Source organism: Pinus tabuliformis, chromosome Q, assembly GCF_031772625.1.
Source record: "Pinus tabuliformis cultivar Carrire ecotype Pingquan chromosome Q, CPIR1, whole genome shotgun sequence".
Classification (NCBI taxonomy): Eukaryota; Viridiplantae; Streptophyta; class Pinopsida; order Pinales; family Pinaceae; genus Pinus; species Pinus tabuliformis.
Genome location: NC_142296.1, coordinates 367,982,055 through 368,054,143, shown reverse-complemented (window position 1 = coordinate 368,054,143; position 72,089 = coordinate 367,982,055). Strand labels below are relative to the sequence as shown.

At 38.7% G+C, this 72,089-nt stretch overlaps 1 protein-coding gene across 1 annotated transcript; it reads left to right on the top strand.

Moving 5' to 3' along the window:
* The first annotated feature begins 70,670 nt into the window (after positions 1 to 70,670).
* Positions 70,671 to 71,681, top strand: LOC149219700 (receptor-like protein kinase HSL1). Its single transcript, XM_089382653.1, has 2 exons — positions 70,671 to 71,086; positions 71,161 to 71,681. Exons 1-2 carry the CDS (start codon positions 70,774 to 70,776, stop codon positions 71,592 to 71,594), a joined length of 747 nt encoding a protein of 248 aa, XP_089238779.1. The 5' UTR covers positions 70,671 to 70,773; the 3' UTR covers positions 71,595 to 71,681.
* Positions 71,682 to 72,089: the final 408 nt, after the last annotated feature.

The window sequence follows — 72,089 nt, the reverse complement described above, 5'->3', positions numbered from 1 at the left end:
AAGGTTTAGCCTCCTTAGTCAGAGAGGGCTCTCTCACAGATTTTTGATATGCATTAAGGACAAGAAAAGATGGCTAACTCTTTAAATAGTAGATGAATTTTAAGCTGGTTGGAACAACAAAATTAGACTTCTTCCATTGGGCTCATGGAGTCATACACTTCTGCAGTAAACTATTAGCTACTCAATCATGGAAGCCAAGGCATATAATGTCTAAACACTCAGAACATTTCTCAAGAAGAACCTCAACTCAAAAAACATACACAGGAAGTCTGAGCACTAGGTGAATTCAGAGTGATTGCATATTTAGTGAGCTGTAAATCAAGAAGAATAAAAACCAAACCACATATACTCTGAGCATTTGAAACACAAGATGAATCTTAGGAAGAAAAAGTACTCTTTCTATTACTGTCAAAGTCTTTTACATAAGCCAATATGAAAACTCTGTTTTTATAAAAATCTCCAACCTTTTTTACATCAGAGTTTTTCCTATATATAGGAAAACAAAACTACAACTACTTGAGACTCCTCCTCCAGCATGAGGGGAGCTCGAAATCCTATCATTAATTGCCTTATCTATATCTAAACAAACTTATTAAATACAAAGGTATTGCGCTGTGAATACATAGAGTCCCATTCCTATTGAAACTCTAATTCTATCTCCTCGTGTGCATTGATGCTTTCTTGAACTTTGACACCTGTACCATTTCTGTAGTGGCCAAGACATGCTGGAGAAACATTCACTGAACGAGCAGCTTCGGATACTTGCTGTGTGGATGAACTCATTAGTTGATGAGGATATGTGCCCTGTTTTCACGGTCCCTGCCTTCCATTAGTCTTCATGTACTAAAAGACTATGCTCCAAGCCATTTAATACCTTTAATAACCACGCATAATCCAATATGCCTCATGATCTGGATGCTTTGTGAACTGAACAGGTGTACCACCCAAAATTTCGGTAACCCTACCAGAACCCTAACATTTCGGTTATAAAGTAACTTTAGGAAGACTCTTAGCAAAAAACAAAAAGTTTCACCTTTTTCTTCAACACTCACACCTGTCACCCTTTGAATATCTGGATAGCTTTGTATAGTCTCCTTACTGGCCTCGAGTCATCCTTTTCAAGATTTGCTGACCTCAGCATCAATTTCATTTTTTCTCATAAAACAGTCATTTACAGCAGTTTCGCAGTTTCGTAGCGCAAGTTTAAACATAAATTCCTCCCACCTCAGAACGAATTTGAAGAAACTGAAAGAGGTTTTTGTATTTTGGTATGTTAGGAATAAAAGCCTCTTTCAGTTTTCAAAATTAAATTTTCAGCTGCTCAAAATCCCTTCTGGAAATTTGCTAGTAAACGCAGAAAACAGAGTTTTTTCTGCTGAAACAGGCTGCTACAGGGGTTTCGCAGCGCGCTGCGAAACTGCTGTGTAATTTCAAAAATCACAGCTTATTGCCAAAATCCGACTGTCTTGAGTTTCTTTACCTTGGAATGTGTTAAGGGAGTAACTTCATTTGGTTTTGAATTGCCACTTTCATCAGCTAAGGGATCCTTGACATTAGGATCATTTGACTCTGGCAAGGATGAAAAGAGATCAAACTCCCGTCTAGCATTTATGTTCTTAGTTTCCTGAATATCTCTGACCTTGTGTAATGATTCAACATTTTTAGATGCCTCCAAAGATGAAATTGAAGTCAGACTTTTCTGATAAACCAGAGATCTGAACTTTAAGAAGAAATGAGATACCTTTGATGGACAGTCCCTTTCAACCCCATAAAACGGATCCAATGCAAGGGATAGAAAATCATTCATAAGTAGACAAAGAAGAGATTCATAATTTTCAGAATGCACTTCTCTACATAGGAACTCATTACCTTCAGATTAATCAGACAACATGGGGGCACATCCTTTATTGCACATAATTGTAACCAATTTTAGCATCCTCTGATAATATTGACTGAACTTGTACCAAACACTCAACACCATTAGCAAGGCCAACAAACAGATTTAAATGCTCTATGTCAACAGTAAGAACAAGCTCCTTAGGATATCTTTCTATTCTTCAAGACATTTTTTCAAATTATAAACAAGAAACGGTGGCCAGAGCCCGTTCTTCCCGCTTTTGGTGTATTTCCCCAATTTCGTAGCGCAGTCAGTGCAAAATATGAACTATGCGCTACGAAACCTCCTAAACATGCTGCGCTGCGAAACTGCCAAAAGGATCTATGTGCTTTTGTCCTCAAGCTAGTCTGAGAAATTTTGGCATTAGAATTTTCAGTGATAACAGTGTTATTTATCTAGTCTTGAATGTGGATGATATGTTGCTGGTTGGAAATGACAAAGAAATTATCCAGGATTTGAAGACCCAATTGTCCTCCAAATTCGACATGAAAGATCTTGGTGCTGCAAACTATATTTTGGGCATGGAAATTAAAAGAGATCAGGCAAAGAGGAAGCTCTGGTTAAACCAGAGGAAGTATGCCGAGACAATATTGCAGAGGTTTAATATGCAGGATAGTAAACCAGTGAAGGTTCCTATTCCTATAGGTGTAAAGTTATCTGCTAAACAGTGTCCCAAGACACAAGAAGAGGAAGAGGATATGTCTCGTGTTCCATATGCGAGTGCAATCGGTAGCCTGATGTATGCAATGGTCTGTACTAGACCAAACATTGCACATGCAGTGGGAGTATTGAGCAGGTTTTATGTCAAAACCAGGGAAGGAGCATTGGACAACAGTGAAGCGGGTTTTCAGGTATTTGTGTGGCACTAGTGATTATGGTTTGTGCTACCAAGGAAGACCAGGATTGGACAGAGTTTTGGATATCGATGGCTTTGTTGATGCAGACTAGGTTGGAGATTTGGATCACAGAAGATCTACAAGTGGGTATGTTTTTAACCTGTTTGGAGGAGCAGTCAGCTAGATGAGTAAGAAACAATCTGTAGTGGCACTATCAACTACAGAGGCAGAATACATGGCAACCACTCATGCAAGCAAGGAAGCAGTTTGGTTGTAGAGATTATGTTCAAGTATTGGGTTAGTACAGGGAGCTATAAGGATAGACTGTAATAGCCAAAGTGCAATTTTCTTGGCAAAGAACCCTGCTTATCATTCAAGGACAAAGCACATTGATGTTCAGTATCACTTTGTGAGGGATATGATAGAAGACAAAAAGATGTTGCTAGTAAAGGTGGACACTTTGAAGAATACTTCAGATGCATTGACAAAATCTGTGAGCTCTGAGAAGTTCTCCTGGTGTAGAGAAGCAATGGGCATTTTAGGGCTGGAAAAATGACTAAGCTCTCCTGTGGCCCCTTGTGGAAAGAAAACAACAAGTGGGAGAATGTTGGGTTGTGTTATATTCTTTCCATCACTAACCTACGTAGTGAACCGGGGGGTTAGAGGGGGGGTAGAGCCCCCTCTTTGTTGCACAGCGGGGGGCTCACAGGGGGGTTTGAGGGGGGTGGGTAGAGAAATATTTTTTTGGACCCTATATTAGGTTGGGCGGACCTACCTATGGTTTTCGGTACATGGTTTTGGATGCGATGGTTTTTGGTCCATGGTATTGGATGCTTCGGCATGTATAGATATGTATTGTAACATTGAGAGGAATATAATGAAAAATCAAGCTGGTAGTCCCGGTTTTGGGATCCAGGGGAAAATCTCTGTGTATATGTGTTTTATGTGTTATGATTTTTCATTATTTATTTTCTGTGTTTTAGTATTCGTATGCAGGTAATTTCTGTACAGGATTAAAACCTACAGTCTTTCCCACCATTCAGCTTTGAATAAGTGTTCCATCAACCGTGGTCCTATATATTTTTACATGGTGTTTTAACCAGGGTTGTTACACCACCTATATTAGTGTTTTCACATTTTATTTTTGATATAACTTTCCAATATGCCTTACTAGCCATGCATACTATGATTTCAAATTTAAGATGGTATTCTTTAATTAATTACTATTTGATTAAAGAAAAAAAATAATATAACAAATTTAATTTAATGTATTGAATAACTTAATTTATTTTAATGTATCAAAATTACATGAGTTTTAAAAGGTTAAGAAGTTTGGTAGTGATAAATATTTTTAAAATTAGATAGAAAGAGAGTATAATATGGACAATCTAAGAGAGTGTTTTTCATCTTCAACCCTCTCAATATCACATAGGTGACAGACTCTTTCATCCTGAGGCTTTTTGGGAATTAACCAATGTCTAGTTTCACTATGAAGCTCATGAGAATTAGTTTTTTTATCTTAGCAATGTTCATTTTCTTCTTAACTCCAGTCAAGGCAAAACAAATATTGTTGGTTTTATAGCCTTATAATATCCCAGTTTCCTTTTTCCCTCTCTATAGCCCCACAATTTCTCCTTAAATTTGGAAGTAATAATATTTTTAATGTTATCGTTTTACAAGTTGACCTCCTCCTTTATCCCCCAATGGTCTAGCAAAAAAATGGACATCCCTATGTCGTCCTTGCTTGCTTCAAAGGTGTGGGTTTTCGCTAGAGTTAGAAGTAATTTTAGGAAACCTCTTGACTTCCATGTTGTATAACTTCTTATGGATAAGATACCTAGTCATAGTCATGCTTTTAATGGGGAAAATACATACTTCAATTCAAAGGATAGGGTAGGGAATATTACCTTTAATCTTGAGGTTGTAGGTTATAAACTACTTTTCAACTTGTTCAATCTTTCTCCATAATACTTTGGATATATTGCAAACCCAAGTGTCACATCCATATAAATAAGAGAAGTGACTAGAGTCTCAAAGAGGAGCTTTAGTTAATTCCATTTTTATCCCATATACAAATATTTGTAGTCTTACAATTATTTTCAAGTCCATCGTAAGCTTTCCACTCTCCATTTATCCTTTCCTCAATGTTGTAATTTCAATTGAACTTATGATGGATGTCTATTCCTAGATATTTGTATGAAGGAATTTGCTCCCAATAATTTTTATCATAAATGAAAATATCATTATTAATCTTTTTCGATTTAATTATTGATCTTTTTAGATTTAATTATTATGACCTTAGTTTTGTTAATAATTCTCAAATATAAATATACAATTTAATTAATGTATGAAAGTGTCACTTTTGTTGTTTTCACTCCTGCGTATGTCACACCATTGTGTATCACCAAAGTTAGTTCTGGCTCACACTTTTACATCAAATGGTATTACATATCATTGAAATATGTGTTAGACACATTCCTGCAGCTTAGCGCACCTTTTGGCCACAGTCGTCACTTCTATCATAACTTGTGTTCTAAGTGTTGTAATGTGTTGGTTAAACTATCACACTTAGAAATAGGTGTCTCTTTGTTGTTTTTTTAATGTGTGACTATTTTTCATGAGCGTTGTGCATCCCATTGGCTTGTATTGATTGCATTTATGCGTGTGACCTATGTTTGAGTCGTGTTAGTATGCATTTCTTTCTCCTACTCGATTGGTCCCACACTTAGCCATTGTGATAGCTCTTTTTGGTCCTTCAGCCTAGTGCAAGTTCTAAAGGCATTAACCCTCTTACTAGGCGACAACCACAACTTATTCATGAGCCTCATTTACGTACATTTCCTCCCATACTTTTGCAATCAATATTTTCTAAGATGTCCTCCCTCTCACAATGCATCAATACTTCCTATGGATAAGTCACCTAGCCTTGTGTTGCTCCCCTCAATGAAAATCACATTCTAGATGAACAACTAGCCATTGTTGGAGAGAATTGTGCCCTCAAAAGCCTGAGTGCACTTCGAAACATAGAAGCGCATGTCGAAATAATGAAGTGCACTTCAAAAAAATGAAGCGCACTTCAAAATAAGGAAGCACACTTCAAATGCTCAGTGAAAAAGAAAACTTCAGAAGAATAAGGACTTTCTCTCCCCTAAAAAGCACACTCTAGAAAAATAAAGACCTCTTTGCCTTCAAAGCGCACTCTGAGATCCTGAGCACACTCCTTTGACTCGAAGAACTGCACCCTCCTTTAGCACATGGCACAAATCATGAAGCTTCATTCTTCTCTTAGAGCACATGATGCACTAACAAAGCATGAAGCCTTAGAGTGCATGGCATAGTCATGAAGCTTGAAGCTTGAGCGCACTCCTCTGACATGAAGAAATACACCCTCTTTAAGTGCATGAGTGCATCTTGAAGGTCTGAAGCCATGAAACCTCATCCTTTGTCTCTTTAGAATGCGCCCTTGCGACTTCTTAGTCTCTTTGAACGCATGAGCGCACCTTGAAGGCCTAAAGGCATGAAGCCTCACTCCTTTGTCTCTTTGAAGTGAGCCCCTGCACCGTTGAGCTCTCTCTCTCTTGCTTGAGCACACAAGCACACCTTGAAGGCCTCTCGTGAGCCTTGATGAGTTTAATTGTGCCCTCCTAATCAAGCCTTCTTCTTCTAACACTTTCACAGGTCTATTATGAGAAGATCATTCCATGAGCTAGGTAGTGATAGAATAGATGTTTTAAGACTGGTTTAACCTTGCCATGAATGATCTTCATTTGTAGGAGTACTATGTCATCATGATAAGGAGATTCTCAAGCGGATAGAAAGGAGATGGCATAAAGAAACACTTTCAAAGAAGAAGAAGAAAAAAAAGAACAATCATGAAGACATGGACAAAGATAGAAAGAAGACATTGCATGATGACTAAGGGTATTTTGATAGTGATCAAAGATCCTTTGGAGGGTGAAGATAATAAAAAAAGTAGATCTTCCATGAAGATGAAGCATAGATCAGATTTATCATCAACAATGCAAGATGAAGCAACAAGGAAGACAACTTGGAATTTCCATCTCATCATGAATTCCATGTCATCATGGTCAAGTTGTAACTTGTACAAATATCATCATAATGGTCAATATGTGTCCATGTGTCTTTCCATATCATGTGGAAGGTAATGATGTATTCTAAGGAAAGGAAAAAATGTAATGTGTGGAAGTCCAAGAGTCATATGTGGAACATGAAGAGTCTGTTGAATTTCCACGATCTTTGGTCTAGGAAAGGAATCTTATAATCTTTGATGCCACCGAACCAAGAATCTCAATAGAACTACTTTGAACAGTGGAACAGTATAAAGTAGTAAATCAGATATGCACAATTATAGACATCTTTTTACAAAATATTGTACAAATATGTAAAACCCAATCTTCGTTATATTAAACTAATTTGAATAATACAATAGTTTATGGAATACAAGATACAATGATAATCTCGCTACAGCCTCTATGTCGTATCTTGTCCTGTCGGTCCTTTGCTTCTGTTATGCTCTCTAACTACCCCTTATTCTATTAAATGACAACACATTGTTAACGGGAAAAGTGTCTATTCAGAACGACCCTATCCCACTAAGGTGTGACAGTGACCTTAGAAACAAACAGAGAAAACTACTTTTGTATTCTTCTTTATGAACTATAAACAAAGAGAAATAGGATGAACCAACTTGTGTCTTGCGCTAGTCCTTTGATCCAATCTCTCTCCTCTTTGACAGCTTCCAGCTACCTGCTCCCTTACTTGCCCAGCTTCACCAAGTACCTGCAAGATCATAGAAGAAGGAAACTATACAAAGACATGGGTTTATATTCATAAAAAGCTTAGGATCAGATTTAAGCTAAACATACAAATGTAACAAACATCAATGATACACAAGCATGTAGGATAAACTCAAATAGTTTTATTGATATAACAAGAAGATCCAGGAGGAGTTACAACCGATGATTCCTGATCCAGCATCAACCTCCCAGCAAAGAAGCCCCTCTTCACCTCCAACAAAGCATAAATCACCCAATACTCTGATATCTATCTCAAAACCAACAGCAATTCTCTGCAATGTACAAAATTCCAGCCTCTGGATCTCTGGTATGAGGGATCCATATATAGATGTATGCAAGGAGTATGAGTTAGCTTATGATTTGACTAGTGTCCTCTCTCTGTCAGTTCTTGCTTCCACTTGGAGACTGAGAGCCTCTTACTCATCCTTGGTCGAATTCAGTGAGGCAAGTGTCATTGGAGAAGATTCTGGAAGCTTCCATTGTCTCTCCACCTCGTGGAATGACTCTGCCATTTGTCATTTCCCGCTCAACGCACCCTGGTAGTGCATTTAGGTGCGTTGCAACGCACCTAGCCAGTGGACCTGGGTGCTATGCAACGCACTTGGCTAGTGGAGCAGCTGAAATGATCCTGATTTGACTGATTCTGAGCAGTTTCTGGTGGAGAACTTCTGGGAGAAGCTGTAATTTGTTGACCTTGTTCCTTTAGGAGTTAGAACAACACTTTTAGGGACTTAGGAGCCCTTGGTTTATGGACATTTCATGCTTAGAGCTGTAAGGCACAAAAATGTCTATAACACACATAGAGTCTCCAGGAGGGCTTCCACCTACCATTACTGCAAGTTGCTTCTACTACAATGAACACGAGCTGATCCAATCTGCTTTCTAGGTTGGCCAATACCCGAGCTCCAATATCCCTTCTAGTAGCCTCTTTCATCCATCAAAGATCTACACGTAGACTTAACAACTTCACCCTAACTTCAGTGGTCAAACTCTCTTTATGAATGCTCGTCACAGGCTACTTTAGGTAGCCAACACGCTTCCCTCAACCAGTCTAACGGCATCCAATCCAATCACTGCAAGATCTTATCCTAGTTGAGATCTCCAAATCCCCAAGTCAACCTCAACACATGGAGCTAATAGGATGCAACTCAAAGTGATCCAAAATTAATCCTTCGTTGTAGAATTTGCCTAATGGTTAGGGAATCTAACTGTCAAGTCTGCCCCTCCTCTTTGGTTTCCATAGGTTACCCAAACTATCCACACTTGGACAATCTATCCTCCTAGAAACAACTTCAACATAAACACAACATACATACCTCCTTTGACTGGTGTAATATTGTTGTAAATTAGGCACCTAGTTAGGGCATGATAACATACCTTATCATCCCACCCAAAACACTTCCAAACAACTTTAATTTACTGCAACCTCCCTTCAACTTCTGCTCCGAGGTGACTGCTCTCTAAAACAGGGTCTTGGCCCCTCTTTAGTGCTGCCCAAATAGACCCGTGGTCACCTGTAGGCTACAACCATCCTTACGAAACCTTAAATGGGAGAAGAAACAACCTTAAGTACACTCCAAATCAGCCCATATTTCATCTAGGAGTTGAGGCTTCCCTTTTTCTCTACTCGGACCAGCATAGGAGACAAATTCCAACCCAAAATAGCCTAATTCACCTCCACGTCTTGTCCTTCAAACACTGTGGCTTCTTCAGAAGTTATGTTACTATGAAATATTGCACATTAGATGAGCTAAAATGATGTTTAATCACCTCATATTTATATCCAATATTTATATGTATCATACTAAGTTGGATTGGTATATGCAAATGGATAGGGTTATGACATTCAGATATGAGTTAATATGTCATGACATTATGTCATACTAATCTAGACTGACTATGCAAATGTGATTATTATGTATGAATGATAATTTTTTATAAGTTTACGAAGTGAACATGTTAGCTAGTGACAATTATGGATATCATGACCTTATTTATGTTTGAGTTGATATGTCGTGAAGTTATATCACACTAATCTAGATTGATTGTGTAGACAAGATAGCCTCCCCTGAGATACATTAAGGTATGAATTCTCTTATGTCGTCTCCTTTTTGCTAGAATGTTTGATTATGTCGTCTATTTTGTGTTTGAGTGTTTGGTGTCTATTATGTCATCTAGTTGATTTATTTAACACGGTATATTTGCAGGTTGGTTGAATGTTTGATGAATTGCATAATATGAGTATGTGTTCAAATGATCTTGTTTCAAGATGGTTTTACTCACACATATGTGTTGAGATAACTAACATGTACTTGAGTGTAATAGGTGACAATTGTAGCATTATGTCTAATGACTATGAGCTGACTATGAATTAAGACATTGTTAGTCTTGGTAAAGGTTGATTTCAAATTGATAGATATGATTGTCATGATCTTTGGAATGTGAGACTGACACGTCTGAGAAGTTGTAGGGAAACGTGTTTGGTATTAGCTTGACAAGGTAATAGTTGATGTGTTTATATAACTAATCGTTGGGTGATTTAACAATGCATAGTAAGACTCAATTGCAGCAAGGAAAAGGTAAAAGAAAGGAATTGGGTGAAAATTCCTTTGGTTATGTTTGGAAACCACAATTCCAAACAAATGAGTACTTTGCATACATGAAGTCTTCTTAACCTTGAATTTGTCTGACATTCTGAGGATATGTGTTATATTCATAAATATGTACTTGACAAGTACAATAGATGGTTCTAGTTATGGCTAGATTCGTCAAAGGATAGGAGTCCCTTGAGAGATGGCGGGGATGTTTTCAATTGTAAGCAATGTGCTTGGCACAACAAGGTAAGGTAACTGGTGTATTGTTATGTTTATTTATGCATGACATTTATGTTTTTATGGAAATATGATGTAGGGGATTGCATGGCAAAGAGACTGCCATGAATTTCTGAAGAAGGCTTAGGTTGAGCTTTCCTTTGGAAGCACTGGGAACCATCGAGATTGAGTCATGGTGTATGTTGAGGATCTTTTGATTTTGATTCTTTGTGCTTTGTTTGCACTTGAATTTCAACTTTGTTTATGTCTAGTGTATGGGCATACCATTTTGTTCGTGGTGTCGTATTGTTATTGGTTTTCATGGTTTTTTTCTTGTTTGCATTTTTTCTTACCTTTTTGTGTTTTGAGAGTCTTTGGAATTGGTTGGGGAAGGAGAAAGATAATGGATATCAATGAGAGTTGAATGAAACCTAGAAGGTAATGTAAGACCCGAATGAATCTCAGTGCATGAGTAAGGGAAGTTGAAGGTAAGAATATGACAATCGGTTGGATTGTTTCAGTCCATTGGTGTAAATAGATAGTGGTAGTATAGTCATGAGAAAGGTAACAGAAAGGGTAAAGTAAATGGATTGGAGGTTTCAGATGCCTTGGCTATGTTGGGAATTGTTGTTCTCAATGTTGTGAATGATGTGAACAGATAAAGGGCATTCTCTTAACCCTAACCTTATGCTATCTGGTAATTATGTTGTGATTACGATTATGTTAATGTTTATATGTATACATGTATGTATGTATGTCGTTTCTGACAAGATTTTCATGGATCATGATAGTTTAATGCTAATATTTATATGTATATTTTTTTTCCCTAAAGGAAAAATCGTAATTTCCATTAAAATTTGAAAATTACATGTTGTAGATTCTTAAAGAAGCATATGCAGTAGGTTGGGGTGACTCGCCCTTCAAATATACAAGTACAAAAAACCCCAATATTTATATGTATATATATATATATATATATATATATATATATATATATATATATATATATATATATATATATATATATATATGTATGTCATTTTCTGACGGGATCATGATTGTTTTGTGCTAATGTTTATATATATGTATGTATCTATGGCATTGTTTGACAGGGTTGTCAAGGATCATTCTTGTGGAGGAATGATTTATTATGAAGGTGAATAGCATGAAGAGGTTCCTGGCTATGAGGAATCAAGTAGGAAAAGTAGTCAAGACAAATATATGAGGTCAGTATCATGTGGTTATGAGTTGATATTATGTGATTATATTATGTCTATGTTATGGATATGCTATACCGAGGGATACATCAACAAAATGAAAGCAGTGTGGTCTACGGGATGTTGGGATAAACATGGAGGGTAGAGAGACACTAAAATCAAGGTTTTTTGGTAGAGACTGTGTGGTTTTGGATGTGTCGTACTATTGTTGTGCATATGTTGCATCTGTGATGTTGTGTGCATGCAATGTGTTGTATATGTTGTGTGTGTACATGTTGTTTATGCAATGATATCTATAGGGTGGTACAGATACTGTTGTGTGAATATTACATATGAAATGTTGATCCAGGTGGATATTGGTGGCCACCCGCCAATTCCACTTGGACCCCCACCATTGTTTCTTTCAGTTTTTCAGTTTCCTTATTTGTAGCACAATTTACTATTTTTGGCAGTTTTTCGGGTCCTGAACTTCTGTAGCCATTTTGAGGCCCTAAATGACGTTTTTTTTGGAAAAACGGGGAGCAACATGGGACTATTGACCAATTTTTCTCATCCGAAAGTGGTAGTCCTCAGATAGATCTTTCTAACGAGGTATTGTGCGCATCAAACAGAGATCGTATGCCAAAGTTAGAACCCCGGGAAGTTGATGTACTAATTTACCCAAAACGGGGTCCATAGTTTGACGCTTCATCTCCTAGGGTTAGGGTTTTGGATGTTTAGGGTTTTCCATTATTTCTCAAAAATAAATAGGTCTTCGAGCCTCATTATAAGACTGTTCAGAGGCATGTAGCCACCACATCTCTCCTCAGAGATAAGCTACCATTGCCCGAGCTAGTTTATTTCCATTTTTGTTTGTAAGCATATTTCAGTATTTTACATTAATGAAATGAAGTATTATTTCTGTTATATCTCTGTATTTATGGTTATCTCTGTAATTTTTTGCGTTCCTGTTTAAATCCGGATCAGTGGTATCAGAGCGGTTTGCTCTTTCTCTGTTTTTCTTTGCATGTCCCCAACGAGGTCGAGATATAAGGAGTTAGGGCTTGAACTAGTCAAACCTTTGCGAGACCAGCTTCGCAAATCTCGACGGCCTCCCATGGCCGATGAAAAGAAAGAAGAGGGGGTAGGAGATCCTATCAAAATATTGCTCGAAGAGGCCCTCGAGTGAAAAGGAACGTGATGATGGACAACTTTGCCCAGATCCTTCAGCGGCTACCCATGGGCGACACATCTACTTCAAACAGCTACTCTGGAAGCGCCACACCCTTTAAGGTACAAGTTAACTTTGACATTCCCATATTGGAGGGTCAAATAGATGCAGACGCTATAGATAAATGGTTAAATCTGCTAGAAGGGTATTTTTATGTTCATGATTTCTCCGACCGGGAAAATATTACTTTTGCTCTTCTCAAAGCCACCCCTCACGTTAAGGACTGGTAGGAAACCTACTACAAGTAGAAGGATGAAAGTACAGCCTCACTGTTTTCAACCACAACCACTTGGAATTCATTCCGGAATGCCATGAAAGAGTAGTACTACCCCGTTAGAAGATATGAGGATAAATACATAAAGTGGACCATGCTACGGCACGGAAGGGACCAAGACGTGCCAGAGTTTACCAATATTTTTCATATCCTTCACACAAAGTTAGGTATCAAGGATTTTGAGCTGCATTTGGTACTCAAATACCGCAGTTTCCTACATAGGTAAATTCAAGATGAGATGGAGTTCTTGGACATCTCCTCGCTCGGCACGGCGTACCGATACACTGTCAAGATCGAGCATAATTTTAAATAGAAGAAGCGAGACTTTGGATCTGCAAATCTGAAGCAAGGGAAAGGTGCCCCCAAACCGTTGAACAAAGGATAAAGCCAAGGTAGGGTGGCCCAAGACAACCCACCAAAGCCACAAGCAAAGAACAACACCGCGAAGCTGAAGAAGGACACGGGAAAGTGGTGTGAGTTCCATAAGAGCTCCACTCACAACACAAGTGAGTGTCAGGCCAAGCAGTCACTGGTGGCCAAGCTAAAGTCTTCGGAATCAGATGCATGTTCAGACTCTGAGTCAGAACTCGATAAGGGGAATGACAAAAGGAAGCAGATTATCGATGTAGAGCCCAACGCCACCATTACCACCACGAAGATCCAGAAGGAGGAACCTGAAGATCCAGAGGAGGAGGAGCGCCTCTTCCACTCCTAGATGTGGATAAAGGGCTCCCTGCTACAGTTCATTATCGACAGTGGGAGCCAAAAGAACCTCATTTCGACAGAGGTCATGAAGCGGTTGGGCTTACTGACCACATCACATCCACAACTGTGCACCATTGGGTGGCTTCACTAAGGACGGGATCTTCATGTGAGCCAGCAGTGTCGCCTTCCATACAACATCAAGCCCTTCACGGATGAGGTATTGTGTGATGTTTCTCACCTTGATGTTTGTGATGTATTATTAGGCCAACCATACTTGTGGAAGCGACATGTTGTATATGAGTCAAGGCCTCGTGTTGTTATTGTTACTTTGGGAAATAAGTTGTACAGGATACCAGAGGTAGCATAGCCTACCGCCATCTCTTTGGTTACTGCAAAACAATGCATTAAGCTCATTTCCAAAACCAGGAAACTTGTTATCCTGTTGATACGCCCTCAAGGAAAGAAGAAGACGGTGGCCATGACCTCCAGACAGGGCCCCTCCGCATGACAACGACAGATGGACAAGGTCGTGGAGGAGTACGAGGACATCTTCACCTCCCCCGCAGGGGTTCCTCTGCACTGTCAGGTCAACAACTCCATCGATTTGACCCCTAGTGCACCACTGCCCAATGGACCAATCTATCGACGCTCTGTTTTGGAGAACGATGAAATCAAGAGGCAGATTCAGGAGCTGCTACAGAAAGGTCACATCCGACCGATTTCATCTCCCTGTGGGAGCCCAATAGTGTTGGTACAGAAGAAGGATGGGACTTGGAGACTCTATATTGACTATCGAGCGCTGGACAAGATCACTTTCTGGAATAGGTACCAGATCCCATGGATTGATGACCTTTTGAACCAACTAAAGGGGGAAAAATATTTCAAGAAGATCGATTTGAAGTCAGGATATCATTGGGTACTAATCAAACCCTTCAATGTGTGGAAGACTGCCTTCAAAGCCAAGGATGGCTTTTTAGAATGGTTGGTTATGCCTTTCGGGTTAAAGAATGCTCCTACAACCTTCATGAGGCTAATGGATGACATCTTGCGGCCATTCACTAACTCATTTGTAGTGGTATACTTGGATGACATCCTGATATTCAACCAAAGTTGGGAAGAGCACCTCCACCACATTCGACAGGTTCTCCAAACACTACGGCAACACAAGTTATGAGCCAATTTGGAGAAATTCACTTTTGGCATGACCCAAGTTCAGTATCTGGGATATATTATTGATGAACAGGGGGTGCATGTGGAACCAGCCAAGATCCAATTCATCCGGGATTGGCCATCTCCAACCACTCTGACAGAGCTCCGTAGCTTTTTGGGTCTTGCCAACTTCTACCACAGGTTCATGTTGGGATTTTCTCATATCAGTTGACCCTTGAGTCAAGTCACCAAGGGAGGAGCAAAAGAAAAATTCTTTTGGTCTGAATCTCAACAAAAGGCATTCATAGAGTTGAAACATTGCCTTTGCTCGGCACCAGTGCTCGCACTACCAGAATTGCAACAACCATTTTAGATTGAGACAGATGCCTCTTGTTGGGTCATGGAAAAGGTATGCATTTACTATTAACTTATTATCCTTTTCCTTTATTCTATCCTTTCTATATCTCAATGCGCTAATCTATTAAGGAATTACGGTAAGAAATACAGAAATTATCTACAGTTACGCTTTGGCTAATTATTACCTTCCTTTCTGCAGGAAAACAACAAAAGGGACAAATGCTGTTCCCTGTGAAGAAACAACAAACATCGACAAGCTAAGGAAGGAACGCGACAGTTGCAGATACGTCCAAAAGCAAATCAGCAGAATCAACGCAAGAAAGGAAACGATGTCTGAAGATGGAAAACTGTGTGAATCCCTCAGGATCGAGAGATCGCGAGGGATCGCATTTATCACTTATCTTTGTACCCTTTCCAATTATAAAAGAGATGTTTTTGTAAGAAGAAAGGGGGAGGAATTTCAGTATTACTATAATTGTAATTGTATTCACAGACTCTCACTGTCGAGAAGAACACGAAAATATTGTAATGCTCATTCAGTTTGATGATTAATATATAAGTAAAGTTGTCGTTCCCTCTCATTTCCTAAAGTTACTTAGCAGTGTTTCGCTGGCGGCTAAGGGCCCAGCCTTTGGTGGATTCAACTACTCTTCTTGTGTCATATATTTCCAATTCTCGCAAGTGTGATGGTTTGATAGTATTCTTGTTTTCTGTGATTTTATCGCTGCATTGTTTATTATTTTCCAGTATTGACAGAATCTCTTTATTTTATACAATTTGTAGGATTGTCATTGATTCAATTTGCTTTCATTTCCGCTCAGGTTTCTTAGAGAAATATTCCGCTTTATATAATCAACTGTAAAGAGTATTAACTATTGCTGTTGAAACTCTCAAATTGATATTCATTTGTTGTTTAGATTAATTATTGAGGATTGGGTTTGATTTAGATTAAATTAGTTAAATAAGGATGAGTTATCATTACTGTACTCTCAACTGATGTTGTTGTTACTTTGATGAATGTAAGATTTGATTTAGTTAAAGGATTGAGTTTTCTTTAATTGCAATTGGAATTTACTAGATGCATTTGTTTACTCTTGTATTTAAAAGATCTATACTGCAATTTAGAAACATTACTCTCTAAGTTAAATAGCAGCCACACACTATGTACACTCTTGAAAGAAGAAGACTTGCCCGGATTGATAATTAATGTGAGGATAATTAGGAGTTTAAAAAAGAACATTTTATCAATCAACATTTTCGCGCCGTTTCCCGGGAGAGTGTAGCCATTTCTAAAGAGTAATTTACATCTGATGACTGCTGTTGAAGAAGAATTGGGTATTGAAAACGGAGGGTAAGAACCTACGTAACGAGCAAGTAAAGTGCTTGCTCCTCCGCCCGCTTTTCAACACAATTACATAAATCTGAAATAGGTATTTGCTACTTATCTGTTGAGAGAGAATTGGGTATTAAAAACAAAAGGTAATAACCTGCATATGGAGCACGTAAAATGCCTGCTCCCCTGCTCGCTTTCCAGTAGAATTGTTAGGAACTTAGGGTAGAGATAAACATTTGAATTGTTTGCATGAATGATTAAGAAGAAAAAAAACCGAAAACAATCCAATTCCACTACCCAAACCCGACAGATCTAAGGGACTGATGACCCTTGGACGATCAATGTTCATAGACGACATCTTAAAGAAAGCCAAATCTCAACCATCAGTAGGTCCCAGAAACGTTGCTTCCAAACAACCAACTGTCTCCCTTCGGGCCACAGGGTCACCATCTGTAGCCTACGCTGAGGTCCACAGCAAAACAGTGGGAACTGAGCATAGTTTTCAAGAGATTGAAAATTCACACCCAATTTCCTCACAAGAAGGGAATTATTGTAATATTTGTGAAGGAGGAGGAGAAACAAGGGAAATAGAGGAACCAAGATCCCCTCAGGTAGTAATTCAACAAGGAACACCTAGTATCCAAGATCGAGGTAGTGTTGTTAAGATCATTCCCACCCCTTCTAATCATCCTAGGAATAACTCTCTAGAGATCCCGGAAGGGTACTGGCATATATTTGATCAAATGGCCAACAACCCACAAGTACCCCAGACCTCTACATTGCAGTATCCCATCGTTGACACAACAGTCAACGCACCCATGAAAGATATCCCTCTCCAAAATATTCCCACCTTTCATGGACTGACATCAGAGGATCCAGACACATTCCTGTTTGAGTTTGATGTATTATGTCAGGGTTATGATTATACCACCGACCCCCAAAAACTAAAGTTGTTTCCCTCTACATTAAAAGGAGTAGCCTTGTGATGGTTTATGGGATTAGGTGGAGGCACAATAAATGATTGGGATCAAATGAAAACATCTTTCCTAAAAAAATATTAGGACTATTGCAGATCTAGGGAATTGAAAGATGAAATATTCCAAATGGTAGCAAGACCCAATGAAACATTAGAAGAATATGTGGAATGATTTCAATATAACCTCGAGCGGTCTCCCTATGCAACTCTGCCTTTGCCTGATAATGTGCTAAAAACTACACTGATTAAAGTGATGAAAGAACAATGGATAGAAACATTAAATATTATGGGTAAAGGTGATATATATCAAAAAGAATATGTTGACATTATTAAATTGTGTATCAGGTCCTCAAGAGTCAGTACGATATTGAAACTAGCAGAACGCAACATGACCTCCAGGGACAACAAAATCTCTAGTGGAGGTATAACTTGTGTAGAAATTGGCAACCTACTAGAGGATTTCAAAACAGATATTTTGGCAACTCTGACAACGCAATTGGACATTATGCAAGCCAAGCAAAAGCAGGCTGAAGTAGAACAAAACTTGGTGATATTCTGTCCTAGATGCAGGAAGAAGCATAGTCACGAAGAATGCCCGTTAGATATGGTGCAAACCTATGCCAAATGTACTAAAGATCATACCACAGAAAGCTACCCATCACTCCCAAGGTTAAAAGCAATCTATAGGGAGGCAGAGTAGGAAACAGAATCAGTCTACCTGCTAAATCAGCGTCGCCAATGGCAACCATGACAAACAGGTACACCTATTGATCCATCTCCTTTCTTTCAACCCTCGCAATATAATTCGCAACAATACCGAGGAGCTATATGGTAGAACTAGCCACCTTTTTCCAATTGGTCACAACAACCATTCCCTATTCCACCTTGGCCAAACCAATCAAATCAAAATAACAATTGGCCAAATTCCTCTTACTTCCCACCGTTCTGGAAAAATAATGCATATCAATCTCAATGGTCGCCCTCCACCTCACAGAACCAGAATTGGCAGTCAAGTTGGAAAATACCTAAGAATCAGCCAGCTGGAACAATCCCCCTACCTCAACCTACACTGCCAACACCCTACACATTGCAATAAAACCCCCAGACAAATTTACGACCACAGCTCCCAGCCCAACCCAACCTGAACCCAAACTATGGAGTGGTTCAATCTGTGCAAATTATTGAAGGATTTGAGCCAGAAACCAAGTTGAGGGAGTGCAATGAGCTTCAATTAAGGTCTGGGCGGATAATAGAATCAGAGGGGGATAAAAATAAACAAATTGAAGATCTGTTACCTGTAGAACAAGCACCACAAGTGGAGAACATGGTTAAACAAAAAACTCATGATCAAACGATCACCTCTTCTCCACCATTCCCAGAAAGATTAATCATACCTTTCCCAATAGAATATCCCGATTTTGATCTTCTGAGAGAATTGAAAAATTTGTGTGTAAAGATACCCCTCCTCGAGGCTATTCAGGACATTCCGATTTATGCAAAAACTATTAAGGAATTGTGTACAAAAAAGCCAAAGAGGAAAATAAAAACAACCCCAACTGTCCATGTAGTCGGTACCTTATCTGATTTACTATCAGGTAGAGAAACACCTGTAAAATATGAGGACCCAGGAAATCCTATAGTCACTGTGCAAATAAATGGATGCTCCTTCCCCAATGCATTAGTCGATTTAGGAGCAGCAATCAATATTCTTACAACAACAACTTGTCAAAAGCTTAGCATTACATCCTTGGACCCAACCACGACCTTGTTGGAACTGGCTAACCGATCGGTAGTCAAACCAGAAGGCACATTACAGGATGTAATGGTGTCTGTAGACTCCTGGGAATACCCTGCAGACTTTCTGATCATCAATCCTAGAAACCGACTCGATGGACATCCCCTAATTCTAGGCAGACCTTGGCTAGCAACCGCGGATGCTTACATAAGCTGTCGAACAGGCAACATGACGATAGCAAGAGGAAGCAATGTGAAGAATTTAGCCTTATATCCTCCAGCTCAACCAAGTTTAACAATAATCAAAACCAGAAAACAACCTATATCATATCTAACTAAAAACATTAGATTACCGCTAACTATAGAAGATGCTCTCGAATTCAAGGATCAAACAGAAGATGACATCATTAACACTTACATTAACCAACCAGATGTTGTATCCCATCTAAAATGTCACATGATCGAAGCAACCTTCGATAACTAAATAGAAGAAGATCCCTTAAAATATATTAACGACCAGTCAATACCAACAACTTCTGTTTATAAAAGCAAAACCATAGAGATTGAACCAGGAAAAACTTTAAATATTAACAAAAACCTGACTACTGAACAGGAACAGAAGCTTGTTCAACTTCTGAGAAAATATAAAGAGGCCTTTGCATGGGATTACCCGGACATGAAAGGGATTGATCCCCAATTATGCATGCACCACATCTATACAGAGAAAGATGCCAGGCCCATTCGACAACCTCAACGGAGGTTAAACCCTCATCTTAAAGACATTGTTAAAGTTGAACTACAAAAATTGTTAGATGTAAATTTCATCTACCCTATATCTGACAGCAAATGGGTCTCTCCTTTAGTAGTGGTGCCTAAAAAGAATGGAAAGTGGCGTATATGTGTTGACTATAGAGAGCTTAATAAAGCAACCCAAAAAGACCATTTTCCCCTTCCATTCATCGACCAGGTCTTGGACACATTGGCAGGAAAAAAATTCTTTTCTTTTCTAGATGGCTTCAACGGCTACAATCAAATACAAATTGCCCCTGAAGACCAAGACAAGACTACCTTTACCTGCCCTTGGGGGACATTTGCTTACAGGGTCTTACCTTTTGGGCTATGCAATGCACCTGCCACATTCTAGAGGGCTATACTCAGCATTTTTTCAGATCTGATAAATGAAGGGCTCGAGGTGTACATGGATGACTTTACACCTTACGGAGATGACTCCGAGCATTGATGACCATGAAAAGATGCATTGATACTAGGCTCTGTTTAAGCCATGAAAAATGCCACATGATGATGACCGAGGGCCTCATCTTAAGTCACTATATCTCAGCAGCTGGAATCCAGGTAGATCCAGCAAAAATTCAGATAATTCTTTTAATACCTACCCCTTCCACATAGACTGAGGTACGTAGTTTCTTGGGATTTTATGGTTGTTATAGAAGATTTATAAAGAATTTTTCTCAAATTGTTGCACCATTATATGCATTAACAGGAAATATCGATTTCATCTGGACTAACAAATGTGACATCGCTTTTGAAGATTTAAAACGGCTTGTATCAACAGCCCCAGTATTATGGGGCCCAAACTGGGATTTTCCATTCCAGATTTCATCCGACGCTTCAGACACAGCCATTGGAGCAGTTCTCGGCCAGGAGGAAGATAAAAATCCATATGCAATATACTATATCAGCAAAAATCTATCTCCTGCTGAATTAAATTATACTGTTACTGAAAAAAGAATTTTTGGCTATAATCTATGCTATCAATAAATTCAGACATTATATAACAGGATACCCTGTGGTTTTGTATACTGATCACTCTGCTATTAAATATCTAGCTAATAAACCGGTTACAAATGGAAGAGTGACAAGATGGTTGATCCTTTTGTAGGAATTTGATATCACTATTAAAGATCGACCAGGAAAATAAAATCCAGTAGTAGACTTCCTTTCACGAATGCCAGAGACAGATGACTAGGCAACAGTAGAAGACCAGTTCCCTGATGAACACTTATTCGTTGTCACCGTTAAAACATCATGGTACGCAGATGTCGCAAACTACCTAGCAGTGGGAAAATTACTGAAGCACCTGACGCCTAATGAAAGAAAACAAATAGTACAGCGTAACACTCGGTTCTCTTGGATCCGAGGATATTTATTTCATACAGGGGCCGATATGCACATTCGAAGATGTGTCAATGAAGATGAAGTCTTTGACATCCTAAAATCTTGCCATGATGGACCTTGCGATGGTCATTTTTCAGACCGTAGGACTGGTCACAAAATCTTGCAGACGGGCTATTATTGGCCCACCATTTTTAAAGACACCAAGACGTTCGTCCAAGCATGCGACAGTTGCCAAAGAATGGGACGCCATGGGCAGTCTAATGAGATGCCCCTGCACCCGCAATTGGTCATTGAACCTTTTGAACGATGGGTGTTAGACTTCATTGATCTAATGAACCCATCATCTAATCAAAAGACATACACATTAGTCGCAACAAAATATGTGACTAAATGGGTGGAGGCAGAAGCATTACCAAGGGCAACAGAGGACTCGGTAATCCACTTTCTTTTCCAACTATTCATGCGAAATGGCTTGCCTAGAGAGGTAATTATGGATGGAGGGCCATAATTCATAGGCCATAAGATCACTGCAACATTAAAGAATCATCATATCATGCACAGAATCACGACTCCATACCACCCGCAGGCAAATGGCCAGGTAGAAAGCACCAATAAGGTAATCGAGGTAATACTCACAAGGACAGTTGCATCACATAGACATGACTGGGCTACCCAATTGCCAGAAGCCCTGTGGCCATATCGCACGACATGGAGAAATACCATGGGATATTCCCCATATCAGCGAGTGTTTGGCAAAGAACCTATCTTCCCAATTGAATTTGAAATCCAGACATTAAGGATAGCTCAGGAGGTAGGCTTGGACTTAAATGAAGCACAGATTAATAGGCTACATCAAATCAATGAATTGGATGAAATTCGGCTATCAGCTCTTTAGCAAACTGCATTGATCCAACAATAAAGATCGAAATGGCATGATGCCCTTATCAAAAAGAAGATCTTCCACAAAGGAGATTGGGCACTCCTGTATGATTCTATGTTCCAGGATTTCCCAGGAAAACTCCAGACCAGATGGTTAGGACCTCATGAGATACAAAAGGTGCATGATAATGGCACCCTCACATTAGCCACCATTGATGGGTCTGGTTACTCTTTTAAAGCGAATGGACATCGAGTACGACTTTATCACAAACCGATTACCAGGGAGTCCTTTTGCCAACAATTACGGGAAGATTCCACCATACAAATTCTTGCTGAGGAGGGCAACCCATCCTCAGAAATTTATACATAAAGTTTTCTTTCTATTTTGATTGAATTTGCTTGTATAAATTGTATATAAGTTCTCTTGTTTTTCTTCTTTTCCTTTGTTGTTCCCTCTAAGGAACAGTTGTTGTTCCCTTTAAGGAATAGCTGTTGTCCCTTCTAAAGAACAACAATGTTCGTATGGATTTTCTTCTTGCTGTTCCCTTTAAGGAACAATTGTTGTTCCCTCCAAAGAACAACTGTCGTTCCCTCTAAGGAACAACAATTTTGTGTACAGATTTTCGTGTTGTTCCCTTTAAGGAACAGTTGTTGTTCCCTCTAAGGAATAGTTGTCGTTCCCTCTAGGAAACAGCTGTTCCCTGTATATTTTTTTTCGTGTTGTTCCCTTTAAGGAACAACTGTTGTTCCCTCTAAGGAACAGCTGTAGTTCCCTCTAAGGAACAACAGTTCCCTATATATTTGTTTTCGTGTTGTTCCCTTTTAGGAATAGTTGTTGTTCCCTCTATGGAACAGCTATCGTTCCCTCTAAGGAACAACAGTTTCGTGAGTGTTTGCTTTTTGTTGTTCCCTTCAAGGAATAGTTGTTGTTCCCTCTAAGGAACAACTACCGTTCCCTCTAAGGAACAAAAGTTTCGTGTGCATTTGCTTTTTGTCGTTCCCTTTAAGGAACAATTGTTGTTCCCTCTAAGGAACAGCTGTTGTTCCCTCTAAGGAACAACAATTTCGCGTGTATTTGTTTTTTTCGTTGTTCCCTCTAAGGAACAACTGCTTCGTATGGATTTGTTTTTCCGCTGTTCCCTTTAAGGAATAGTTGTTGTTCCCTCTAAGGAACAACTGTTGTTCCCTTTAAGGAACAGCTGATGTTCCCTCTTAAGGAATAGTTGTTGTTCCCTATAAGGAACAACACTTTCGTATATATATCTTTTTGTTGTTCCCTACAGGGGACAACACCATCTGTGTGTATTTTTCATTTATTGTTCCTTACAGGGAATAGCTTTTGTTCCCTTTAAGGAACAACACTTTTTTGTGTGTTTTTTCTTGTTGTTCCCTATAAGGAACAACACTCTTGGTGTGAGGTTTTCTTGTTGTTTCCTTTAGGAAATAAGCACTTTTTTAATATCATCTCTTTCCTTTGCTCACTCTTTACAATCCTCTATAGGACAAGTATACAAATATATATGGAAGGATACAAAATTTGAAGTTTACTTGAACAAGCAAATCGAATATTATCATCTTTAATGAGATTGCTTTGTATTAATCAAAGAAGGAAGGACACAACCATCTATATCACTTCACTGTCCTTATTTTCACTATAAATCGAATTGATTGATTATTTGTACCATGTTGGTTCTTCCCTAACCCCCATAATTCTCTCTGTTCATTATCATTAAATAAGGTTAAGGGCATACTTTTTTCTATTGATATGTTCAGACTTCTTCCACCATTCCTACTCTTAAGGAGTGTTGAGCCACCCTCTATATATAAATAGGAAGTGTTGTCTAATATATATATAGATATCTATATCTATATATATATATATATCTATATATATATATATATATATATATATATATATATATATATATATATATATATATATATATATATATATATATATATATATGTTTACTAACAATTCTATGATTTTTCAGATGGAGGATAGGGGGTCTCATCATGAGCCAGCCTACCATGATCATAAGGAAGCAGTGAAGTGGCATTCCCACTATGGCCACCACACCAGGGATATGATCCAATGGATGCATCAGAAGAATAAAGTCCTTGGAATAGGAGGTCTCATCACGAGCCAACCTGCCCACCTTTCGCTCCTTCCCAGTGAATGGCAATGTATTCATCTGGTTACCAAGCCAGTACATTGGTCTCCACTCTGACATCATAATGCACTTTCCTAATTATACATAGAGGATCATGGTTTCAAAAGGTGAAAAAGAAACTCTATCGAGGTTATAAACACCTGCGGGCAACAGAAGCATTGTTGATGGTATTGGAGTCTTATTTTTAACATCAATAGTTATTATAACTCCCTTTTCTTATTTTTTTACCTTTACTACAGAGAGATTATGTTCCCAATCTATTTTTGAACCTTTATGCATGAGATATCTTTTAAAAATCAATCATAGTAGTTTAAGTGGAATGATGACGGCAAAGTATCTTTCCTGCGCCCGATGTCCTTTTTCCTTTTCGAATCATCACATGGCATCTCCACACTTATTGATATTTTTTGTTAGATGCATTTATTTTAGCACTCTGATATATTTTGCGATCTTATCATTAATATGTGTACCTTGCCACTTTTATCACCCATGTACTTCGTCGCCAGCACGTCATTCCTTCACTCATTCAGTTGAAGGCGACCTATAATTTTAAAGGGGGGAGAGGAGCAACCTCCAGTGTATTTATGTATGCATGTCAGTCCTTTATTTGATTGTGCAGGGCAATACAACATTCCATAATTACGGAGAAAGTGGTACAATAGCAAGTTCTAGTTAACGGTATTCATGCTTGTAAAATATCATACGAAAATAACCATTATAGCAACTTGTTGTTCCATAGCTCGGCTCTATCTATTGCTGTGATATCTCTGCTATACTAACTGTTTTTAGAATCCAGGCAGTATGGGAGGAAGAACAGTGCGTAGGGAACCAATAACACTGGCTGTTTTTGATGTAGCCAGAGAAATTCTCGCCAGAGCGGGGTGGATAACATATTTCACACGATTTCAGCAACCCAACATAGCAATTGCTATTGAATTCCTACAAAATTTATAGAACGGACAATCTATGATAAGAGGAAGGCAAATCACAGTAACAGATGCGGTGATAGCTGAAGTGTCTGGATTACCAGCAGAAGGACCCGTATGGGCTAATAAAAGATTAAAATTGCAGGATGCTATTGCAGCTTTCAAGGACAAGGGGCAGAACCTAATCGTCAAAGGCAAAGGAGTTCGGAGTTCAGCAGTCATCCCTTGGATAACCGTGGGTAGAACTAGCCAGAGTCATCTAGAACTACATCACATGTGACGGGCGAAAAGACATGGTAAGGCCGCATCAACTTAAACTCCTAGCTGTTCTAAAACAAAAATGTTCTATGAATTTGCCTGCGTATTTGAATTTTTTGTTGCATGACACCGCTCGAAGCATAAAAAAATCCCGGCATGTAGAAACAGTCGTGAGCCACCACTGCTTGATTAGGCTGATAGTGAGTTACAACCTCGCCCAACAGCAATCAAGTTGGGAGGAATTAGTATTTTCCATTGAAGGGGGCCTAGCTCTGCCTGCGCTAACCCTATTCCAAAAAGGAAAAGGACTACCCTTACAACAACCACTCCTCAAAAGCGCAGACATTCTGCTAGGGTGAGGACAAACCTAGAAGCAGCTGAAAACCCCCAGGGCAGTAACAGCAAGCCCATAGAATTGTCTAGCCCGAGAAGTGAACAACAATTACAGATAGAAATCCAGGAGAACCCTAAGTCGGACCATGAGGAAGAATCAAGGCATTCTAAAGAAGAAGAAAGAGATGAATTAGAAATCCCCTCAACATCAAGCCCCCCAGGTGATTTACTGCATGATATCGAATTGGCCCAGATTTTGGCCACTATGAATGACTTCATACAACCCAAAAGCCCGCTCAATTTGAACATTGGAGCAACCCAATCTGCAGGGAACTCTGGCCATGATAGAATTATATCAGAAAACATAAGCTGTGAAGCAAAAACAAGGGCAGAGACCACTTAGGAAGAGGTAAACCAACTTGGTGATATGCCTCCAGAAGAACCCAGTCAGGAAGGCCTAGATGCAGAGAATGTAGGCCAAACAAGAGAAATAGAAACAAACTAGGGAGTGGACACAGTTCTTGAAGAACAAAACCAAGATGAGAAACCGAGCTCGTTAGGAGCAGAGACCATTAGCAGAACAATCGTTCCTCCTAGAAAGCAAAGAAAAAAAAAAAAAAAAACTTAGGAAGGAACAGCAGAGGCTGCAGAAATTAGTAAAAAGGCTCAGGCGAAAAATAAGAAAGTTAGTAGTGGGGAAGGTTCCAAACAAAATGCTGGAAACAATAAACGCAGCTATCCAAACTCAATTACATAAAACAGAAGCTACGAGGACTCAAACTGAGCCCATACTCACTGAACTTGTTAGGGAACAACATGCAATTTTGGCAGAAGCAACTACCCAAACAGAGGCTATACTTTCTTATGACTTAGCCATTCAGACATAGATGGTACCCTCCTACAGCACGACTACCCAGACAGAGGCATGGGCCTCCCACAACAAAGAAACGCAAAGAAGGCATCCATTGTCACAGCAGGAGTACATAGACAAATACTCAAGCCAAAGATATCATAACGAGCAGCGACCCCAATATAGTGAATCTTCGAGAAGATTTAGCCAAGGCTTGACTTACCATAGAACGGTTTGAGCTGGAAACTATCTCCCAGCAAAAATACCAGGAATTACAGAAGCAACTTTGGGACATGAATACATCAGAAAGTGAGATCTTCGATAAATACCGAAAGGCAGAGGAAAGAATTGAGAAAATTAAGCTCATATTAGAGAAGGTCATGAGTCAAATGGATACTATTTTCTCACTGTACACTGATGTCTTGGCATGCAGATCCCCTGCCAACAATTATGCCTTATTTTTGCTAGAAAGAGACTTGCTGCTAAAAATCAAAGCCGTCAGGGTTGGAAAACCTATAGAATAAAAAACAATTAAGGATTTCATAAACTGTTGCAAACATCATGTGGTAAAAGTTCAGAGATTGCTGTGTGAATTTATTTACATAATTTTTTATTAGAGGAAGAAACTGAAAAGAACCCCAGTCCTTTTGTGGGGGATGTGAAATTTCAAGCTTTTATTTCATTCACTATTAATCAACTGAAATGGTTCAAGGCTCATAACACGTTCCAGAGGCAGGAAAATGAACTGGACCTTTGGGTCAGAGGTGAACCAAAACACCCGTTACAAATGCTAGCCAATCACAAAATTTTGATGAAAAGGGAAGGAGTAATCAAAATTCTGGGGCCTATTCAGAAAGAAATTGTCCAGAAGGGAGTAGAATACTTCCTTTCCATTCAGAAAAGCTCCTTGGCTGCAGCCAAGTTCAGATGGACAGTTTCCAATAACAATGTATAGCATAGAGAGATATTTAATTATAAAAATTTTAAACTGGCTGCAGAACGCTTCGTCACTTATAGTAATATCATCTTAAGGGAAGGTCCTTATTGGCTAGGCTGTCGGTTCCGCAAGCCTATTATTTGGTATCCTGATGAGGGGTACAAGGCTATATATGAACTACCTGAAGGATAGATAGGGCACATCTTTGAGCTCTTGGCCAAGAATCATGGTTTCAGACCGCTTTACAACATTCCTTCTCTAGCTTATTCCTTGACTACTCTGCATACAAACTACATGGTTTTCATGAGGACATGAAAAAGGGTAAGCAGGGGAGTATGTTGGGTCATGGAAAAGGTATGCATTTACTATTAACTTATTATCCTTTTCCTTTATTCTATCCTTTCTATATCTCAATGCGCTAATTTATTAAGGAATTATGGTAAGAAATAAAAAAATTATCTGCAGTTACGCTTTGGCTAATTATTACCTTCCTTTCTACAGGAAAACAACAAAAGGGACAAATGTTGTTCCCTGTGAAGAAACAACAAACATGGACAAGCTAAGGAAGGAACGTGGCGGTTGCAGATACGTCCAAATGCAAATCATGAGAATCAGCGCAAGAAAGGAAACAATGTCTGAAGATGGAAAACTGTGCGAATCTCACTTATCTTTGTACCCTTTTCGATTATAAAAAAGATGTTTTTGTAAGAAGAAAGGGGGAGGAATTTTGGTATTATTGTAATTGTAATTGTATTCACAGACTCTCGCTGTCGAGAAGAACACAAAAATATTGTAATGCTCATTCAGTTTGATGATTAATATATAAGTAAAGTTGTTGTTCCCTCGCATTTCCTGAAGTAACTTAGCAGTGTTTCGTTGGCGGCTAAGGGCCCGGCCTCTGGTGGATTCAACTACTCTTCTTGTGTCATATATTTCCAATTCTCGCAAGTGTGATGGTTTGATAGTATTCTTGCTTTCTGTGATTTTATCGCTGCGCTGTTTATTATTTTCCAGTATTGACAGAATCTCTTTATTTTATACAATTTGTAGGATTGTCATTGATTCAGTTTGCTTTCATTTCTGCTCAAGTTTCTTAGATAAATATTCCACTTTATATAATCAACTGTAAAGAGTATTAACTATTGTTGTTGAAACTATCATATTGATATTCATTCGTTGTTTAGATTAATTATTGAGGATTAGATTTGATTTATATTAAATCAGTTAAATAGGGATGAGTTATCATTACTGTACTCTCAACTAATGTTGTTGTTACTTTGATGAATGTAAGATTTGATTTAGTTAAAGGATTGAGTTTTCTTTAATTGCAATTGGAATTTACTAGAGGCATCCGTTTACTCTTGTATTTAAAAGATCTATACTGCAATTTAGAAACATTACTCTCTAAGTTAAATAGCAGCCACACACTGTGTACACTCTTGAAAGAAGAAGACTTGCCCGGATTGATAATTAATGTGAGGATAATTAGGAGTTTAAAAAGGCACCTTTAATCGACCAACAAATCTGACTATGCTATTGGGGCAATCCTTACTTAACATGGGCATCCATTGGCATATCATAGTGAGACACTTTCAAACACAGTCCGGAAGTATCCCATTTATGACAAAGAGATGTATTCCATTGTGCAGGTCTACCGACAATGGAAGCATTACATTTTGGGGAAGGAAATGGTCATCCACACAGACCATCAGCCCCTGCAGTTCATACAGACACAAGGGAAGTTGCAGAATGATCGACATTAGAAGTGGTCCACATACCTGCAAAAATTCCATTTGAATATCAAATATAAGAAGGGCAACACTAATAATGTTTCAGATTGCCTCAGTCGACCACCGATCATGGCGTTAACCACCGTGCTCAACTCTTGTGGGCATGAGACTTCTAAATGGTCACTTCTCTACAAATGCAACCTAGAATTCGGCCACACATACCAGACACTCTTAGAGGGTCAGCATGTTCCATATTTTCACCTCCAGGATGCCCTGTTATGCCACCTGGGTCACCTTTGTGTTTCTTCAAGCAAGTGTGCCAAGATGATTTGGGAAGCACACTACAGTCGGGCTACTGGCCATTTAGGGGTCGAGAAAATGGTGGCAGTACTACAGAAGTACTTCTATTGGCTGAATCTTCGATAGGATGTCAGGAAGTACATCAGATCCTGCACTACCTACTCCAATGCCAAGCTAACCGTCAAGAAGCAAGGTCTCTATACTCCGTTGCCTACCCCTAGTCGACCTTGGGAATCCATCTCCCTAGATTACATGTCAAGCTTTCCTTCTACTAAGCATGGAAACGACTGTTTTTTTTTGGTCGTCGACAGGTTCTCAAAGATGGCCATTATGGTGGCGTGCAAGAAGAATATCACAGCATAAGTCACTGCTAAACTCTTCTTTGAATGAGTGTGGATACACTTTGGGATCCCACAGTCTATCATCTCAGATCAGGATAGCAGGTTCTTCAGTACATTTTGATCCAGTCTCTGGTCGATGCTGGACACAAAACTCACTAAGTCCACAGCCTGCCATCCCCAAACTGATGGCTAGACAAAGGTTGTCAATAGGATGATCATACACATTCTGTGCATGTACAACTCAAAGCATCCACACACATGGGATGAGAGCCTCCCCTATGTTCATCACAACTATAACTGGGCTCTCCACAGCTCGACTGGCCACAACCCTTTTCAGGTGGGCTTAGGATTCCAGCCAATATGTCCCATTGATGTGGCCATGCCATTTGCAACTACTCAGGCAGATTTGGCTCATGTCAAGTTCGAAACAGATAAGGCAAACAACTTCATTGAGAACATCCAATATATCCGCCAATAGGTCCACGACATTCCAGAGAAATCAAATGCGAAGTACAAGCAGCGACATGATCAACATCGGGTGCCACACAAGTTTCAGGTGGGTGACAAAGTCTGGTTTCATTTGCAAAAGCAATGCCTTACGGGAGCCTATTGAAAACTCAGACCGCTCTGATATGGTCCTTACACCATTACCAAGGTTGTGGGAGATAATGCATTTGAGCTCAGCATTCCCCCATTCCTTGGCCTACACTCAATGTTCAATGTGGATCGCCTTCAACCATACTTTCCACCATTACTAGACACATCCGACATTGCAGAGCATATCACACCAACAGAGTTAAATCCAACTGTATCGAGTTGTCAAAGCAGGCCAACTCCTTCACCAGGGACCAAGTTCAGCAGAAGTTTCCTCATCTCATGGAGGAACTCAACGCAATGGGGACCATTGCTTCCTAAGGGGGGAGGAATGATCCAGGTGGATATTGGTGGCCAACCCCCAATTCCACTTGGACACCCACCATTGTTTCTTTCAGTTTTTCAATTTCCTTATTTGTAGCACAATTTACTATTTTTTGTAGTTTTCCGGGTCTTGAACTTCCAGAACTATTTTGAGGCCCTAAACGATGTTTTTTTTGGGAAAACTGGGAGCAACATGGGTCGAAAAACTGATGTTTCTTATCCCAAATTTGTAGTCCTCGGATAGATATTTCTAGCGAGGTATTGTGCACGTCAAACGGAGATCGTATGCCAAAGTTATGACCCCGGGTAGTTGATGTACCAATTTACCCAAAACGGGGCCCACAGTTTGGCTCATCATCTCCTAGGGTTAGGGTTTTCAATGTTTATGGTTTTCGATTGTTTCTCAACAATAAATAGGCCTTCGAGCCTCCTTGTAAAAAATTTCAGAGGCATGTAGCCGCCACATCTCTCCTCAGAGATAAGCTACCATCTCCCGAGCTAGTTTATCTCCATTTCTATTTGTAAGCATATTTCAGTATTTTACATTAATAAAATCAAGTATTATTTCTGTTGTATCTCTGTATTTATGGTTATCTCTGTAATTTGTTGCATTCCTGTTTAAATCCGGATCAAGTGCATGGTATAGATGGTGCTCTATACATGTTAGATATGTGGTGTTGTGTACATATTGTACTGTGCACATGATGGATATGCGGTGTTGTGTGCATATGGTGTTGTGTGAATGTTCGATATGTAGTGTTGTGTACATAGGGTGTTATGTACATGTTGTATATGTAGTGCTATGTACATATGGTGTTGTGTGCATGTTGTACATGTGATGCTATGTACATATGGTGTTGTGTGCATGTGGTGTTGTGTACATGTTGTACATATGGTGCTGTGTGTAGGTGGTGATGTGTACATGTCGTGCATATGGTGTTGTGTACATGTGGTGTCGTGTACATGTCGTGCATGTGGTGTTGTGTACATCTGGCATTGTGTACATGCTATACAAGTGGTACGATGTACATGTGGCGTTGTGTACACGTTGTGTAGGTCGCGTCGTGTACATGTGATGTTGTGTACACATTTTGCAGGTGGTGTTGTGTATAGGTGGTACTATGTACTGTTGTACATGTGGTACTGGTGTACATGTGGTATTATGTGCATGTCGTACATGTTGTACTCTATGTACGTATATGTATTGTGTTGTACATCGGGTGTAGGTGTATGTATTGTGTTGTGGTGTACACTAGATGTAGGCTTATGTATTGTGTTGTGGTGTACACTGGGTGTAGGTGTATGTGTTGTATGTCAAGTGTAGGTGCATGTATTGCATGGTGTTGTATGTCATGTGTGGTTGTATGTGTGTTATGCACACTATGTGTATGTTGACATGATTTAGGAGAAGGCACTTGATCCAGGAGGATATTGGTGGCCACCCGCCAATTCCACTTGGACCCCCACCATTACTTCTTTAAGTTTTTCATTTTCGTTAATTGTAGCACAATTTACTATTTTTAGCAGTTTTCCCTAAACGACGTTTTTTTGGAAATCTACTACTAGCAATTTTCTGTCTAAAATCGTCTTTTCCGTCATAGTCCTCAGAGAGATCTTTCCAACGGATTATCATGCGCGTCAAACGGAGATAATATGACCAAGTCGCGACCCCGGGAAGTTGGTTGTCCAACTCACCCCAACGGGGCCCATAAACTCTTGGTGTTACATCTCCTCGGGTTAGGGTTTTGGTTGTTTAAGGTTTGCTCTTATTGTTCAATAATAAAAAGGCCCTTGAGCCTCATTGTAAGGCAGTTCAGAGGCATGTAGCCGCCACATCTCTTCTCAGAGATAAGCTACCATCGCCCTAGCTGGTTTATTTCCATTTTTGTTGTAAGCATATTTTAGTATTTTACATTAATGAAATGAAGTATTATTTCCACTACATCTCTGTGTTTATGGTTATCTTTGTAATTTGTTGTGTTCCTATTTAAATCCGAATCAGTGGTATCAGAGCGGTTTGCTCTTTTTCTCTGTTTTTCTTTGCATGTCCCCAATGAGGTCGAGATATAAGGAGTTAGGGCTTGAACTGGTCGAACCTTTGCAAGACCAGCCTCGCAAATCTCGACGGCCTCCCATGGCAGATGAAAAGAAAGACGAGGGGGCAGGAGATCCTATCAAAATCTTGCTCGAAGAAGCCCTCGAGCGACAAACGAACGCGATGATAGATAGCTTTGCCCAGATCCTTCAACGGCTACCCAGGGGTGACACATCGGCTTCCAACATCTACTCTGGAAACGCCACACTGTTTAACGTACAAGTTAATTTTGAAGTCCCCATATTTGAGGGTCAGATAGACGCAGATGTTGTTGATAAATGGTTAAATATGCTAGAGGGTTATTTTTCTAATCGTGATTTTTCCAGTCGAGAAAATATTATTTTCGCTCTTCTCAAAGTAGCCCCCCACGTCAAGGACTGGTGGGAAACCTACTGTGAGTAGAAGGACGAAAGTATAGGCTCACTATTTTCAGCCGCACCCACTTGGAATTCATTCTGGGATGCCATCAAGGAGTAGTACTACCATGTCGCAAGCTATGAGGATAAATACATAAAGTGGACCATGTTACGGCAGGGAAGGGACCAAGACATGCCGAAGTTTACCAATATTTTCCATACCCTTCACACAAAGTTGGGTATCAAGGATTCGGAGCAGAATTTGGTACTCAAATACTGTGGCTGCCTGCACAAGTACATCCAGGAAGAAATAGAATTCCTGAACATCTCCTTGCTTAGCACGACATACCTATATGTCGTCAAGGTCGAGAAAAAGTTGAAACAAAAGAAGCGAGACTTTGGATCTTCCAATCTGAAGCAAGGGAAAGGTGCCCCCAAACTACAAAACAAAGGACAAAGCCAAGGCAGGGTGGCCCAAGACAACTCGCCAAAGCTGCAAGAAAAGAACAACGCTGCGAAGCCAAAAAAGGACACGGAAAGGTGGTGTGAGTTCCATAAGAGCTCCACTCACAACACAAGTGAGTGTCGGGCCAAGCAATCACTGGTGGTTGAGCTAAAGGTTTCAGAATCAGATGCATGTTTCGACTCTGAGTCAAAAACTGATAAGGGGAATGACAAAGGGAAGTAGATTATTGATGCGGAGCCCAACGCCACCGTTGCCACCACGAAGATCAAGAAGGGGGAACCCGAAGATCCAGAGGAGGAGGAGCGTCTCTTCCACTCCCAGATGTGGGTAAAGGGCTCCCCGCTGTAGTTCATTGTCGACAGCGGCAACCAAAAGAACCTCATTTCGGCATAGGTCGTGAAGCGACTGGGCTTACTGACCACAACAAATCCATAACCGTATGCCATCGGGTGGGTTTACCAAGTACGGGATCTTCACATGAGCTAGAAGTGTCACCTTCCATACAACATCAAGCCCTTCACTGATGAGGTATTATGTGACATTGCTCCCCTTGAAGTTTGTGATGTATTATTAAGACAACCATACTTGTGGAAGAGACATGTTGTGTCTGAATCAAGGCCCCATGCTGTTATTGTTACTTTGGGAAATAAGTTGTACAGGATACTGGAGGTAGCACTGCCTGCCGCCATCTCTTTTGTTACTGCAAAACAATGTAGTAAGCTCATTTCCAAAACTGGGAAATTTGTTTTCCTGATGACAGGCCCTCAAGGAAAGAAGAAGACGATGGCCACGACCTCTAGATAGGGCCCCTCCGCATGACAACTATAGATGGACAAGGTCGTGGAGGAGTACGAGGACATCTTCACCTCCCTCGCAGGGATTCCTCTGCACTGTCAGGTCAAGCATTCCATCGATCTGACCCTAGGTGCGTCGCTGCCCAATCGACCAATCTATCGGCGCTCCATTTTGGAGAACGATGAAATCAAGAGGTAGATTTAGCAGCTGCTGCAGAAGGGTCACATCCGTCCGAGTTCATCGCCGTGTGGGAGCCCGATCGTGTTGGTACAGAAGAAGGATGGGACTTGGAGACTCTGTATTGACTATCAGGCACTGATCAAGATCACTGTCCGTAATACGTACCTGATCTGATGGATTGATGACCTCCTGGACCAACTGAAGGGGGAAAAATATTTCAGCAAGATTGATTTGAAGTCAGGATATCACCAGGTACCAATCGAACCCTTTGATGTGTGGAAGACTGCCTTCAAAGCTAAGGAGGGCCTTTTCGAATGGTTGGTTATGCCTTTTGGATTGACGAATGCTCCTGCAACCTTAATGAGGCTAATGGATGACATCTTGCAGCCATTCACCAACTCATTTGTAGTGGTATACTTGGATGACATCCTGATCTTCAAACAGAGTTGGGAAGAGCACCTCCACCACATCTGATAGGTTCTCCAAACACTGTGGCAACACAAGTTATGTGCCAATTTGGAGAAATTTACTTTTGGCATGACCCAGGTTTAGTATCTGGGATACATTATTGATGAATAGGGGGTGCATGTGGATCCAACCAATATCCAAGTCATTCAGGATTGGCCATCTCCAACCACTCTGACAGAGCTTCGCAACTTTCTAGGTCTTGCCAACTTCTACCGTAGGTTCGTGTTGGGATTTTCTCATATCACTTGGCCTTTGAGTCAAGTCACCAAGGGAGGAGCGAAAGAAAAAATCTTTTGGTCTAAATCTCAACAGAAGGCATTCACAGAGTTGAAAGATCTCCTCTGCTCAGCACCAGTGCTCACATTACCAGACTTGCAACAACCATTTGAGGTCGAGACAAATGCCTCTGTCTATGCTAGTGGGGCATTCCTTACTCAATACGGGCATCCAGTGGCATATCGCAGTGAGAAACTTTCAGACATAGTCCAGAAGTATCCCACTTATGACAAAGAGATGTATTCCATTGTGCATGCCTACCAAAAATGGAAGCATTAAATTTTGGGGAAGGAAATGGTCATCCACACAGACCACCGACCCATGCAGTTCATACAGACCCAAGGGAAATTACAGAATGATCGCCATCAAAAGTGGTCCACATACCTGCAACAGTTCCATTTGAATATCAAGTATAAGAAGTGCAGCACCAATAATGTTGCAAATTGCCTCAGTCGACCACCGATCATGACGTTAACCACCATGCTCAACTCTTGTGGGAACGAGACTTCTGATTGGCCACTTCTCTACAAAAGTGACCCAGAATTCAGCCACACATACCGTACACTCTTGGAGGGTCAGCATGTTCTAGATTTTCACCTCCAAGATGCCCTGTTATGCCACCTGGGTCACCTTTGTGTTCCTTCAAGCGAGCATGCCAAGATGATTTGGGAAGAAAACTACAGTCGGTCTGCTGGGAATTTTGGGGTCAAGAAAATGGTGGCAATACTACAGAAGTATTTCTATTGGCCGAATCTTCGATAGGATGTCGGGAAGTACATCAGATCATGCACTGTCTGCACCATTGCCAAACCAACCATCAAGAAGCAACGCCTCTATACCCCACTGCCTACCCCTAGTCGACCTTGGGAATCCATCTCCATGGATTACCTGTCAGACCTTCCTTCCACTAAGCATGGAAACGACTGTGTTTTTGTGGTTGTCGACGAGTTCTCAAAGATGGCCATTATGGTGGCATGCAAGAAGAATATCACAGCAGAAGCCATTGCTAAACTCTTCTTTGAACCAGTGTGGGTAAGCATTTGAGATCCCACACTCTATCATCTCAGATCGGGACAGCAGGTTCCTCAATACATTTTGGTCCAGTCTCTGGTCAATGCTGGACACCAAACTCACTAAGTCCACAACCTTCCATCCTCAAACTGATGGCCAGAAAGACGTTGTCAACATGATGATCGTACACATTCTGCACATGTAAAACTCAAAGAATCCATGCACATGGGAAGAGAGCGTCCCCTATGTTCAGCACAGCTACAACTGAGCTCTCCACAGCTCGACTGGCCACAACCCTTTTCAGGTGGGCTTGGGATTCCAGCCACTATGTCCCATTGATGTGGCCATGCCATTTGCAGCTACTCACGCAGATTTTGCTCATGTCCAGTCCGAAACAGATAAGGCAAACAAATTCATTGAGCACATCCAACATATTCGTGAGCAGGTCCATGACATTCTAGAGAAATCAAAAGCCAAGTACAAGCAGCGACATGATAAACATTGGGTGCCACACAAGTTTCAGGTGAGCGACAAAGTCTAGTTGCATTTGCAAAAGGAACGCCTTACCAGAGCCTATCGGAAACTTAGACCACTCGCCACACAAGTTTCAGGTGAGCGACAAAGTCTAGTTGCATTTGCAAAAGGAACGCCTTACCAGAGCCTATCGGAAACTTAGACCACTTTGATATTGTCCTTACACCATTACCAAGGCTATGGGAGATAATGCATTTGAGCTCCGTGATGAGCCCCAAAAATGTACAATTATTTGGGCTCATTCGACCTCCTAATTTGGCTTAGTCCACCATTCTCATTTGTTTATTGCATGTTTTTTATTATTTTTATGTTAATAGAGTGAATTTGGTTAGTAATTATGCCAACAAGTCTAATGGGTGCTTTGTGTAGCCTTTTTGGTCAACTTGGAGACAAAATTGAAGGCCTTAATGAGCACTTGGCAGCCAAATTCGTGGGAGAACAAGCTAGAGGATTTGTAGGAAGGTGTCCCCCTCATTTATGGGCCCTTACCTCGAATTCTCCACCATCAGCTCGGAGTTCAAAGGCCACCAAATCAATGAGCACAAGGGCAGCCAAGCAAGTCAAGTAGGACTGCTGTTAACTACAAGTCTTGGGCAGCCAAGTCCCTAAATTTTAGGAGGACTGTTGGGTCCTCAAATTGTATAAATAAGAAGGCTTAGGGCCTCATTTTGGTTAGCTAGTGGTTAGTCATTTTGTAGCTAGTTAGTCATTTTGTTTTAGCCATTAGTTAGCTAGTTTGTAGTTCGATTTTTATGCAATAGATTAGCTTTTCTTTCAGCTCATGTTCAAGTTCTCCTTGTGGACAGTTTTGATGTAATTTTCATTTCTTGATTAATAAAGATGGATCCAGCTTTGCACCAGCTCTAAATCTTTCATGGGAGGCTGTAGCTCTTGGGGTTGGGCCCATCTCAAGCGCCCAGTACCTCCCTTGTTTCTCTTTATGTGTGTTTGCTGCATTCTTGAGAAGAAATCTGCTCTTTAGATTTAATTCATGCTGTGTTACTTAGGTTGCTTTTGATGGTTAAAGTAGTTTCTTATGTTTAAGATAGATTAGTAGGAGTTATTCATGCGTTTATATCTCTTTGATAATGTTTTGTTCACAGGTTGTACGTGATTCTTTTCATGAATAAGGTTGTTGTCCACCGATTTCATTAACTTGTTAGATAGATCACATGATATTTCGATTGCATGCAAGATGTAGTTGGTTTGATCAAGTAACCACTATGCAGGGCATCTTCATCACCTCCTCGTTCATTTGAGCCTCGTTCAGATCAGCTCCTCCATCACCAAGTCTGTTCCCTCATCTCCCATCTTCTCTTTTGCCAAGTAACCTTACCTTCTTCCCCATTGTTGTCTCAACTACCTTCAAGCCAAGTCAGCTTTCCACATCATCTCACCACTCCATCCATCAGTTCCTGGGTCACTTCAGACCCCCATCCTACCTCCATAACCATCCATGCATCTTCCTTCAACCATCCATCCTCAAAAATCCAATTCGTAAACATCCTGTAGAAGAATTACAGAACATCCTGTAGAAACTTCCTGTAGAAGCCCCTGCAGACTTCCTGTAGAAGTTCATGAACACGGTTGCATGTCATCCAGACTTTGTGAAACTTTCAGAAAGGATACTGGGGATCCCTTAGACCTTCTCTGTACCATCCCAACCTTTCCCAAAGCATTTCATCCCTTGATCCATCCCAGCACAGTGGAAAACTAGTTAGGAGCACATGCATGATAATTTCAACAACTTAATCAAAAATACAAAAAGATGTTTTCTTCAGATAGTGATAACATAGACACATGCATTTTACCTTCCTAGAAGTAATGGCATCTCTTTTCGTTGTTTGCATTCTTTCCTTTGCATCAGTAGGACTAGCTGGTAGAATTAGGGTTTGCTAGGGTTTGTGTTTCTTTTTGGCTTTCAGTTCATTTTTGCAAAATAGATTAATTTCCTTCGAGATAGCCTTCGTCCATCATTTAGAAAGCTTCTTCTGAGAGCATATAGAAGTTGGCTTGAGCCCTAGCGGACTTGTGCCAGCTGACCAAGTGACAGCTGCGACAAGAGCTAGTACTTGTGCATACAGCACCGTCGCTTCCAAGTTTGTACGAACTACCGGGTTGATAAAATTAGAGATAGGGAGCTCCAGGAGTTGTAGCATTATTGCTACAATACTGGAGCCCACCATCTTTTTGGCGCCGTTGCTGGGGAAGCGGCAGAGTATTGGTGATTTTTGCTATTCTTCTATTTTCTACTACAACCTTCTACTCAGTAGTTTATTTCATTTTCATTCTGCAAAAGTAGCATAGACATTTCCTGCTTTCATAGATTAGTATTTCCTGCTTTCATAGATTAGTATTTCCTGCTTTCATAGATTAGCATTTCCCGCTTTCCTAGATTAGCCTTTCAATTCCGCAATTTCAATTTTGCAAGCGTAGACTAGCCTTTCCATTCCTGCAAGCGTAGATTAGTATTTCAATTCTGCAAGCGTAGACTAGCCTTTCCATTCCTTCAATTTCATTTGAGCAAAATAGATTAGTCCTTTCCTGCTTTCATTTCAATTCTGCATTTTCATTTTAGAAAGACAGTTAGTTGCAGTTCAATCTATTTCAGTTTTGCAAGTAGAAGTAGAAAAAAAGAAAAAAACAACCAAAAAGATTTCATTTCATGCTTTGTAGGAGTAGAGATAAGTTAGAAAAATGATTGCACAACACCCCCACTGCTTCACACAACCAACGTTCTTCTTCGATGGCTGTGATGAAAGAACCCCTGGGTGGACATCAAGGCATATTTAAAGAACCTCTAGGGGAGAAGAAGAAAAAATTCCTCTGGAGCAGATGGCTACAAGCAGATATGTTGGGAGCAGCACCTTGTCCAAAGATGAATTTGAAAATCAGATCAAAGATTTCAAGAGTGATATGAGGCAGTTCCTTGCCATGCAACTGGATACCTTGCGGATCCAAAAGAAGCAAGAAGAAGCCAAGAGGGCTTTGGCCATTTTTTGTCCTAGGTGCACTAGAAGGCATCCTAGGAACGAATGTCCATTGTACTCCATAGAAGTGTGTTTTGTCTGTGAAGAATACCATCCTACAGATCAGTGCCCTTCCTTACCCAGAATCAAAGCTGCATATCAAAGAGCCAAAGGAGCCACGGAATCACTCTACTATATGAACCAAAGGAGGCCATATGGACCTAGATCTTACCAACAAGAACTGCAAGGGACACCCGAGACCTATTATGACCCCTATCAAGCCACTTTCATACCTTCTTGGGGTCCCCCTGCTCATCCTTCCTGGTCTACACCTCCTCAGAGCTCCATCCCTTATCCAAATTCATCCATTATATTATTTTTCATCTATGCCAATGGTTTCAAAGTGTAAAATTGGAGGAATTAACTTGTAGGGTCATTTTTAACATGTGGGTCCCAATTTTAAATAATTAGGGTCTAGAACCTTTTGAAGTCATTTTAGGCATTACAAAACATTCTTTGGGGTCAAGAATCTCTCTCTTAAGTGAAGGACCATGTGACGTTGTTCAAAATTCATATACCTTTATAATGGTGCAAGAATCGATTCAATCAAAATTCATATGAAATTTTTTTTCCTTCTGCAAGTTGACCTACCAAGTTTGACCACTATAGTATGAATTGATTTCATGTCAACCCTCATTACTCATGAAAAGTGTAATAGCCATATGTGATCTATGAAGACTCTAGAAGGGTCAAAATTATAACTCTATTTGCGAGTTGGTATCAAACCTTACCCTTAGTTGGCTATTGGGTTATGTTAAAAATAGGCACTAGGAGGGGAAGGAGTTTCATTCTATTTGTCTATCTTATTTTGTAGCGAATAAGAGCAACTAGGAGTGGGACCTAGAGAGAATAATATAAGGGGTTAGTGTTATGTAGCAACCTAACATGCCATGGGTATGAGGTAACGACATAAAGAGTGCCTTCTCCTATGTACTTGCATTATTCCCATACTAGAAAAGATAGCAATGTAGCCTCACCTTCTTGCAAAACTTTCTCCTATAAGGTTTCTCGTGGAAAATCTTTGTATTCATTATGGATGGTGTGTAGTTGTATAAATTTTGTTCTCTATTTCCCACATTTTTTCATTCATAAACATAAAAATAATAATTAACAAATTTGGAATCTAAAATAATTTAACGTTCATAGTATAGATTTCAATTTATTTTTATCAAATTTGTTATGATGAACTATCCAATGGAATATCCATGAAAAATTATGGATCAATCCCAGTCCAATATAATAGAAAAAATCTTACTTTATTATTTAAGTATAATAGATATTATGTAGTGTTGTTTTGCTCATATTTTATTTGAAATTTGAATAATCAACTTGTATTAATCTAAAAAAAAAATTAAAACTCATAAATTTTGTGATTTCTCGCTTTCTTTAAAGCATGATATTTCAAGTATGTGTTCCCTTTACATATTTATGAATATATTTAGATTTCTCTATGAACGACCATGGTCTGACTTCCTATATTATATGTCTTGCTTCAAACTATTCTCACTTACTTTATCTTGAATGGTAATGATGGAATAAATGTGTCATACTAAATTTTCTATTTTTAAACCATTATGTTATTGTTTTAATATTACTACCTGGTAAAATGTTATTGTTTGACTGATAAAATAATATCATCACATCTATAAAAATGTAGTGATATTTTTATATCACATGAGATTGATTTTCTTTTACTATTAATAATTTTAGAGAACAATAGGAAGCTAATAAAGAAGTATAACCTACCTTTAGGGAGTGGGTTCTCAAGATCATTTACAAGACTTTGGAGTGTAAAATGGGAAAATTTGAAAGAACGAGTTTCAATCGGTGACAACACACTCTATTAGTTTAAGATGTTTATACAATGGAATTCAAGAATGGTTAATTGATTTTGTAGTTGAAAGGTTAGTGGTCAGCAATAGATAATTTGAAATGATTAATAAGATTTACATATTTTATTTTATTTTCTCTATAACATCATATGGAAGTGTCCATTTCATATTATTATGTTTATAGACATGCTTATTTTGGAATAGGGTTTTCACAAATTTAATTTAATTATCAATAATTATTAAATGAATGGTAATGATTTAACCTCCATCTAATATTCTAGAATATTCTTAGTAGTATTCACAAATTAAAGGTTGAGACTTATCTCAAAAGTAGTTATATCATTTTTGACATTTTAATTAAATTGATTAATAAAAAAAATGGCTTATGAAATGATTTTTTTTTTACATGTGATAGTGATAAGCCATGATATTGGTCCATGGTATGTAACAAAACTTATTTATAAATTACAAATCTCCATGATAAAACGAGGATGTATATATGTTTCACTTATATATCAATTATTTTTATAATAATAATAATAAATCAAAGTAATGTTATAATTTTATTATTATTATTGAAAATTTTAGCAATGTCACATGTATCGTGAAATAAGTGTTTTGACTCCTATCATAGATTGATTCCAATGAACATTTACTGGCCATTTCATTTATATGACTAGATTGATTTATGAATGAAATTAGACATATAGTAGAACAATTAAAGTCAACATTTTCAATATATATTCTCAAAGCTTTTTATATCATAATTTTGAGTAAACAACACTTTTCAAACTTAATACCATATTTTATTTCTCCATTAATAATAAAATTCATCATTCAAGAACAAAGAATAATATTTACAAAGCCTTTGCCTTAAAATATTTTAGGGAGGTTTTTCAAAATTAAACTTTGAGAAAGCAATGAAGAATTTTGTATTACATAATGCTACATAATATTAAAGCCTTTGCCTTAAAATATTTTAGGGAGGTTTTTCAAAATTAAACTTTGAGAAAGCAATGAAGAATTTCGTATTACATAATGCTACATAATATTGAAGCCTTTGCCTTAAAATATTTTAGGGAGGTTTTTCAAAATTAAACTTTGAGAAAGCAATGAAGAATTTTGTATTACATAATGCTACATAATATTGAAATCAAATTTGTAGTGTTTCAATATGACATAATATTTAATTCAACATATTATTATCACAATGTAAATTAATATTGTGATTACCCATATGACAATGTAAGTTAATATTGTGATTATCCATAATATTATAATATGACTTAAAATTCTTAAAATCAAAGTTTCACTATCATAATAATACATCATTTTGAATTTAGATAGATAACCAAAGTCACTCAAAAAAAAATTAAAGTCAATTATAGTGAATTAAAAACAATCATTATAAATAATAATAAGTAAAATCAACCTTAATAAACTAAAATAAACTTTCTTAACTTTAGCGAACCAAAATTATTAACTTTATTGAATTTAAATAAATAACCAAAGTCACTCAAGAATTTCTTGAATTCAATTATAGTCAATTAAAAACCATCCTTATAAATAATAATAAATAAAATCAACCATAATAAACTAAAATAAACTTTAGTTAAGACTCAGACTCTGAAAGTCAGTGGTGGCGAGTTTGAAAGTTGCGAGCGGATGTCGTCGCGACTCCCACTAAAACTACGAAGCAAGTTGCAGAGTCCATCCTCCCACCGAACGGAAAGTCGTGACTAATCCGAAAAAGCCCCGAAAAAAGCGAATCTTTTGACTGTGAAAGAGAATCTTTTGAGTCATTCAGATGTGGACGAACTTGTCGGTCAGTATGAATTTTAAATTCTATTGGGAGTTAAATTGGGAAGCTATTTTGCAGAAATAATTGTTCAATGAAATACATTATTAAAATTATTTTATTTCTATAATTTGTAATAGGTTTTTTTTAAGGAATTTTAAAGAAATAATATTTTTAGAATATATTTTTTGTTATCCAGTTGTTTTTAGTGAGATTTTTTTGGAAGTTTTTATGGTTTAATTTTTGTAAAATCTGAGAGAAATTTATTGAAGTCTTAAGCTTGATGGGTAACACCTGCACATTCCAAGTGCTTTAGGGGTTTTTCAAGGTGTTGAATCTATATATACAATAAAAAAACCAGTTTAAATAACACAAATCAAGATTTCACCTCAAATTTTTCTGCTAAATTCCCGCACCAAAAAAATCCAAAAAATTTAACTAAAGACAACTCCCTTTGTTATTGAGAATACTATTTCCTTCCATATTAAAAATTCAATGTTGAAAAAATAATATTATATTTTTTTAAACAATATTCCAGAATGTTTATCCATTTTTTATTTGATAATATTGTTCTAGACTTAATTTTCCGAGTGGTCTTTAGTGAGAGTTTTTGGAATTTTTACAGTTCGGTCTAATTTCTCTAGAATCTCGTTGGAGTGACTTATATATGTTTTTTTCTCAATAAATCCTCTCCCATCACAATTGGGGCATTTGAACCTTAAATTTTTAATTTTCACAGATTTCATATTACTTCTATTACCAATTAATATGTCCCCTAAAACCATTTCAAAATATCTTCTCATATATAAAGTTTTAGAAAAATAATAATTAGAAATTAAATAAATATTTAATATAAATCATGGAATGTTGATTAGTTTTTTTTTCTATTAATAATGTTGAAAACACAAATTCTCATTAATGAGTAATAAATGTTGGAGAATATTTCCAACACAACTTTTATCTTTTATCTTGATTAATTCTTTGAAATAATGTCTTCATATTCTTAATTGAATAGATGTTGATTTATGATTGATGATTTAATTTTGAATAAATTATAATTTAAATTTGTGTTATATAAAATGTTATTGAATTTATGAAAATGTCCAATTAAAAAGTGATATTATAGACAATTTTCATAACACATTTCTTGGAAACTAAAAGACTTGCTTTTGACAACATTTTATGGCATTTAGTTGAAAATGAAAATCATGATCTTTTATTCAAGAAACAACATTCACCATAATTTTCATATACTAATGCCTAAAGTGCTTATCTTAATTTTTATATAATAATGTCTAAGTTTCATACCTTATTCATGATTCAATACGTGTTGATTTATGATTTATGATTGATTTGAATAAATTCTGAAAAAATGTCCAATTAAAAAGTGATATTGTTGGCAACTTTCATAACACATTTGCATCACTACATTCCTTATTAAAAACTAAAGGACTTGTTTTTAACATCATTTTATGGCATTCAATTGAAAATGCAAATCTTGACCTATTTAAAATGATTATTCAAGAAACAACTAACACACTTGCAACTCTTATCTTATTCATTGTATTTTTCATATGCTTTCTACTTCAATAGCTAATGGAAATAGTTTATTTCTTTTTGCTTCCTAAAATAAGGATAATTGTTTATAATATGCATGTAAAGACAATACACCTAGCACTAAAATTTCCTATTAAATCTACCTGACTATTACATGGACAATCTCTAGAAATATTTCAAGAAGAAATAATACACTTTTGATATATGTCGATTAATGAAATGAGATTTATAGGGCATATATTTTTCATATAGATTGATTCTTGATTAAGAGAACCATTTTCAAAAAACAAATCTATTTTTTTGGTAGTAGATTCATCACTCTTGTTATTGACCTTGGTCAATTGCCTCTTATGAGAGATAAGCCTTTGTATGCAAATAATACATATGTAACACCCCCTCCCAGGTCTACCCAAAGTAACTCTTTCCAACCAGGGTAAACATGAGAGGAGAGGCTACTATGATGGGATTCAACCTCCCATGTGTCCTTAAGGAAGTGGAATCGACAAAACATCACACACAGTCATCCAACAACATCAACAGACCCCTCAGGAGACAAGTCATCCACTCAAACAACCTGTCCCTGAGTTCCACTATTGTTTGAGCAACTTAGGGCAGAATAATGCTCCCCAGACACTGCCTAAGCGAGTTAGTTTCTAGGCTAACTCTATGTGGGTTAGTAATCCTAGAAATTGAGCCATTTTTCTAGCCCATACTTCCCGGCCTCTGCCCAGAACTTGTTGGAACCTTCGGGAATCATTAAAAACATGAGAACAATGCCAATGAATCAAACTCAACCTCAGGATTAGGCCTGAGCATGCCCAACCAGGACTGACATTCTGTCAAACACTTGACATCAATACAACCTACAGGTGTAGGATACAAGATAGAGCATAAATGACTAAAATAACTTATGGAACATAACCAGAAGGATCACCTCCTCAAATGAACTATTATATCATCAATGAGGTATTGCATCCAGTCATTTAATAATTACAAGTAAATACATAAAATAACCATGACATGAACCAATCATTCAACCATGCTTATAACCAACATAAAACCATATATATATAGATATAGATATAGATATATATATATATATATATATATATATATATATATATATATATATATATATATATATCAAAGATATGACAACCATTAAATCCACATATAAATCAGTGCAAAAGTAAGAGAACTTAGCTTTTATTAATCATAGGCAAATCCGACCAGGTTTGGGACTTCCACATACCATCCGACCATAGACATGGTTGAACCAAATCTCTATTTCAGCCAGTCACCCCATGCCATATTCCAAGCATGAATGTGGGATCTCATAGAACAATCAATACAAAAACAACCAAGGGAATCCAGAGGTTAAACCACCTCCACCTTCATCAAATTGTGATCACAGCAAAATTGGTGCTCCGATCACAACCGAATCGAACTTAGAATGCCATCCGGAATCTATCACTATCCTTGAGGAATTTTCCCGTCTCTTATCTCTTACGCTTTACCACAATCCAAACCAGATCACTAGGCCCTAAACCGAGACTAGTCTCTCAGGCTTTACTGCAACCAAACCTGGATCACTAGGCCCTAAAACAAGACTTCTCCCTCAGGGTTTACCATGTATCCCGCCAAAACTGATAAAGTGTTAAAATTTGGGTACCAAAGAACAAGTGGTTCCCTAAGGCTTTGATCTTTGGTCTAGGGAAAAGTGCCCAAATTTATTTTTTACTTTTCTCCTGAAGTGACTTTATAAGTGGTAAAGACAATTTAATTTAAAAGTGACTTTATAAGTGGTAAAGTTACATTCTAATTTAAAAGTGACTTTATAAGTGGTAAAGTTACATTCTAATTTAAATGTGACTTTATTAAAGTCAATGAAGAATTAGAAGGTGAAAAAGTGACTATGGAAATAAAAGGCTAAGTGGGTCTTTATTTAAGTGGGTGAGTTAAAAAATCGAAAGTGAGAACTAAATATACATTTATTCTCATCCCTAGATCTAAATGAATCTCAGCCATTAGCTCTTAGGGTAATGCAAAAGGTTATTTAGAGAATAAAAGAAGAAGAGAAGAGAAAAAGATCAATTCATTCTTTCATGAGCATTTGAGAGAAAGATAAGAGAGAGCGAGGAGAAAATTTATGAGCAGTGAGAAAGTGAAGGAGAGCAGCAAGAAGACATTTCAACAAATCTGGGCAACAACATTTATTGGCATGCATCCCAAGAAAAAACCGTACAGCAGGAGAAAGACACATAAATCGAGGAAGAGGGACAACAGCAAGGGCACGAATTTCGAGGCAGATTTGGGCATGAATTTCGAGACAACCATACTATTGAAATCCATACGGTTCGTACAACAAATTTTGGGCACAATTTTAGAGGAAAGTTGTACAATATTTAATGCTGTAAAAATTTCTGTTTTGGTTGTTTTCTTATTGACACGATTTTCGAGGCGGAGTGCAAGCACGGAAATCGAGATAAGTTGTAATTTGTGGTTGCTGGAATTTTCACTGTGTATTTCAGTTTCTTTGTAAAAGCATTTTTAGAAATAAAGAAGAGATCTCAAACTAATTTTCCCCAAGAGTTGTAGGGGGTTTTTCCAGGGTCACATTGATAAAAAATCACTGTGTTATTTTCTGTGTTTGGCTGTCATAATTTTGCTGTGTTTTATTTTTGCAATTTCAGCAGTTGTGAAATCTCTAATTTTGTGTTTTCAAAAAATATTGTCATTTCCAGATTTTAGAATTTTTTATCATGCTTGGATTTAAAACTAAATTCATGGAGTGATAAGGAAAACTGATAACCAGAGTGGAGGTTGAAATTTCTTCATGGTATCAGAGCTTGGTTGGCTGAAAAGTGCAGTTTTGGACAACAAAGTGAAAATTACAACACGCTGATTTTTACACAAAAAATAGAAAACTTTACCACAGATTTGAAAATTTCAGTTTCGTAGGACAATGAAACATGTCTTTGGGTTTGAGACTTGAAGACAGGTTGGATGGGTAGAACAACTACAGTGCATGGAAGGAGAGAATCCAGAGCATCTTTGAGGAAGCAGAAGTCTAGGGCATTATGGTAAATACCACCCAGAACCCAGTAGTAGTACCTTCTGACCTTGTACAGTTGGCAAAGTTTAACAAAAATAATACTAAGGCAAAAATATTGATTCTGGAAGGAATCAAAGACCATGTCATTCCTCATGTGGGAGGAAAGAGTTCTGCAGATGAGATGTGGACGGCCTTGACCAGTCTTTACCATAGCTCAAATGAAAACAAAAAAATGGTCTTAAAGGAGAAATTGAAGGCCATTAAAATGGCTAAGACTGACAGTGCTACAACATACCTCACAAACATCACTTCAATGAGAGATGAGTTGGTAGCCGTAGGTGAGATCATTACACCCACTGAGTTGGTGAGGATTGCTTTGAATGGTCTTCCGAAGACTTGGGAGAATTTTGTGGATGGCATTGTTGCACAAAAAACCTTCACGATTGGGAGATATTGTGGGATGATTTCATTCAGAATGAGATCAGAAAGAACCATCTTGGGGCAGCCAAACAGGTGGAGGAGGATGACAATGTGGCATTGTTAGCAAGAGGCAAGAAGGGCAGAGCAAAAAGCAAGCTTCCAAGAGTGGAGGCAAAGGAAAGCAGCAGAACAAGGAGAAGGACTATTCCAAAGTCAAATGGTGGAATTGTCAAAAATTGGGACACTATGTTGTTGTGTGTCTGGAAAAGAAGAACAAGAAAGGGAAAGACAAACCCATGGTAGCTTCTGTAGAAATAGAGAGCTTCTCAAGGAGCTTTGATCGGGAGTTTGGGTTGATAGCTTGTGAGGCTACTGGTGCAGGATCACCTGCCATACAGGTTCAGAGGGAGTGTTCATTCCTCGCTACTAGCAGAGCATCTTCTAGCATTTAGTATGTTGACAGTGGTGCTTCCCACCACACGACAGGAGTCAGAGAGTACTTCTCAGAGCTTTCAAAGGGTGATATTGATATGGAGGTAGTACTTGGTGATGACAACATTATTAGAGCAGACGGTGTGGGGACATTGACATTTGATAAGGGACCCAAACCTCCCTTGAAAGTGTCGGATGTTCTATATGTGCCTGGAATGAAGAAGAACCCGATATCCGTCTCAGCACTTGATGACAGAGGGTATGATGTGTTGTTCAGGAGAGGGCAAATGCTTATATATCATAGGGGAACTCTAGCTTCTTCAGCTAGAGAGATTGGTGTGCGTCATGCTAAGGTGTACAAGTTCTCATTCCAACCCCTGATGGCATTGAGTAGCAACACCCGAGACAGGACCAACAACAGATCTAGCAGTTCAGAGTTGTGTGAGATTTGGCACCGCAGGATGGGGCACATGTATCATGGGGCCTTGAGTACATTGCGAGAGATCACCACTGGTGTGCCATATTTCACTTCTAATCACCTTGATGTATGCAGAGGATGTGCTATGGGGAAGTTTGTCAGATCCCCTTTTCCCAGCAGTGACAGCAGAGCGGTCGGGATCCTTGACTTGATTCATACCGATGTGAGTGGTCGGATGTCTCATGTATCCTTGAGTGGCTATGAGTACTATGTTTTATTCATTGATGACCACTCCAGGAAGACTTGGATTTATTTCTTAAAGACCAAGAGTGAGGTCTTCAAGCGGTTTCAAGAGTTCAAAGCTCTTGTAGAGACCTAGACAGGTAGGAAGATCAAGGTCCTCGGATCATACAATGGAGGGGAGTATACCCTTGGTGAGTTTGTTGATTTTTGTGCTGAGGCGTGCATTAGGAGGGAGTTCACAGTTCCTTAATACCCCTAGCAGAATGGGGTTGCAGAGAGGAAGAATAGATCCATTGCAGCGGTTGCCAAAGCCATGCTTCATGATGAGGGGTTACCTTTATTTTTGTGGGCAGAGGCCTGCAACACTGTTGTATACTTACAGAACAAGAGTCCACATTGTGCCTTGGGGAATGTGACTCCAGAGGAGGCTTTTTCTGGGAAGAAGCCTGATGTTGGGCACTTTCGTACCTTTGGGTGCCTTACATATTCCTATGTCCCCAAGGAGAACAGGACCAAGCTAGAGCCCACTACAGACAAGGGCATCTTTGTGGGTTATAGCAAGACCTTGAAAGCTTATCGGATTTATATTTCTGTGCAAAGGAAAGTGGTTGTCAGGCGGGATGTGAAGTTCGAGGAGGAGGGAGCTTTCAGGAGGTCACGGAAGTTAGAGTATCCAGAGTCACCAAACCCTCAGGAGCAGCTGAGTCATTCATAGGGATCCAATAGTCAAGGATCAGGAGGTACATCGATTACAGTGTCAGGTCCATCAGTGAGCAATGGCTCTCAGAGTTAGGTGGGTGGTTCTTCGGACAGCATGCAGGGTAGTCCGTAGAGTAGTTCATAGGGTAGTCCACTAATGGACAGTTCACACAGTACTTCGGCATCTACAAGCACAAATTTAGGCATGAGGTCAGTTGGCAGGCCTTCAGGAGTTCAAGCTTCTGATGGTGATGAGGATTCTTTCACTCTGGCAGGAGAAGTATGCTCAGGGAAGAGGAAGCCCAAGTGGCTTCAAGATACCTTGTGTGAGGCCACATTAGTTGCTGGGCCAAATAGACAGGTTAGAGAGAGTAAACCACCTAAGGCGTTCTATAGTTACATGGCATTGGTAAACAACATTATTGACTCTGAGCCTTCTAGTTATGAGGAGGCAGCCTGCCAGCAAGTTTGGAGAGAGGCCATGATGGAGGAGTATCCTTCTATTATGAAGAATGATGTTTGGGAGGTAGTGCTGAGGCCTGAAGGTAAATCAGTTGTTACTTCCAGATGGATCTACAAGATAAAGCATGCTGCAGATGGAAGCATCGAGAAATTCAAGGCTCGATTTGTGGCAAGAGGGTTCTCACATGTAGAGGGAGTTGACTATGAGGAAACCATCACTCCCGTAGCTCAATATACATCTATTCGCTCCATTATATCGATTGCAGCAGAGATGGTTTGGAAGATCCACTAGATGGATGTGAAGACCGCATTTCTCAATGACTTCATTCAGGAGGAGGTTTATATTGAGCAGTCGCAGGGCTTTGAGGTGGATGGGAAGGAGTCCCATGTATGTAGATTGAAAAATGCACTCTATGGCCTGAAGCAAGCTCCCAGATCTTGGTACTCGAGGATTGATACATACTTGCAACAGTTGGGTTTCACAAAGAGTGACGCTGATCCGAACCTATACTTCATTGTGGTGGGTGAGGAGCCTCTCATTCTGGTGTTGTATGTTGATGACTTGATCATCACTGGTGTAGAGAAACTCATTGAGGATTGCAAGAGAGATCTTGCTTAAAAGTTTGAGATGAAGGATATCGGCTTGATGCATTATTTTCTGGGATTGGAGGTGTGGGAGGAGGAGGGGCATTTCTTCCTGGGAAAAGGGAAGTACATTATGGATATTCTTAGCATCTGATTCTGAGTTGGTGGATCCTACTCTATATAGACAATTGATTGGTTGTTTGATGTATTTGGTCAACATTCGACCAGATATACTTTTTGTAGTTAACACTATGAGTCAATTCATGTGTGAGCCCAGGAGAGTGCACTGGGTGGCTGCAAAACACATTCTTCATTACTTGTAGGAGACTGTGGATTTTGGTCTGGATTATAAACACGATGATGGAGTGAGACTGGCAGGGTACACGGACTCAGATTGGGCAGGTTATGCTTCAGATAGGAAGAGTACTTCCGGGTGCTGTTTTGGGTTGGGTTCGGCAGTTGTGTCATGGATCAGCTGGAAACGACAGTCAATTGCATTGAGCTCAGCTGAGGCAGAGTATATGGCCACTAGTTTGACTAGTTGTGAGGCCATATGGCTTTGCAAGATGTTGTTTGGTCTATTTGGCCAGGAATTGAGACCTTCAATAATTTACTATGATAACCAAAATTGCTTAAAACTCACAGAGAATCCAGTTTTTCATGATAGGTCAAAGCATATTGAGATCAAGTATCACTTCATTAGAGACTATGTCCAAAAGGGAGCTGTCAAGATTGAGTACATTTCCACAAATGAGCAGGTAGCGGACAATTTCACCAAAGCCTTACCACGGGGCAAGCGTGTCTACTTCAGAAACAATATGGGAGTGGTCAAGAACACTTTCCTCGGTAAGAGGGAGTGTTAAAATTTGAGTACCAGAGGACAAGTGGTTCCCTAAGACTTTGATCTTTGGCCTAGGGAAAAGTGTCCAAATTTATTTTTTACTTTTCTCCTAAAGTGACTTTATAAGTGGTAAAGTCAATTTAATTTAAAAGTGACTTTATAAGTGGTAAAGTTACATTCTAATTTAAAAGTGACTTTATAAGTGGTAAAGTTACATTCTAATTTAAAGGTGGCTTTATTAAAGTCAATGAAGAATTAGAAAGTGAAAAAGTGACTATGGAAATAAAAGTCTAAGTGGGTCTTTATTTAAGTGGGTAAGTTAAAAAATAGAAAGTGAGAATTAAATGCACATTTATTCTCATCTCTAGATCTAAATGAATCTCAGCCATAAGATCTTAGGGTAACCCAAAAGGTCATTTAGAGAATAAAAAGAGAAGAGAAGAGAAAAAGATCAATTCATTCTTTCATGAGCATTTGAGAGAAAGATAAGAGAGAGCAAGGAGAAAATTTTTGAGCAGTGAAGAAGTGAAGGAGAGCAGCAAGAAGACATTTCAACAAATCTGGGTAGCAACATTTATTGGCACGCATCCCAAGGAAAAATAATACAGTAAGAGAAAGGCATAGAAATCGAGGAAGAGGGACAACAACAAGGGCACGAATTTCAAGGCAGCCGTACTACTGAAATCTGTACAGTCACTACTGTCCGTACAACAAGTTCTGGCACATTTTTATAGGCAAAACGTACAACATTTAATGTTGTTTTATTGCTGTAAATTTTTTTGTTTTGGCTGTTTGCTTATTGGCACGATTTTTGAGGTGTATTGCAAGAACGGAAATCGAGATAAGTTGTAATTTGTGGTTGCTGGAATTTTTACTGTGTATTTCAATTTCTCTGTAAAAGTATTTTCATAAATAAAGAAGAGCTCTCAAACTGGTTTTCCCCAAGAGTTGTAGGGAGTTTTTCCAGGGTCACATTGACCAAAAATCATGTGTTATTTTCTGTGTGTGGTTGTCATAATTTTGTTATGTTTTATTTCTGCAATTTTAGCTGTTGTGAAATCTCTAAATTTTTGTTTTTAGAAAATATTTTCATTTCTAGATTTTAGAATTTTTTATCATGCTTGGATTTAAAACTAAATTCATGGAGTGATAAGGAAAACTGATAACCGGAGTGGGGGTTGAAATTTATTCATCAAGGGATTCCTAGGCCTTTGGGAATGGAACTTGAAACCACCTTCGCCTTGGATTCTGAAATCCATCCAGCAAACCAAAGCTAAAAAATGAAATAAACATCCCAACACCATGGCATTCGAAAAAGGCAAGGCTAGGCTGAAATCAAATGTCATAACTCGACAAAACCATGCCACCGATAGCAAGAGAACCATACACCAACAGGCAAGGCCATGCATGTCCAAACCAGCTAGGAAATCACACATGAAAAAGATTACCTGCAAGTATGCATGTTGAAGTTGCTTGATCCTGCTTTCCTTCCTTGATCCTTGCTTGCTTTTCATTTCCTTGCTTCAAACTAGAGTACTCCAAGAAACTCCAAGTGACCAAGAGCGAGAGAGAGAGAGAATAATGAGAGAGCTCTAAAGATAAACTAACAAAATGTTGAACTAACAAAAGCCATGAACTGGTCCTTAGAAGCCTTTTTATGAATGAGGCCTCTAATTTCTTCATTGTCCATTATTTTCCTTCAATTTCCTCCTCACATGCAACCTGTGACCTTTTACCTTATTGTTCTCCTATTTTTCTTTATTTTCATTAATAAATGTGCCAAATAAGGCCTTTTTGCCTTTTAATGCTTTTTCCTTAACCTTTGCCAATTTTCCTTAGCCAAAACACATATCTAGTGATGCCCACTAGGATATCTTTGCCCAACATTAAGCTTGGAATAAGTATCCCTTAACTGTGATCAGGGAAAATTTTAAGAACCCCCCCTAAATTTACATGTATAATAAATGGGCGAATCTCCATGGTATATAGGAAAAATGGAAGGCGATTTTATCAATAATATGATATGTATATATAATTTTTTGGCGAATCTCTCACCAGGCATGGCGAATATTTTACTCAATTATAAAATCTTGTCTTTATTGAATACACAAATGAAATCATTGCATTTCTTTAAAAGATCTTTTGAAATCAAAATTACCGAAATTACATATTGATAACCTAGTGGGTGTAGGATAAAATTCACCCGTGCCATTCACAGAAAGCATGAGAAAAAACCTAATACTATATATAAAACCAAGAAAAATTCAAATTCATCACTTCTAGGGACCTCATAACCACCCTGCCAATACACAAGTATGTTCCTGTTTGTAATTAGAAAAATTACCCAAATTACAATCTGTTTACTCCAGCATATGTTGGAAAGTTATAAAAGGATGACTAGTGCAATCAATCCATTCCTTTTAGCCCTGGATTTGTTTCAATTTAAAACAGAAGTATACAAATATACTTGTCCAATGTCTATGCTTTAACCATTCACCTTAAGATGTTTTTACAATATAATTTCCTAAGTCTATTTAATATCTTCATTATCATAAAAACCAACCTATATCCATCTTAACTCCACATCTACCACTCTTAGGGGGATGAAATCTATTTATCCCTTTGAGCACTTGGTAGACCTAGAATTAAGATGGATCTAAGATGATAGAATTTCCCCTTTAAATAGTCTACGCTCACATGAATACCATGGTATTACCATGGGTCAATACCATAGGTTATCATAAACCTGGAGCTTAAAAATTACTATTAGTAATTTATAAAAATTAATAAAATTAATAGTTGGTTTTTATTTTATTTTTTATTTTAACCAAGCTAAAATGTTTAACATACATTAAATTACAACATCCATTTTTACTGTTGATCGGATCAAATATTTTTTCACTCTATGCTAGTTTTCATATCATGATATTTGATACCTCTTGGGGGTTAGTAGATCCAGAGTAAATATGGATCTATGCTGGTTTAATTCCCCCATTTAAATAAGCTACATTCCAGGTGAATACCATGGGTCAATACCATGTGCCATTTTGGTGAATACCATGGGTCAATACCATGTGCCGTTTTTATTTTTATTAATACTAATATTAGGGTTAATAATGTTATTTTGCATGGTATTAATAACAATCTAGTCCATGGTATTTGTCCCATAGTATTTTGCCATAGGTTTCACCTAAATATAATGCATTTTTTGAGTGTTCATAATTATAAGGTGACTTATGGAGTAAATATAAAAAAATGTTTTATTTGTTTACCATACCTCTCGTTTATTTATATTTTTATTAATTTACCATACCTCTTTTACAAATATGGTATTTGGCCCATAGGATTCACTTAAGTAAAACCTCTTTCTTGAGCCTTCATAAATAGAACGAGGGTTATGGACTAAATATAAAAAGAGGTTTTATTTATTTACCATGCGTCTAGTTTATTTATATGTTTATTTATTTACCATACCTTTTGAGTAAGTATAAAAAGACGTTTTATTTATTTACCATACCTCCACTTTACTTATATTTTTATTTGTTTACACCCTTGCATGTATATAAGGTGACTTATGGAGTAAATATAAAAAAAGTTTTATTTATTCACCATACCCCTCATTTATTTATATTTTTATTAATTTACCATACCTCTTTTATAAATATGGTATTTGGACCTTTGTCCCATAGGATTCACTTAAATAAAACATATTCTTGAAAATGGGCGAATGGATTCACTTAAATAAAACCTATTCTTGAAAATGGGCGAATGGAAGGTTGTAACTCCTAATTTCAAGGGCTAAATTTACCTTTTTTACCCTCTCCCTTAAAATAAGGTGGGCTATTTGAGGTGATTTGTAAAAATGTACTATGATACAAAATATTCGCCCACTAAAAATTTAAAACCCCTTAATTTCGCCAAAGGGCGAACATTCGCCCCTAAAATTTTCTATGACTGTGATCTTATTTTGCCTTTATTAACTTTTATTACATGAACTTGTCACCAGGGCTGTTACAACATCAAGGAAAGTCATGTGAAGAAAATTCAACACTGTACCCTTAAACTCATACTCATACTCATACTTTGAACATCTTTAACTTGTCGTGCACATTACCCTTTCCTAAATCAAAATAATTCTGATTTGGCAAGCCTTGATATGTGTTTAACCAAGTAAGGGAATGAAGGGGACTGTATATCTAACCAAGTTAAGTAGTGAAACTAAGTTAATCCACAAGATGGGTCAATTTTTTCTGAAAGATTGAGACCTTGCACTTAGAGAATTAAACCTAAACAAAACAAAAAAGTTGGAGTTCTACCATTGTTTCACCAAGTGTTGTCACTATGATCAACACCCTCCAAAATTTTGCTCATGCTTGAATTTTGGAGACTACTAAGGATCTCATGATCTGTCGCTCTATGGTTACTCCATGGTTGTTTGGCGTTTTGAAAAGAATTTAAGTATGCAAGTCACTTTCACTCACAAGCACAGTCTTCGATGAGTTCGTTAGAACGCTTCCTTTATGAAAGATTAAACAATCATAGCATTGTCCATCAAGACAGTGCCTGTGTGATGTTCAACTAATGATGTTAGTCAGTGCACACTTTCATCAGAAGTCTCCCTTACTTTGGTTGTGTTTGTACTTTTATTACGGAGATTTTTCTCAACTATCATTGTTGCGTACTTTCTCTTTCACAAGTGTCACTTTTACATTTGCGATTATCACTTTTGCTTGTTTTCACTTTAATAAATGGCATTTTTCATGTTATCTTTGCTCTGGCATGTGTCACTTTCAATGTCATTCGCATTTTGCAAGTGTCGTCTTCATGTCTTCCTCCTATCGCAAGTGTCACTTTTGTTGTTTTCACTTCTGCGTGTGTCACACCTTTGCGTATCACCAAAGTTAGTTATAGCTCACTCTTCTGCATCACATCGTCTTATATATAATTGAAATATGTGTTAGACACATTCCTACAGCTTAGTGCACCTTTTGGACATAGTCGTCGCTTAACTTGTGTTCTAAGTGTTGTAATTTTTTTTTTCAACCATCACACTTAGAAATAGGTGTCACTTTGTTGTTGTTTTAAGGGGTGACTATTGTTCATGAATCTTGTGCATCCCATTGGATTGTATTGATTGCATTTATGTGTGTGACCTATGTTTTAGTCGTGTTAGGATGCATTTCTTTCTCCTACTTTGTTGGTCCCACACTTAGCCATTGTGAGAGCTCTTCTTGGTCCTTCAGCCCAGCGCAAGTTCTAAAGGCATTAACCCTCTCACTAGGTGATAACCACAACTTATTCATGAGCCTCATTTACATACATTTCCTTCCATACTTCTACAATAAATATTTTCTAATGTATCCTCCCTCTCACAGTGCATCAGTGCTTCCTATGGATAAGACACCTAGCCTTGTGCTGCCTCCCTCAATGGAAATCACATTCTAGATGAAAAAGTAGCCATTGTTGGAGAGAATCGTAACCACCCAAGCCTGGCCACACTTCGAAACAAAGAAGTGCACGTCGAAACAATGAAGCGCACTTCAAAAAAATGAAGCACACTTCAAATGCTCAGTGATAAAAGATCACTTCTGAAGAACAAGGACCTTCTCTCCCCTAAAAAGTGCACTATGGACAAATAAAGACCTTTTTTCCTTCAAAGTGCGCTCTAAGATCCTAAGCGCACTTCGGGACTATGAGCACACTTTTTCGACTCAAAGAACTGTGCCATTCTTGAGCACATGGCACAAAGCATGAAGCTTCATTCTTCTCTTAGATCACATGACGCACTCACAAAGAACGAAGCCTTAGAGTGCGTGGCATAGTCACAAAGCTTGAAGATTGAGCACACTCCTACAACATGAAGAACCACACCCTCTTTAATCGCATGAGCGCACCTTGAAGGTCCCAAGCCCTGAAGCCTCATCCTTCGTCTCTTCAGAGTTCGCCCTTGCAACTTCTTAGTCTCTTTGACTAGATGAGCACACCTTGAAGTCCCAAAGGCCTGAAGCCTCACTCCTTGGTCTCTTCGAAGTGAGCCCCTGCACACTTGAGCTCTCTCTCTCTCTTACTTGAGCACATAAGCACACCTTGAAGGCCTCTTGTGAGCCTTGATGAGTTTAACTATGCTCTCGTAATCAAGCCTTCTTCTTCTAACCCTTTCACAGGTCTATTATGAGCATATCATTCCATGAGCTAGGTAGTGATAGAATAGATGTTTTAAGACTGATTTTACCTTTCCATGAATGATCTTCATTCGAAGGAGTACTATCTCAACATGATAAGGAGATGCTCAAGCAGATAGAAATGATAAAGCATAAAGAAACACCTGCAAAGAAGAAGAACAAAAAAAGAACAATCATGAAGACATGAAGCAGATCACGGACCAAGACAGAAATAAGACATTGCATGATGAATCAGAGGATTCTAATAGTGATCAAGGACCCTTTAGAGGGTGAAGATAAGCAACAAAGTAGATCTTCTATGAAGATGAAGCATAGATTAGATTTATCATCAACAATGCAAATGAAGCAACAAGGAAGACAACTTGGAATTTCCATCTCATCATTAATTCCATGTCATCATGGTCAAGTTGTAACATGTAAAAATCTCATCATAATGGTCAATATGTGTCCATGTGTCTTGCCATATCATGCGGAATGTAATGATGTATTCTCAAGAAAGGACAAAATGTAATGTGTGGAAGGCCAAGAGTCATATGTGGAACATGAAGAGTTTGTTGAATTTCCACGATCTTTGGTCTAGGATAGAATCTTAGAATATCTGACACTACCAAACCAAGAATCTCAATAGAACTACTTTGCACAGCTGAACAATATAAATAAGTAAATCGGATATGCACAATTATAGACAACTTTTTACAAAATATTGTACAAATATGTAAAACCCGATCTTCTTTATTAAACCAATTTGAATAGTACAATAGTTTATAAAATACAAGATACAATGACAATCTCACTGCAGCCTCTATGTCGTATCTTGTCCTATCGATCCTTCACTTGTGTTATGCTCTCTAGTTTCCCCTTCGTCTATTAAAGGACAACACATAGAGTCACTAGGAGGGCTTCCACCTATCATTGTTGCAAGTCGCTTCTGCTACAGTGAACATGAGCTGATCCAATCTTCTCTCTAGGCTGCCCAATTCCTAAGCTCCAATCTCCCTTCTAGTAGCCTCTTTCATCCATCAAAGAGCTACACATAGGCTCAACAACTTCACTCAAACTTCAGTGGTCAAAATCTCTTTATGACTGCTAGTCACGTGCTACTTTGGGTAGCCAACACATTGCCCTCCACCAGTCCAATGGTATCCAAACCAATTACTGCAAGATCTTCTCCTAGTTGAGGTCTCCAACTGCCCAAGTCAACCTCAACACATGGAACTCATAGGATGCAACTCAAAGTGATCCAAAACTAATCCTTCACTATAGAATTTTCCCAATGGTTAGGGCATCTAACCATCAAGTTTTCCCCTCCTCTTTGGCTTCCATAGGTTACCCAAACTATCCACACTTGGATAGCCTATCCACATAGAAACAACTTCAACATAAACACAACATACATACCTCCTTTGATTGGTGCCATATTGTTGTAAATTAGGCACCTGGTTAGGGCATGATAACATACCTTATTAGCCCACCCAAAACAATTCCAAACAAATTTAATTTATTGTGGCCTCCCTTCAACTTCTTCTTGGACGTGACTGCTCCCTAAAATAGGGCCTTGGCCCCTCTCTAATGCTACCCAAACAGACCTGCGGTCACCTGTAGGCTACAACCACCATTAGGTCACCTTAAATGGGAGAAGAACCAGCCCTAAGGACACTCCAAATCAGCCCAGATTTCATCTAGGAGTTGCGGCTTCCCTTTTTCTCTACTCATACCTGCATAGGAGACAAATTCTAACCCAAAATAGTCTAATTCACCTCCATGTCTCGTCCTTCAATCACTACGGCTTCTTCAGAAGTTAGGTTACTATGTAATGTTGCATATTGGGTGATCTAAAATGATGTTTAATCACCTCATATTTATATCCAATATTTATATGTATCATACTAAGTTGGATTGGTATATGCAAATGGATAGGGATATCACATTCATATATGAGTTAATATGTCATGACATTATGTCATACTAATCTAGACTGACTGTGCAGATGTGATTATTATGTATGAATGATAATTTTTTATAAGTTTACGATGTGAACATGTTAACTAGTGACTCTTATGGATATCATGACCTTATTTATGTTTGAGTTGATATGTCATGAATTTATATCATGGCTAATATGGATTGATTGTGCAGACAAGATAGCCTCCCCTAAGATACCTTAAGGTATGAGTTTTCTTATATTGTCTCCTTTGTGCTTGAATGTTTGATTATGCCATCTATTTGGTGTTTGAGTGTTTGGTGTCTATTATGTCATCAAGTTGATTTATTTAACATGGTATGTTTGCAAGTTGGTTGAATGTTTGATGAATCTTATAATATGAGTATGTGTTCAAATGATTTTGTTTTAAGATGGTTTTACTGACACATATGTGTTGAGATAGTTGACATGTACTTGAGTGTAATAGGTGACAGTTGTAGCATTATGTCTAATGACTATGAGTTGACTATGGATTATGACATGATTGTTAGTCTTCAGGTAAATGTTGATTTCAAATTGATAGATATGATTGTCATGATCTTTGGAACGTGAGACTGACATGTGTGAGCAGTTGTAGGGAAACATGTTTGGTATTAGTTAGACAAGGTAATAGTTGATGTGTTTATATTACTAATAGTTAGGTGATGTGACAATGCACAATAAGATTCAATTTCAACAAGGAAAAGGTAAAAGAAAGGAATTGAGTGAAAATTACTTTGGCTATGTTTGGAAACCCAATTCCAAACGAATGATTACTTTGCATACAGGAAGTCTTCTTAACCTTGAATTTGTCCGACATTATGAGGATATGTGTTATATTCATAAATATGTACTTGACAGGTATAACAGATGGTTCTAGTTATGGCTAGATTCGTCAAAGGATTGGAGTCCCTTGAGAGATGGCGTGGATGTGTTCAATTGCAAGCAACATGCTTGGCACACCAAGGTAAGGTAACTGGTGTATTGTTATGTTTATTTATTCACTGATAATTATGTGTTTATGGAAATATGATGCAGGTGATTGCATGGAAAAGAGACTCCCATGAAATTCTGAAAAAGGCTCAGGTTGAGCTTTCCTTTGGAAGCATTGGAAACCATCAAGATTGAGTCATGGTGTGTGTTTCTCAATTCTTTGTGCTTTGTTTGCACTTGAATTGCAACTTTGTTTTTGTCTAGTGTATGGCCATACCACTTTGTTCGCAGTGTTGTATTGTTATTGGTTTTCATGGTATTCTTCTTGTTTGCATTTTTTCTTGCCTTTTGTGTTTTGAGAGTCTTGGGAATTGGTTGGGGAAGGAGAAATTTAATGGATCTCAGGGAGAGATGAATGAAACCTAACAGGTAATGTAAGACCCGAATGAATCTCAGTGCATGAGTAAGGGAAGTTGAAGGTAAGAATATGACAATTGATTGGATTGGTTCTGTCCATTAGTGTAAATGGACAATGGCAGTATAGTCATGAGAAAGCTAACAGAAAGGGTAAAGTAAATGGATTAGAGGTTTCAGATGTCTTGGCTATGTTGGGAATCATTTTTCTCAATGTTGTGAAAATTGTGAACAGATAAAGGGAATTCTCAAAACCTTATGCTATCTGGTAATTATGTTCTGATTATGATTATGTTAATGTTTATATGTATACATGTATGTATGTATGTCATTTATGACAAGGTTTTCATGGATCATGATTGTTTAATGCTAATATATATGTGTGTGTGTGTGTGTGTCATTTTCTGATGGGATCATGATTGTTTTGTGCTAATGTTTATATATATGTATGTATCTATGTCATTGTTGATAGGGTTGTCAGGGATCATTCTTGTGGAGGATTTGACAAGGTTGTCAGGGATCATTCTTGTGGAGGAATGATTTCTTATGAAAGTGAATGGCATGAAGAGGTTCCTGGCTATGAGGAATCAAGTGGGAAGAGTAGTCATAACAAATATATGAGGTCGTGGATATGAGTTGATATTATGTGATTATATTATGTCTATGTTATGGACAAGCTATACCGAGGGATACATCAACGAAATGAAAGCAATGTGGTCTGCGGGATGCTGGGATAAGCATGGATGGCAGAGAGACACTTAAATCAAGGTTGCTTGGTAGAGACATTGTGATTTTGGATATGTCATACTATTGTCGTGCATATGTTGCATATGTTGTACATGTTGCATCTGTGATGTTGTGCACATGCGGTGTGTTGTATATATTGTGTGTGTACATGTTGTTTATGCAATGATATCTACAGGGTGGTACAAATAGTGTTGTGTGAATATTTCATATGTAGTGGTGGGTATAGATGGTGCTATGTACATGTTGGATATGCGGTGTTGTGTACATATTGTACTGTGTGCATGATGGATATGTGGTGTTGTGCGCATGTTGGATATGTAGTGTTGTGTACATAGGGTGTTATGTACATGTTGTATATGTAGTGCTATGTACATAAGGTGTTGTGTGCATGTTGTACATGTGGTGCTATGTACATATGGTGTTGTGGGCATGATTGTACAAGTGGTGATGTGAGCAGGTGGTTTCGTGTACATGTAGTACATATGGTGTTGTGTAGATGTCGTGCATATGGTGTTGTGTACATGTCGTGCATGTGGTGTTGTGTACATCTGGCGTTGTGTACACGTTGTTCAGGTGGCACGATGTACATGTGGTGTTGTGTACACGTTGTGTAGATGGTGCGGTGTACATGTGATGTTGTGTACACATTGTACAAGTGGTGTTGTGTATAGGTGGTACTGTGTACACTTTGTACATGTAGTATTGGTGTACATGTGGTATTATGTGCATGTCGTACATGTTGTGTTGTCTACATGCGGAACTATGTATGTGCATTGTATAGTCGTGGTATTGTGACGTGTGTATTCATTGTGTTGTACTCTATGTACGTATATGTATTGTGTTGTACATTGGGTGTAGGTGTATGTATTGTGTGGTGGTGTACACCGGATGTAGGCTTATGTATTGTGTTGTGTTGTATACTAGGTGTATGTGTATGTGTTGTATGTCAGGTGTAGGTGCATGTATTCTATGGTGTTGTATGTTGTGTGTGGTTGTATGTGTGTGATGCACACTATGTGTATGTGCACATGGTTGAGGAGAAGGCAATGGGTGTTTGTCGGGTGTGGAAACCGATCCAGAGAGTGTATAGAATAAGGACCAAGGTAGAAGCTAAGGATTGAATATAGGATAAGTATCAATATTTTATTTCAGTTTTATTATGCATGTGATCTATGATTCTGGTTTATGATGGTTACATGTGATTTATGATTTTGATATATGATGGTTGTGTTTTGAGCTAAGCTGATGTGATATGTTTATACATTATGATTTGGTCAAAGATGCTAGATTGACTTGTTGTGACAAGAAGCGAACATAATTGCAAGTATACCTTATTGAGGGGTCACCAATGAGGTATGATTTGAAGTTATTTCAATTTATTTTGAATCTAATGGAAATTACATGCTTAGTACAGGAAAGCATGAAATGCCTGGTTGGGTGGTTGAAACTGGCTATAAGAATTAGCAACAACAGTGAAAGAAGTTGGAACAGACAACAATATGTTGGTAAAACACTTCAGGAGCAGGGCCATTATGGGAAACTAGTACCCAATAATGTCCATTGGTTTCCATGAGCATGCTATGAACGATATGATGGTTTTAAGGCAGGGATATGCCTTGGTTTTTTTATCTTTCGATGCGATGAAGCCTTGCCAAGGGATGGATTGCTTGGGATTGGGTGCCAACGGAACTTGGAAGGTGTGTGAATGCACAGAAGGGGGTGACCAGATTTCCGAGGGACTGTGTAGCAGAGAATGGAAGGTTGGGGATGGATTTGTTTTGGTCATTAGCATTTCTAGATAGAATCGAATGCACATTGGGAGTATTCCCTAGAACAATGAGCCGATAACTATTCACTGAGAGGAGAAGTGGTGCTAGATTGTAGTGCTAGACATTGGATGCAAATTTGACCTTGTAGTGGATTCTGGACTTCCTGGGAATGAGGTGAATCCTGGTATTACTTTGAGGGTGGAGGTGTGAGCCTCTGAATTCCCTTATTGCAGATGCAGACCATAGAAAAATTTAGGGGCTAATATTCGCAGGTGGGCTAATTTTCCATGATTTTTCCAAAAAAAGATTTGCCAATTTCCATTTTTTATAAAAATGATTCGCCCAAATTTTACAACATAGTATTAATTTACCTTAAAAATCTCCAAAATTAGATAGATAGTATATATAAAATCATTGTAAATTTGAATAATTTTACAAATGCATCAATAAACATTTTATACTTTTCATATTAGGGACTAGTGAGATTCGCCATAATTTTAAGATTCAAGATAATTTTCCATCCTTAAAAATTTCCCTGATGCAGACATCATATCCTTTTATTTACTGGTTGAGCAAATCAACATATGTGTATATGTGTGTATTATTATAAACACTGTATCGAGATGGATTTATAAAGCTCCATAAACAATATGATTATTTGTTGGGTGAAGCAAATGTGTTTGTGTGTATATGTGGTTAATATTGTAAAATTATAATGTGTTTGTGTGTATATGTGGTTAATATTGTAAAATTATAATGTGTTTGTGTGTATATGTGGTTGGCATGTTTTAGCAGATGGTCATTGTAAACACTGCCACGATCAACGCCATAAAGCTCCATGGGTATATGTTTTGTTTTCAATAGTCTTTTTGGTTATAGGTGTCATTGAACACCGAGGACGGTGTTCCCCTAAGTGGGAGGGTTCTGTAACAACACTAGTTAAAAAATCATGTAAAAATATATAAGACCACAGTCATGGGACACGTATTCCAAGTTGAATGGTGGGTAAAACATCCTAGTGGGTGTTAATTTCGGTTATTATGGCTAAGTAAATTGGTAAAGGCAATGGAAAATGATTTGGAAACGCATGAGACATTTATTGACATTTTATTTATGAAAATAATGGAAATTAGGAGGAAAGGAAGGTGAAAGGTCACAGGTTGCATGTGAGGAGGAAAATGAATGAAAATAAGGGAAATTAAAGTAAATAAAGGCCTCATTGATAAAAAAGGCTTATGAGGATTGGTTGGCAAGCTTTTGACAAGTTTTGGTGGAGCTCTCTTCTATTCTCTCTCTCTCTCTCTCTCTCTCTCTCTCATACTCTTGGACAACAGAGTTTTCTTGGAGCACTCTTGGAGGAGTGTGGCATACTTGGATTTTTGGAGCAAGAAGACAAAGGAAGACCAAGAAAGCGCAAGAGGATATCAGGATCAGAAGCTACAATGGGTTTTTCTTGCAGGTACCGAGTTTCATGTATGTTTTCCTCACTAGTTTCGGCATGCATGGCACATGCATGTGGTTTCTTGGTCATGATATGTCATTGGCATGAAGGAGTGTTTGAATTGATAGTGGATTTGCCTAGCCTTTCCATTTCCTGGATAGCCATGGTGTTGTGGGTTTATTTCTTTATTTTTCTGGTTGATTCTCATATTTCCTTTAGCTTGGGTTGAGTTATTAGTTCCTAGATCCTTGGTTGGAAAAACGATCTGGAAGCCTTGTAATTCCTTGGGTTGAGTTATTAGTCCTAGAGCCTTGGTTGGAAAAACGCTCTAGAAGCCCTGTAACAACTTGGGTTGAGTTACTAGTCTTGGAAACCTTAGTTGGACAAATGCTCCAGAAGCCCTTGGTGGGTTGAGTTACTGGTCCTAGAAGCCTTGGTTGGACAAACGCTCTAGAAGTCTGGAAAAAGTTGTGGGTTGAGTTACTAGTCCTGGAGCCTTGGTCAAACAAATGCTCTGGAACCTGGCAATAACCATGGGTTTAGTTACTAATTCTGGAATTTGGGTTGGAGCAAATGCTCTGCAGCCCTAGAAGGCTTGGGTAGAGATTTGGCTCAGCCATGTCTACGGTCGAGTGGAATGTGGTAGTCCCATACCGGGTTGGCTTTTGCATCATTAATATGAGCTTATTTATCCTTGTTATATCATGAGTATTATATTGGTTTATATGTGGGTTATATGGCTATTATTTCCTTAGTATTTCCGTTGTTATTATGCTAGTTATGAATATGTATTATGACAGTGGCTATGTTTCGCTCCCATCATGTTTTTACTTGTATATGAATAAATAATGTATCTATGGCCTAATGGATGAAACTGTAGTTAATGTGTTGAGGCATCAATACTTCTTAGCGATTCTCAGATGAGTATGAGACCCATATGCTTAGATTTGTTGTTTACACATGTAGATTACATATTTGTGATATGTTTGACGAAATTCCTATCATGGCTAGTAGGGGTCCAGTCAAGGGCTTATTTAAGTAATTGCATTTGTATCAACATTCCCTCGTTATATTTTTGTTCTAAAGGTGTCATTCAATTATGGGCAATGACCTAGGCTTTGGGCTTGAAAAAGTGGCTCAAAACTCGAGGACACTAGCACAACACTGAGAAAAATAGTCCTTGGACGTTGGCATGCCATGTTGTGGGAGCGTCCAAATCCCTTTAGACGTTGGCATGCCCATAACATGGGAGAGTTCGTGGGTTAATTGGTCTAAAAAGTCAGTGGGACCCAGGGGTTGGTTACTAGAGAGGTTGGGATGGTTCCTAAGAGTCCTTTCGCTAATGTGGAAGGTCTGTATGGTGTGTTTCCGTCGGTTCCACTTCCTTAACGTGACTTAGGAGGTCAAATCATATCATAGTAACTTCTCGTCACATGTTTACCCTGGTTGGATATTTACTTGGGTATATGTGGGAGGAGGGTGTTACAAACTAGGCACATATTAACTCCAATGAATTTCTTATCAACTTTCTAATTCCATGCACATTAAGTGGTTCTTCATGACCTCATACCTATAATTTTCCTTTCTATATTGCAATACATTTGAAAGTCTAACCATAAGGGGTAATATTAACGTTGGTGATAACATAGTTCAATTTTGGTACCCATATTGCGGAAACATAGTTCAATTTTGATACCCATATTGTGGAAACACAAGGAACCATTCCATTTTTATGAAGTTCAAGATTTGTTTGTTAAGGAATTTAGACATATGCTCATTAAAGTGGAGTTCAAAATAATCATATAAGAAACATTATATCTTTTTAGATGGAAAGGGTAATTAATGTATATGAATAGGAATTCATCCATATCGAAATCATTGGTTTTGAAAAGAATCCTTTTCTCCTTCTCTATTTTGTTAAGATAGATAATTTGGTTTATAGACAATATATAAATTTTGGTATTCCTTATTTGACAAGAAAAGCATGTGCCAATTCATTTTTATACCATTTAAAGTTGTTGATATTTTAATTAAAATCTTGTCACTTATCTGAAATGGCCGAGTTTTTTAACCCTTTTCATTTGAAAGAAACTAAAGTGTGCAAGGAATTGGATCACGATTCACTGAATATACAAGCTTATTGCATCACACATCACGATGCACTAAATATACTATTTCTTTATTTCAGGACATTCCTAAAATATCATCATTAAACAAGTCACTCACTCTTATTTCAGGAGACTCCTAAAATCTCATCATTAAACTAAGACTCAGACTTTGAATGTCAATATGGGATTTCATTGGAAAATAAACTGTGTAGTGGAAGTCTGGCAGATTGAATAATGGAAATCGATTGAGTGGAGTGAATTGTGAGAAATCAACTGAATTTGAGTTAAATTTCAATTAGCGTTTCAGGGTTTGCAGTTACAGCGACCATGGGCTATACGGTATTTACCTTATGCTGCTTCTCATCACTAGCGGTAATGGTGTCTTCTCTGGTCTCAGCCAAGCCACCGTCGGAGCATAACACTATGACAGTAGTTGGAGGTGAAGCCACAGATGTGGCGGCTCTGATGGCATTAAAACTCGCAATAACAAATGATCCCTTGCTCTCTCTGCGCAACTGGAATTTTACTTCCAACCATTTCTGCAATTTTACGGGCGTCAAATGTAGCAGCAGCACCGGCGAATGGCGAGTTGTTGGAATCGATCTGTACAACATGAGCCTCAAAGGCTCCATCCCTTTCCAGCTCGGGAATTTATCGTTCCTCCATTCTCTCGATCTCTCTGATAACGGATTCACAGGTCATATCCCGGGGGCTCTGGGACGCTTACGCCGATTGAGGAATCTCGACCTCTCTGTAAATAATTTGACAGGGACCATTCCGCCCGACCTCGGCAACTTAAAGAACCTGCGATTGCTGAACTCTTACGAGAATGCCCACACGGGTTCGATTCCCGGGGTTCTTGGAAACTGTTCTCTGCTTCGAGTGATTGATTTATCTGAAAATAAACTGACGGGCACTATCCCACCAGAAATCGGGAAGCTCACTCGTCTCTGGTTTCTTAATCTTTATCAAAACAGTCTCAGTGGCCCGATCCCGCCTTCTCTTCTTAACTGTACAGAGCTCCTGAAACTGTCGCTGACAAACAACGGGCTTAACGGACCGATTCCGTCAGAAATAGGTTCCAGGCTGACGAAACTAAAGGCGCTGCTTCTGTTCGGGGGAAATTTCCAGGGCCAGATTCCGATATCGCTGACGAACTGCTCCCATCTCGAGCATCTGGAAATAGGGTCGAGAGATCTCGGTGGAGCTATCCCTCAAGAACTGGGCAAGCTCGTTCAGCTCAGGATCCTCACTCTCGCTGCTAGTGGATTCATCACAGGGAAAATCTCCATATTTGTGGCACTTTCCAATTGCACCAAATTACAGAAGGTCGATTTGTCCGAGAACCGCCTTACAGGTACTCTGCCTCCGGCCATAGGCCAACTTTCTAGGACTCTAACTTTCCTTAATGTAGAGAAAAACGCCATTAATGGCACCATACCCCAAGCGATTGGCAATCTCTCCATGTTGACAATATTATATATGGGTAGAAATTCCCTGGTCGGTACCATTCCTCATTCAATCACAAATCTCCTTACTCTGCAAGCTCTGGATCTGAACGGCAATAATTTACGGGGCAACATTCCCAGAGAACTCCAACGAATGCACAAAAACCTTGCATATCTGTTTCTCTATAATAACCGGCTTTCTGGATCAATTCCTGACATCGTCGGGACTCTCGAAAATCTCAGTGAGCTCGACTTAGGCACAAACGGATTCCATGGAAGGATACCGCCGGAAATCGGCCAGTGCAAGTTTCTGGACGCCCTCGATCTCTCGCAGAACAATCTTTCCGGCGCCATTCCTCCCGAGGTTGCCAGTCTTCGAAACCTGGAATTTCTTTTCGATCTCTCGGGCAATAATTTGGCGTGGTATACCTCAATCTCTCTTTTAATCGTCTCACAGGCTCTGTTCCGTCATCGATCGGCGACCAGCTCTCGCTGGTTCAGATCATAGATCTGTCTCACAACGAAATAACAGGGCCAGTTCCCGACTCTGTATCCAAACTCGGACTGCTTCAGCTCTTGAATTTCTCCTATAATGATTTATCTGGCCCCGTTCCATGTACGGGCGCGTTCAGAAACCTGAACAATACAGCGTTTATAGGAAATCCTGGACTCTGTGGGAAATGTTTTGGCTTACCAGATTGCTCGCTGAACAAGCCCTCTTCTACCAAGAAGGAGAAGAAGAAGACAATAATAATAGTATCGATTGCTTCCGTAATGGGTATCTGTGGGGTTTTTTGTATTGGGCTTCTATTTTGGATTTTCAAAGAGCAAGCATCCAAGTCCATGTCCAGACCTGTAGACTTGTTCACCCATAGGAAAATCTCATGGGAAGAACTGCGCAGGGCGACAGAAGGTTTCAGTCCCGGGAATCTCCTCGGAGTGGGAAGCTACGGATCGGTTTACAGGGGAACTTTAGCAGGAGGCGAGACCGTTGCCATTAAGGTCTTCGCGGGTCTAGACGGTGAAGGAGCGGAGAAGAGCTTCAACAGAGAATGCAGAACGTTAGGCAAAGTCCGACATCGTAATCTGGTGAAAATCATAACGGCGTGCTCAACTGCGGAAATGAAGGCTTTGGTGCTGGAATTCATGCCCAACGGAAACCTCGACGGCCATCTCCATGGAGCCGAGAGTGGTAAGCTCAGTATGGAGATGCGGTTACGCATTCTGTTGGATGTTGCGCACGGGTTATCGTATCTGCATCACGACAGCTGTCCGCCCATTGTGCACTGTGATGTGAAACCCCAGAACGTGCTATTGGATGAGGACATGACAGCTCATCTCTCTGATTTCGGGTTGGCACGGATGTTCAGCCAATCTGACGTGGCATCTACCTCCACTTCAACGCTGAAAGGATCCATCGGCTATATGGCCCCTGGTAGCAACTCCACTCTTCTTTTTATGCTCGCAACTATTACTATAATATTTCATTAACATTGTTTGTTATTGTAGAGTATGGAGGAGAAGGCACAGTTGGGACGAAAGGGGATGTGTATAGCTATGGAATTCTAATTTTGGAGGTGATAACACAGAAGAAACCCACCGATAAGATGTTTGAAGGCGACCTCACGTTGTCAAAGTGGGTGTCCATTGCATGTAATGATAGCAGCAGTGAAATGTTAATGCAGGGAATTGTTGTAAACACAGATGGAGACAGCTCAAGAAATTACTCGATCGTTGAAACTTTAGTGCGAGTGGGTTTATGGTGCACTGTTGACGCTCCGGAGAATCGACCGACCATGCGAGAAGTGGAGGACATAGTGGCAAGGCTTTCGCGCGGCAACTGTAATGGAAATACGGCAGCTCCTCCATCATTACAATCAAATTATATGGCGGCTTCTGCATCATTACAAACAAATTCCTCAGACTCGTCTTTTACGCTGTAATATTGAAAGCGTTTGATTGTGAAAGAGTCCTACAGAAACATTACACTATCACTGCAATTAAACAAGGACATTGCTTGTATTAAATTTATATATTTTTTCAAATAAAGAGAGTTTATAAGATATCACTTTTATTTAAAATTTATTTATCTAGACATCTGTTTTCAGATACAAGTTTTGGAGTCGATAAAATATTTCCTTATTTTAATATAAAATTTTATTATTTTAATAAGCCCCTGAAATATGATTCAAGTGGATCATTCACCGCTTTCTCGCCCCATACTTCATCATATCCGAGAGTGAAGTTCGATACCCGACCACAATCAAATATTTAAGGGCCAGAAAGCCATAATTTTCAATGAGATCCCAGTCAGTGTATTTTCTGACCTCTGTATGGAGCATATGAGTTGACTATCCGAATCTCAGAGTGGCTACCCTTCACATAACCAGATAAAATTATGTTAGCACATGAAAGATAAATCTCAAGTTTAATTTCCC

Bases quoted from the DNA above. Each gene is read 5' to 3' on its own strand.
- LOC149219700 (XM_089382653.1), top strand. From the start codon at position 70,774: ATGAAGGCTTTGGTGCTGGAATTCATGCCCAACGGAAACCTCGACGGC. The intron at 71,087-71,160 runs GTAGCAACTCCA...TTGTTATTGTAG, and splicing joins CATCGGCTATATGGCCCCTG to AGTATGGAGGAGAAGGCACA.